At 31.6% G+C, this 72,089-nt stretch overlaps 3 protein-coding genes across 6 annotated transcripts; 1 reads left to right on the forward strand and 2 right to left on the reverse strand.

Annotated features, from left to right (window-relative positions):
* The first annotated feature begins 15,403 nt into the window (after positions 1 to 15,403).
* LOC106775993 (molybdate-anion transporter) lies at positions 15,404 to 19,669 on the forward strand. The gene is made up of 8 exons (XM_014663274.2): positions 15,404 to 15,646; positions 16,449 to 16,593; positions 16,684 to 16,852; positions 17,471 to 17,741; positions 18,032 to 18,297; positions 18,396 to 18,611; positions 18,710 to 18,812; positions 19,213 to 19,669. Exons 1-8 carry the CDS (start codon positions 15,496 to 15,498, stop codon positions 19,269 to 19,271), a joined length of 1,380 nt encoding a protein of 459 aa, XP_014518760.1. The 5' UTR covers positions 15,404 to 15,495; the 3' UTR covers positions 19,272 to 19,669.
* Positions 19,670 to 36,065: 16,396 nt separating this feature from the next.
* Positions 36,066 to 38,305, reverse strand: LOC106775310. Of its 2 annotated transcripts, none has more exons than XM_022787197.1 (3): positions 38,108 to 38,305; positions 36,997 to 37,167; positions 36,066 to 36,541 (listed from the first exon to the last, which is right to left on the reverse strand). In XM_022787197.1, exons 1-3 carry the CDS (start codon positions 38,161 to 38,163, stop codon positions 36,292 to 36,294), a joined length of 477 nt encoding a protein of 158 aa, XP_022642918.1. In that variant the 5' UTR covers positions 38,164 to 38,305; the 3' UTR covers positions 36,066 to 36,291. The 2 variants fall into 2 exon arrangements, with proteins under 2 accessions (XP_022642918.1, XP_014517905.1); XM_014662419.2 differs by having other exon boundaries at positions 36,997 to 37,156; positions 38,108 to 38,301.
* Positions 38,306 to 38,942: 637 nt separating this feature from the next.
* LOC106775704 (MAG2-interacting protein 2) lies at positions 38,943 to 53,817 on the reverse strand. 3 transcript variants are annotated; one of them, XM_022786606.1, is made up of 13 exons: positions 53,362 to 53,817; positions 53,228 to 53,276; positions 52,973 to 53,146; positions 52,671 to 52,872; positions 52,303 to 52,478; positions 50,785 to 51,045; positions 50,043 to 50,574; positions 47,302 to 48,272; positions 44,630 to 44,718; positions 44,100 to 44,459; positions 42,557 to 43,781; positions 42,115 to 42,380; positions 38,943 to 41,767 (listed from the first exon to the last, which is right to left on the reverse strand). In XM_022786606.1, the coding sequence occupies exons 1-13, from the start codon at positions 53,443 to 53,445 to the stop codon at positions 39,182 to 39,184; spliced, it is 6,975 nt and encodes a 2,324-aa protein (XP_022642327.1). In that variant the 5' UTR covers positions 53,446 to 53,817; the 3' UTR covers positions 38,943 to 39,181. The 3 variants fall into 3 exon arrangements, with proteins under 3 accessions (XP_022642327.1, XP_014518347.1, XP_022642328.1); XM_014662861.2 differs by having other exon boundaries at positions 50,043 to 51,045; XM_022786607.1 differs by lacking the exons at positions 52,303 to 52,478; positions 52,671 to 52,872; positions 52,973 to 53,146; positions 53,228 to 53,276; positions 53,362 to 53,817 and having other exon boundaries at positions 50,043 to 50,696; positions 50,785 to 50,925.
* Between the last annotated feature and the right edge of the window lie 18,272 nt (positions 53,818 to 72,089).

A 72,089-nucleotide genomic window follows, 5' to 3' on the forward strand; every position in this document is an offset into this window, starting at 1 on the left:
TTCTCCTGCACTCCTATATGAAAAATATTCATTTTTATCATTTCGTAATGTGAAAGTTAAAAACGATTTTTAAGAATTGAAGAGAACTATGAAAAATATAACATCCGAAAGTTCTTTAGTTTTCAAATTATATAAATTAAAAAACTATTTTTTTATTTTCGATTGCAATTCGGATTTTTTTCTTAAGAAAAAACTGACTTCTAAATTATATAATTCTGAAGTTCTTTTAAACTTATGAACTGTATGATTCGAACAAAAGTCAACTTTTACTTTCACAAATAAATTTTAAATTATACAGTTTAAAAAGAATAAAAATATATTTTTTTTTATATCGGGGTGTAAAAGAAAATATATTTGGTTCAGTCATTGCATTGTCTCCATCACAGCCCAATTCAAATTTCTAATCAAGAATGGGCCATTATTTTGTTAGGTATTTCATCCTACACTTTCAAGCTTTTCACCCTGCACCTCCAGTTTCCTAAAATATTCCTAATTAATATGGTGATAATTTGTTAACTTTATATTAGTTCAGAAATTGTATATTAAGCATTGACTACATCTCCATCTCACCCTATCATGTGGAGAGAGATTGTTGATTGGAGTGTTGTTGCTTGATTGCATTGCTGGTTAGGATGCATACTTTTTGGTGGTATTGCTAGGAAGTTAATAACTTATTTAATTAACAAGTAATAGAATAGAAAAAAAAAACTTTACATGTCCATATTTGAATGTTTGATATGCTTTATTATATAAAAGTTTAATTATATTAGTTATTTAATTATTTTATTTATTTATAATTACTTTTAAACTTATGTATTAATTTATATGAATTTATAATTTAATTATAAAATTTCTAATTGTTAAAAAATAATATTTATGAATTTATTTGATTTAATAAAAATACTTTTGAAGAAATAAAATTCAGAACATGTGTATCAGATATGAAAATTCGAGTGAAAGGTCATCAGATACATCTTCTAAAGTTTAATTTTAGATAATCATTTAATTATTTTATTAATTTGTAATCATATTTAAAGTTATGTATCAGTTTTTTGAATTTATAATTTAATTAGATTATTTTTAATGGTTAAAAAATAATTTAATTAGATTATTTTTACTGTTTTTTTTTTACATTTTTTCTACTTGTTTTTTGTTTGTTGCATGATGTTTTATTAAGCTTTTTTTACATGTTTTTTCCTTGATGTATGCTGCTTTATTAATATTATGCATTATTAAGTTGTTTACATTGTTTTATGTTTGTTGCATGCTTCTTTATTAATAATATTTAACAATAGAATTCTTTTATAAAAAAAATATAAATAAAACAAGTTAACTTAATTTTTATAATTATTAAATTTTGCTAATATAAATTATTAGTTTTTCTTTTATTTATTAAAAGATGTTGGTATTTAAAATTGATATGAAAATTTTTAATATTGAGACGACTGGAAGAATGAAGAGTGGTAGAGAAAAATCTAAAAGAAGAAAAATGAGATACAAAGAGTATTGACATGCAATAGAGAAGTATGAGAGAAGAAAAAAAGAATCTTTGACCATTTTATCTTTTATTTTTTTAAATATTAAAAGTTTTTTAATTACAGGATAATTTAGACATTTTAGAAAATTTTAGAGGTGTAAGATGAAGGGATTGAAGGTATAAGATGAAACATTCTATTTTGTTTTAGCTTGAAAAGTTTAAGAGTGTTTTTCTCTACATCTTTTCACATTCTTTTTGCATTCTCACATGTTTTTAAAATTCTAAAACTAAAAAGAATATATCAGCATTTTTTTAAGAATTTCGAAATCTGTTCAAAGATTTTTTAAATCTTCAACGGATTTCAAATTTATTGAAATTTTTTAAAAATCTTTTAATAAATTTTAAAATTCATTTATTAAAAGATATTTTTTTCTTCAACGGTCGACATGTATGAGTTTTTCGAAAACTTTTAATAGATTTCAAAATATGATCAATAAGGATATTTTTGACATTGAAACGTGGGTGTGCAGAAAAAAATGTGTGAAAGTGCAGGGAGAAACATAAATGTGTCCTAAAATTCAAAATACTTTTATTCTTCAAACAGTAATTTTTTTCTTTACATTAAAATTCGAAAAAATGAAAATGGAGATTCAAAAAACCTGTCTCGAATTTTATGGAGACACGGTTGTAATTGTTTATCGTAAAATACTTCGTTTTTTGGTAATCTTGGTAAAACTGAGAGTTTTAAGAAAACAAACTAAGCATGTATGTGTTAACCACATTCATCACATTTTGTAACAGTAACGAATCCTTTAAAGAAGAAAGAGAGAAGAAAGAGAAAGTTGGAACATCTACCACATGAATTAAGAAAAAATGGGTAGCATTAGTCAACGTAACGTCGTAACGACGTGCATAAACGTTTTTGGGAAGAAAACAAAGTTCAATAATGTTTGGCAAATGTCAATGTCTGCCATGAATCGTGACGATGACTTGCTTAGCAGTTATGCATATAGATATTCTGTATTGAGATCAAATTGCTGCATTACCGACATTCTTATATTTTAATAATTTCATTCATTTTTTTTATGAATATATATCTACTTTACCACCAACCCATTCACATGGTTAACGTTAGGACAATTAATGAAGACAACTTTCTCCTATAAATATTATATTCTGCAATCCATCATCAAGTTCATTCTTACTCATAAATATGATATTGTGCAATCTCCATTTAAGCCACATAATTAAAATCCTTTTTAGGTTTTACCAAATTTTATACTAAATCATGTTAATGTGATCAGAGGTTGTTTAGTTGGGTTAATTTGCTCTTAATTTTATGGATGATGATATTTTGACAATACTTCGTGTCATTACTTTATTAGTCTATTTGAATTTATGTTTAAAAATATTTAAAACGGACCAATCATAACTGTCATGTATCGGTTATCAAAAAGTGTTGTTAAAAAGAAATTTTTTCTAATTTTATAGTCATATTGATATAAATCTTCAAAATCAAAATGCTGTTGGTCGTGGTTTTCCTGCAAATTATACCGAAAATCTTGGTTCTTCTTCCACTCGTTGACCTTATTCAACCAATGAAAAAGTTTTCGTTGAATCTCACAACTAGGGTTGAAGATTGTGCTTTCGTTAAACAAGCATATGTGATTGATATTGACTTGTTTATTTGTTTATTGATGGAAAACATATTTGCTAATAGATCTTCCAAGTAGGCAATTTTCCATTCTTATTTATGTCTGTTTAATATGGTATTCATGCATTATATTTAAGTATCACAATTTGATCATATTTTTATTTGTGTTTATCTTTTTTTTAAATAAATTTAAATAGAAAAAATAATTTGTATATTTTCGAATTGATTTTTGTTTCACTTTGTCGTCAACTAGTACAAAAGAGCATTACTGTTCATATTTTATCTCTCATCTATTTCCATATCTATAATAGCATAACGTGTTTTTCTAAAATAATAAACAGAAATAGTGCAATTCTAATAAGAAACTACTAATTTGAATGACTAATAGGATTTTTATCAAAATGAGCAACTGTTCTTTGAAAGTATAACTTGGTCACGAAAAAGCTTTTGCTCGATTGATAATTTTAATTTTTTTTATTTACTGAAATTTCGTTACTTAAGTGATAGCTTTATATTTTTCTAGAAATGAAATCAAATTTTTGTATTGTAGTTTTTATAAATTCTTTATTTCAAATTTACACTGAGATGCTAATGCAAGTGTGGATGTTTTTCCTGTTAATTACATTGTTGTACCTCTTATATGTTTTATAATCATGGAGTTTCATTAAACTGATTATTGAATTATGAGACAACGAAGATAAAAGAGAAAGAATATTAAAATATTACCATGTTATTATCAAAAGCGAATTGTAATGTTAAATGACTGGCATTATAGATTAATTCATGAAAATAAGATCTACAATAATTATTTGCATGGAAATACAAATAGATGCTATCAATTATATACATGAGAAAACATAACTCTAGCAAAATTCTCAAAATACCGATTGCACATAATTCATACTATCCATTGCACATAATTGATATTTCTTCTATATCATGCTTGTTTTGGTCATTTTTATTTATATTGATTTGATAGTTCACTGCTTTTAAAACATTAGAACGCAACACTAATTTGATAGTACCATTGAAGCTTAACTTAGAGGAGTTTCACTTGTGGGAGTTCAGCCTGAAGAGCTTGACTTGGAAGAACTCAGCTTGTAGGAACTCGGTCTGTAGAGCTCGACCTAGAGAGTTCAGTCTAGAGGAACTCAGCCTGTAGAAACTCGACCTAGAGAGCTCAACTTGGAGGAAGTCAGATTGAAGAGCTTAGTTTAGAAGAGGTCGGCTTGTTGGAGCTCAACTTACATTATGTTGGCCTGGATAACTCAACCTTGAGGAAGTCAGCCTAGAGAACTCAGCTTGGAAGAAGTCAACGTGGAGAGCTCATTATAGAGGAGCTTGGCTACGAGAAGGTTGACTTGTAGGAGGTAAACCTGGAAAGCTCGACATGGAGAAGGTTAGCTTGTAGGAGGTCAGCCTAAAAGAAGTCGACCTCAAGAGCTTGGCTTGGAAAAGGTAAGCCTGTAGGAGATCGACCTAGAGAACTCAACCTGTAGGAGCTCAGCCTGAAGAGCTCGACTTGAACAAAGTCGGCTAGAGAGCTCGACCTCAAGGATGTTAACATGTTAGAGCTTGGTCTGTAGGACCTCGACCTAGGTAGTTAGCCTTGGACGAAGTCGATCGGCCTAAAGAGCTTGACTTGTAGGAGGTTGGCTTGGAGGAGGTCAACATATAGGAGCTTAGCTTGAATAGCTTAGCTTGAAGGAACTCAAACTGTAAGAGCTTGGCCTCTATGAGCTCAACCTTAAGGAATAAAATGGTCGGTTTGGAGAGATCGATCTAATGAGCTCGACTTAGAAGAAGTCAACCCGGTCAACCTGAAGGAACTCGACTTGAAAATGATCTACCTAAACGAATTTGATATGTAGGAATTCGACCTATAAGAACTCAACTTGAAAGAATTTAATCTTAAAAACTCAACCTAAAAAAACTATACAATAATAATTACAATAATTACAGTTACTTTTATAATAATAATTACAATAATGCAGTCAAATTTTCATTATATGTCATTACCTAATAATTTAACTACCTTGTCATTTTTATATAAGAAATGAAAAGAATTATAAAAAAAAAGCGTACGCACGGTTCACTCGCGTAGTTTCACAACATATACCGATTATTAATGATAACTTAAGTCTATAATCTTATATAATTTTTCATGTTGAACTTATATCATTTATGTTTTGAATAGTATAATACATCACAAGAGCATCACGACCCCATCCACAACATAGTTATTAATGTGTTCAAATAGACACAAACATCAACAACAATATGATGATCATTTTAGTCTTCAACAACAATCTCTGTATTTAATAAAGAAATGTACTTCATTTTAAATATTTACAATAATTTATTTCAACTTTTAAGATATATAAAAACAAAAAACTCAATTTAACAATCCTGTTTTTTTTTTTTTTCAAAATGTATCATTAGAAAAAGGTAACCACATCTTAAAATAAAAAAACACCTGAAGATTTTTCAAAATATAAAAAATAACACTATTATAGTTATAACATTTAATTTAGAAAATTCAATTTCCAAATACATAAAAATTCATAAAATACGAAACTAGAAAAAAAAAGTTGAAATAGTTTAGATGAGAAGACATTAAAAAGTAGTTGAAATCGTTACGAACATCTACACTCAACAAAAATTAAACTTCATCTTATATGCGATGGTTTTACATTAAAGAAAAAAGTATACCGTAACTTAAGTGAGATGGTCCTTGATATGAAAAAAAAAATGTAAAGTTATCTACATTAAAAACTTAGTCATTCCCTTAATTTTTTTGAAAGTTTATCTAAATCTGTAATTTGATATTAGAATTGCACCATAGTGAAAAAAAATATAATATATAATTAGTTACGTGTGATGGGTTTATTAGTTTGAATTTATTTGATTTATGAAAAAGTAAAGTATATATGTAGATTGAAACAGCAAATAGGTCCTACCGTAGGAAAGATGGGTATGGTATCGGAAGCAGAAATAAAGTGCAGAAACCTTACCAATCTATGGTGTATGATGATGAGGCTCTGAAAGAATTGTAAGCTAAGCCATACATCAGAAAGAAAGAGAGTTTTTAAACCTAATTCAATTCTTACAAAATCGGTTTTAAAACGAGATTTATACTTTATTTATATATTATAATTTGTCCTATTTCTGGTTTATCCGAGAGTTTCTTATATTTTGACTCAATGTTTCTTCTGCTTCTTACCAATTAACCCTACGTCTCCTCGTAAACCTTTTCAATAAAATCATTCATTCATTTATAGTTTGGCTGTGGAGCCCCGTTTGCATATAATTTAATCACATTTTTTTGGCCTGCTCTTAGTCACTATTTATTGGTGTGCCACCAAACTAATAATATTTAATGTCCAAAACTATTTTTATAACTAGTACAAATTATATCACGCCATTTGTTGCAAACCATGATTTCAAAATATATTTAGAGTAGAGTTTCAATTAAGAAAAAGATGAATTGGTTTAAGTCAATTTGAGATAAGAGTTTGTGAAAATTTGTCTATGACATATGACATGATATGTATGATTAGATTAAAAAATTGTTTCAATAGTTTAAATTATATAATTATTATTTTATCCTTGTCTTTAAAATTAATTTAACTATAAATGACCTAAAATTAAAGTGTGAATTATTTTAAAAATATATAAACTAGTAAAGTTATAATTATTATAATAATAATTATTATAGTAATTATTATTTTTTAAAATTATTAATATTATTAATAATATTATTATCATTTATCGTTATTATTAAAACTATTATTATTAATTTCATGAAATAATAATGTAAAGTATGTTTGAAATTACCAAAGCATTTCAGTTTAAAATATGAATCTAACATATTCTTAAGTCAAATATCTAAGCATAAAATCATCATAAGAATTAGTAGTCATCTAATAGTTCTCAACTTATAATGAAATACTTAAGTAAATTCAAGAGAATCACTTAATTCCTCATATTTTCATATACAAACTAAATTATATAACTAAATTTCTCATATACTCATCACTCAACTTAAAATAAAAACAAAAATAAAATCAGTTTTTCATGTCTCAATTTTTCTTGTACCTTAAAACATACAAGTTTTAAACATAATTAACATATATTGAAAACACTAAAAAATTATAAATTATTCTAAGGAATCAAACCTTAAGTCAAGCAAAAAACCTAATTTATCTATGTAACCCATCAACTCTGATTCATGTAAGTCTTTTCAGTAGTAAGAAGATGGAAATTATAAAAGTAAAAAGATCTTATATATTTTAAAACTCAAGGTGATAATTTTTTCCTTAGCAAGATAATAGAAAATGTGATAAGCAAGGATAAGTTAAGGGTTATAGAAAAGTGGAAATGAGAAATGAAAAATGAGAGAATGGGATATAAAAGTAGTTTACTGTTTTAGAAAGGAAAAAAATTAATAAATTTTTTAAATATATATTGATACCCTCTTCTTTTATTTTAACCTCCCTTCCTTTCCTAGTACCTTCTAATTCAATTTATCTTTATTCCAACAAGTAAAAATATATGTTATGTATGTTTGTACATGTCTTATTACTCTCACTCTTTTATATATATATATATATATATATATATATATATATATATATATATATATATATATATATATATATATATATATATATATATATATAATAACTAAAGAAGTTTTAACATAAATTTAATTTACTTTTAGAAATTATTTTACACCCATTTAATCACAAAGAAACAATTTTATTATAAATTAGATTATTAATTTAGTTTCTAAAATTATAAAAGTAAGTGAAATTATTAAAATTCAGAAAGCTCGCAAAACAACCCATAAAACTGCATACAATCAATTTAATGTAGTGATTTAGTGGCTTTGTTATTTAAAAAAAAAAAATTGACATATCAAATATTGAAATGATAATAGTTCCAATATTAAATAAAAATAAAGGAGATTTGAGTCTAATAGAGATGATATATTATTAACAAAGATGGTTAAAGTATAATGAAGGACATTACACATATTAACTATTAACACTCAATATCGTAATGTTTAAGTAAACATATATAAGTGAAGGATAATGATATTTAGACAACATTTTTTTGACAACATTTGAACATTGATTATGTGTCAATCTGTGATTGGTCAAAAATTACTCTACAATAATGTTTATGATTATTATTATTGATTGTGGAGTAATTTTTGATCAATCACAGATTGACACGTAATTAATGTTCAAATGTTGTCAAAAAAATGTTGTCTAGATATCATTATCTGTAAGTGGAAGTTGAGAATGAGTAAATTGAAACATACTTGATGCTTAAATTGTCCTTATAATTTGATTTAGACTTAAATAGTAATTAATTTTGATTTAGACTTAAATATAGTTATTATGGGGTCAAACTGCATGTGGGTGATATGACAAAGTCAATTAGTTTTCATGTTTGATGTGTGAAGTTGCAAGACAATTCACATGAATAATAAACATGTGTCATGTGAGTTAGTTGGTGCATAAGTGGTCTAAAATTACACACTTGATTCATTTTTCATCCAGTGATGCCAAAGAACACGTAAAACAATGGTTGTCATGGCATAGTAATAAGAATTATTGACACATTATATAATTCTTTTTACCCCTGTTAATTTTACGTTAGTCTTTTAATATGTCTATTGAAAATATATATAATGGATTTTTTTTTGGAGGTCTGAGTTATCATGAACTCCCAAACATTTAAAATTCTTTAATATGTATGATGAGAATTTATAAAAATTAGATTATATAAATTTTTAATTTTTCTTAAAAAAATTTAATAAGATTTTTCTCTCTTTTTTTAATTTAATTATTATTTGAGTTCATCTATTACTCTTGTTTATGTGATTTTTCTCTTTGATTCGAAAAAAAAAATGAAAACAAATTCATTATTTTTCTTTCATTTTTTATATGTTTTATTTCATTACTGGAAGAAAAAATATATCTAATTATTAGATTAATGAGTTTTGTTTGATTTACAAATAAATAAAAGTGAAGTGATCTTAACAAAAATAACTTGACTACATTTGTGAATTGCTTTTGCAAAAGGTAAACATTTTTATTTATAGGAGTAAAGGAGTGTAAGTGGTTTCCAAAAAGAGTGGAAAAAACTAGTCTAGAAAATTAAATTTTGGAGTTAAAAGAGCATGTAACAAGTGCAATTTTTGCTTAGGTGACACACCTCCCATGTTACAAAGCATGTTATAGAATTGACAAATGTAATAAATCGTACAAATAATAAGGTGGATAACTCTATATATCATTTTTTCACAAAGACTTGCATTATTTAGAAAAATTATGTTTATTCCTTAATTAAGACTAAGAACTTTTAAAGGAATGAAAATTGTTGATGTGTGTAAAATAAATCTAAAACTAAGAAAGCAATAAAATTTAAGAAATTATTATATGGTAAATACTTCGTTAGAAGTTAGATTTCACGCATTAAATCAATATGAAAAACACTCAACAATATATTTATAATTCTTACTTTAACATTCACACCACATGTAACAAGTCTTAATGCTTCTAAAATGAGTCTCTATTGTAACTCTCTTAATAAAAGTTAGTTTCCTATGCTCCAAGGATGTGTGTTTTATTGAGATCAAGCCTCTTATTTATAGGATCTAGGTAAAAGTAACCAAATCTCATAACAACTTATTTTATTGAGATATTCTTTAATCTTCAATGATTCCCATTTATTTGTATGTAATTGAAGTAACTCAATATGTTGATAACTGATTGCATTAAGATATTCTTCAATATTTAATGATTCCCATTTATTTGACTTTTGTAGTTGAAGCAACCCAATTTGTTGATTTTGCTGATATATTATTCAATTCTCAATGATTTCCACTTATATGCACAATATTTTCACAAATAAGAACCAAATACTCGTAATTTCCAATTTATTAAATAAAATATTGATAATCTAAAAAGTAATAATAAAAATACCAATAAAAGATAAAATAAAAAATAATGACAATGTCAATTATCAAAATAACCCAAACTTAAACATTTTCATGTCCTCATGAAAGCTTAAAATTATAGAATTTAGAAAAACCCAGTCAACCTATGAGAATAACTCAAGAGCAAATGATTTTTCAATCTTAATTAGCAAATGATTTTTCAATCTTAATTATATAAGAGAGACTTACACTTGTAACTCCAACATTCAAGATAAGATGACATGATTTTCGCTTTATCGCTTCAATCCCCAAAATAGTATAAGAGATAATAACAAGACTATTGAATTTAAAATTAGCTCACACGAATTAGTATTTCACTCTACACAAAGTGTATATCAATGATCACTCACTAAAAGCATGTTATAAAACCACTTCATCAACTGTTACCCATCGTGTTACCCATCGTCTAAATTACACATCACACATTTGGTAAGATTAAAAGGTTTTTCATAAGTTGTAACGAGGCTTGACTAAAAGAAAAATGATTATTCAGGAATTCAAAAACACCATTAAACCAAAAAGAACAACCAAATGTAAATAATTAATGTAAATTTGGGTATTCTATACATAATAATTTTCCCAAAAATTGTCATATCCTTCTCATAATACAACTCCTTTTCTTAGCATATATTTTGTTGGCTCTTTTCCTTCTTTTTTATTTTTATTTTTTTATGAAAAAGAATTATGAAATTATCCAAAGTCAAATTTTTTATATACCTTAAACTTATTCAATCTCATACCATGGTAGAGTGTTTATATCTTATTCCAAACTAGTTTGATCTCAAACAAAGAGTCCTAGGCTATGTTTTCACATCCTTCTTAGCTCATGTGAACTTCAACTTGGGCTTACTATGCTCAAAAGATACCTAATCTTCTTGGATTCTCCTAGCCATTGCTTTTATCGTAGGTCCCTTGGATATAAGTATGTCATTAGCTGGGACTGATTCAAGTTAATTTATAATTATGGCGGACTCTGGTTGACTTTAGATTGATCTTTGGCTAGGTAGACTTAATCGATCTTTGACCTAGTCGACTCGATTTATCTTCAGTCTAGTTGACTTGGTTGATCTTCGGTTGGGATCAATTTGAATTGATCTTTAGGTGGGGCCGACTCAGGTCGATCTTTGGTCAAGGTTGATTTAGGTTGACTATCAATGAGGGTTGTCTCGGTTGACTATTAGTTGGGGCCAACTCGTGCAAACCTTTGGCCTACTCTTGGTTCTACTTAGATATATCTTGATTTTATATTTTCACTATAAAAAAATATATCCAATTCAAATCCAATTAAGTGAATTAAGATTTGGATTTTCAAAATCAAAAACTTATTTATTTCAAATTTATTTAAATTTAAGATAAATATATTAAAGGAAATTAAAACAATATAAATTTGAATTATTATAAATTGGATCTTAAATTTTAGATATTTGACCTATTTATAATATTTTGTATGTTTTTCCTTTTCTTTTTTCATTTTTCTAAAATTTATTTTTTCACCTATGCTTTCGCTCTTTTTCACATTTTTTTTTTAAATTAAGCTATATTTTATGTTTTGGGAATCTAATCTTTCATGAAGAAGCACTCTTCTTTAATGAGATGATATTTTTCAATGTGAATATAATATTTTTATTATCAAGTTAAATTTTATGTTCTTCTAAGTATGTATTATCTTATCTTAAAAATTATTTAAAAATGTGTTTTTAATAATTATTTATCGAAGGTTAAATCATATAATCCACATGAGTAAATTATGACATAATCAATCTTAAACTCTAATAATTAGAATTGACTATTTATGTTTGGATCACTTATACATCACAAATTATTAATTTTCGTCTAATAATAAAAGTTAGAAAAGAGGATAAGAGAAATTGTGACTTCAACTCCTCTACTAATATTTGAAAAATAAAATATTGATTCAAAAACTTGAAAAGATTTAGAAAAAAAAAATAGAGATAATAGACTGCTAATATTTAAATATATAAATAATAATTTATAATATAGACTTTTAGTTTGACTCCTTCAAACAGTAATCTTAAACTATTTATATATCAATTATTTCTTTTTTCTTTCAAAGAATCAAACAAATTATTTCTTACTTTCTATTATAGTTGCTTTTTATATTTTGCACTCAACTTTGTCACAACCCAATATGTAAAAATGGGATAAAACATGAATTATACAATTTGTTTTGCATTGAGATAATTTCTTTAATATATTTGTTTAAATTTATACTGTTTCAAAAACTAATTTCTATTCCTGTCCTTTCACTACTTTCCTTTATTTCTCTAATAAAATGATTAGAGTAATTAATATTTTTGTTGAAATAGTTTGTGCAATTAAGTTAGGGAACGAAAGTGGGGTCCAACGCACACTATCCATTTATGCTTTTGCAGGGAATACTAGATCCGAGACCTCGCCGCTGAGAGCGTCTCTATGCTGTGGAAAAACCATAAACCACCGACACCACCTTCTATTCATCAACCGTCTCATCTCTCGCCACGTGTAACCCATTTATCAGTCAACGACGGTGATTAGAATATAACCACCAAACCGCGTTGTTCTCCTCTTCATCATCCCAAACAGCCTCACCCATCCTACTCTTCACACTTCCCATAAGCACATTACTCAGTTCATCTCATCCATTTTTTGTGCCCACTTTTCTTTTTCTAATGCTCATAAACTTCCGCATACTATTTCCTAAAAACTTGTTTTATCTATATTCATTACAAATACATATTCAAAATAATTAAATGGTGATCTAATATATTAAATAAATCAAAAGAGATTAAACAACACAAACAAGCAAGAAACGTATAAAAAGATAAGTGATAAAATAAATAACATATAATATCATAATTTATCATATATCACATTTCATATATCATTAAACAAACATTTTAATCATACCATGAATTTAAATCTTATTATCCAAATTACAAGTATGAATGTTGAGTTATAGCGAGTTATACACTTATGATGACATTTATTGTTTTGCAGAGTCATCGTTAATGAATTTCATTTTACCACATACAAGATTAGTCCATTCTGCATCGTTGGTCATATCGGAACACCTAAACTAAGACCTCCTACTACTCTCACTACATGCATCACTTCTTTCAAATTGAGAATGAATGACCATTAAAATGTCAAGATAACACCTCAAAGACTGAGCTTCCTACATTCATATACAACTTGGAACAACCATTTAGAATTTCTCCTTAAAAACTCTTATTCAATCATACCTTGATACATACCTTAACATCATTCACAATCCTTATTAACATTTAATAAAACATATTAAATAAGTCATAAAGTATCTACCAACCCTTAAGAAAAACCACAAAAGCCAAGGAATGAAATAACAAAGAGTGAAAGCAAAAGACACTAGCGTTGAACGACACATTCTCGCTACTTAACGTCATTCCTTGCGTAAACTTGGCGCCTGAGTGCCACTCCCTCCAGTTGAGCACCAAACCTCTCAACTTTCAGGCTCAACTAACTACTGCTAAACGCCATACCAGAAGAGCAAAGACCTTAATTTGACCTTGGTTGCTCTCCATACTTATCTAAATGATCAAAATGACATCCTAGACAATGTGAATTATTTAAAAACATGTTTATAACTCAAATTGGATACCCTAAACCAACTTGACTACTCCAAATTACCTAAACTCACTTCTACACTTTCTAATATATATTAACAATCTAGGGGTCTAAACTAGTTAAAAATGACCCAACAACTAACCCCAAACATTCTATTTTAGCACAAACCTACAAAACTAAAATTTCACTAGTCAAAACCACTCAAATGAACCAAAAACCATACCTACTCTACTAACAACCATTAAATTCTACATAAGATTTCTCTTATCTCAAAACTCAAACAAGTCTTATATAAGGACAGACCAAAAAAATCAGTTCAACCCATTAAACCCTTACTTCAAAATCTCACCTATCAACACCTCATTTTAAACCAAAACTACCTATAACCCAGCCTAATTTCCACTTTTAAGCAACACTTCAATTATATACATTTTAAATTCACAACACCAGCACTCACAAGACTAATCAAGTCTAAAATAACATCATCTAAGGCATCAAGCATAAAATAGCTAATTACACTCATTCAAACGAAATTAACACTAACAAGATATTTCAATTACAACTAATTCAACATAAAACACTCACAACCACCAAACATCCATATTAAATAAATTTAAAGAAAGATCATTAACTTCCCTTACCTCATTAAGAAAACTACCACGATTTTATACGTTGTATTACCCTAACTTAGCGTAAGGAACTCTAAAAATTCCTACAAACCATAGAATCGTGATTAAATAAAGTCTTTAGGACCTTTGGTCAACAAAGAGCTAGAAAAAAAAGAGTAGATAACACATGCGAAGAAACTTATATGCAGATGCCTTAAACTAAGATTTAGAGAAAAATGAGTAAAAACTTACTTGTTCTAATAGGAAAACTGATAGGTAGAGAATGAATAACTCAGTGTTATGATATCTTAGACACTTCTTGATCGTGAAACACAAGTCAGGATTCAGAAATCTCAGAGAAAAAGAAAAGGAAAACTCAGAGAACAAGTTTTAGAAAAAATAGTAAGTATTTTAGATAATGAGAAATGTTTATAAAATTTTATTTATATTATTGAATTACTTTAACATTAAAATATTTGATCTCTTTATTTTAAAACACTTATCTTTAACACTCTATTTTTTACGTTCTTATTCAATATATTGCATTATTACAATATTTTTAATTATTATTAATACTATTTAATCATAATTAACTTATGAAATAATATTTTGATAAATTAAGAAAATAAAATACACCCATAAATTGAATGGTGTTTTTTCCACCAATGACTGATAACGGTTAAACTTAGCTAATAATATTGTTAAAAAAGCTACACTATCGTTGGATGATAATATTAGTAAGCTTAACTTGGATAGTGATTCATGGTTAAATGGTAGCTTAAATTTGTTTTATAATATCTTGATATATAAGATTTACTTAGAATTACTTATAAAATGAAAGTATCTTGTTTTTTTGTAAAATAACAAATAAGCGGGTCCAACAACTAAAAAAAGAATTTGCACGTGACAGTGTTTTTGTTTTTGCATGTGGAAGCAAATGGATTACCGGGGAGTGGCAGTATCATAAATGCAAAACCGGTTTAACCAGTTTCCTGAGGGTGGAGTGGCTGCAGCGGATAAAAGCAGCATTTAGAGGCATATATATAACCCTCCCTGGCTTGGTTCCTCTCTCACTGAACTCGCACAGGAAGAGAAAGAGAAAGAGAAAGACAGAGAAAGAGAAATAGTTGGGTGAGTGAAAATGGAGTTGTTCTTCTACGCGGTGTTTGGTGGTTTGGCCGCGGTTGTGGCAGCTCTGGAACTGAGCAAGAGCAACAAGGACCGAATCAACACATCTTCCGCATTCAATTCCTTCAAGAACAACTACCTTCTTGTCTATTCCCTCATGATGGGTACAGATCTCTCTCCATCTCTTTAGATCTCGCTCGATCTCTTCCTTCGCTTCTCTCATTTCGCTTGATCTGCCTCTTCCTTCTTTCATTTCTCTATTCCAATACCTTCAATGCTCGCCCTATTCTTTTGTTTTATCTCTCGCCATAATTTCCTCTTATTTTTTCGTCATGGAATATTAATTATCACCGAAATTATAATTGAATCAAGGAGCCATTGTTTGTTTGTTATTACCTTACGTCCTGTTATTTGTGAAATTGATTGTAGCGAGAAATCGAAAACGTTTCAGGCGGATCCTGACGATTAGTTTCTCTGATTGTAGTGACGTGTCAGTTCTGGAAATTGTGATTTCTTTTTCTTTTTTCTTTCTTTCTTTTTTGGTTAATAGTGCATTTCTACACTGTGCATTGGATTATACTTTGTGTTTTACTCCTCTCTTTATATTTAAACTTGGCTTTCTGATTGGAATGATGTTCGATGATATGGTATTTAAAAGGACATTTTAATTTAGTTAAGTTGTCTATCTCTTAAATTGGTTGATTTATTGAATTTATTTTAGTTTATATGTTTGCTGATCTTAATTACGTTTTTTCGTCATTGAGACTGAGGAGAATGGTTTTGGTGATTGGGAAATTGAAAATGCACAAATCTGAAATTTATTATCAGAAGTAGCTCTCTTTGTCGGTTGTGTATGGCTGCAACTTCTATATGTGATCGTGCTATTGTTGAAAATGTCAAGTTGGTATTGGAGTTGTTGTTTTAGTTTTATGGAAATCTAATGGGTTGCCGTTTCTATGGTTAAAGCTGGAGATTGGCTACAAGGTCCATATGTGTACTACCTTTATAGTACATATGGATATGGGAAAGGTGAGATCGGACAACTCTTCATTGCTGGTTTTGGGTCTTCCATGCTCTTTGGAACAATTGTTGGATCTCTGGCTGACAAACAGTGAGATGACTTTTCTGTTTATTATTGTATCTTTCTGCGCACCTGTCATAGCTTTTTTTCAGTGTCTCATGCATCTTATCCTGAAATCAGAGGCCGGAAGAGGGCTTGTGTGACTTACTGCATAACCTACATTTTGAGCTGCATCACCAAGCATTCTCCTCAATACAAGGTCCTGATGTTGGGTCGTATTTTGGGAGGCATTGCCACTTCACTTTTGTTTTCAGCATTTGAATCGTGGCTTGTTGCTGAGCACTTCAAGGTGAGGAATAATTGTTTGATTTAAAGCTTTTTTGCTCTATACTAAGAATATTTTCTCGGGAGATATTGATATAAGACATTCAGAAAGTGCACTTCACTACTGACATGATATATGGTTTTAGATTTATGTCTATTTGCAGGGTGTATCTGACTTGAATTATACAATGTAATTGAACTGCCACGGGCTCAAGAGTCGGGTTTATGTCCTCGTAATGATAATTTAGCTTGATTGTTTTGGACTGTAATTCCAAATTGGGCTAGTCTTGTATGTAGTTGCATGACTTCTTAAGATGTTACTCTTTAAGAATCTAAACACTACTCAAAACATTGCAACTAAAAATTTCAAAAGTAGTTATAAAAGTGTTTCGTTGTGTCTATGTTTAGAGTAAGAGTCTTGGTTCTGTAAATCATGTAAATATATCAATAGAGAAAATTGCATTTTGGTATTTGGATTCATTAAATGGATATTAAATTAAGTTCACGGTGTATACTTGAGACAGTTTTCAGCGTACGCTTCTTGTTAATATGGTTTTTTTATTTTGTCTTGATATCCATTTTGTTACGTTGTGTATTTATGATTCTAAATGTTCTCTGTTTTTTTTCAACTTTAATTTGTCAGAGGGGCTTTGACCAACAATGGCTATCATTAACATTCTCAAAGGCTATATTTCTTGGAAATGGCCTTGTTGCTATTTTGTCTGGTCTATTTGGAAACGTCCTTGTTGATACATTGGCTCTCGGACCTGTGGCCCCCTTTGATGCTGCTTCATGTTTTCTTGCTATTGGTATGGCCATCATACTATCTTCATGGACGGAAAATTTTGGGGATCCTTCCGAGAGCAAGGACTTGCTTACCCAATTCAGGGGTGCTGCTGTTGCCATTGCTTCAGGTAGATTCCTTACCTTAATTTATTTTCTCGTTGTTTTTATGCAATGGTTTGATACAGTAAAGTTGAACTCCGAAACTCTTTACCCGTCATATTAATCTATATATCAGTTTACATATAAAAAATTTGTACTTCATTGTAACCAATAGTAGCTGTAACTTTTTCTCCAAACTATATAATAGGTGTTATTTAAGCTTTCTTAAATGGAACTGATCCAGCAAAGTGACACTTTCGTATGTCTTATTCTGTTATCATTTATTTTATTCAACTCATCTTGTATTCTTTGTGCTCAGATGAAAAAATTGCCTTGCTGGGTGCCATACAGTCTCTCTTTGAAGGTTCAATGTACACCTTTGTGTTTCTATGGACTCCTGCATTGAGCCCAAACGATGAAGAGATTCCCCATGGTTTTATTTTTGCAACTTTCATGTTGGCTTCAATGTTGGGAAGCTCACTTGCATCCAGGTTGATGGCCCGCTCTGCACTCCGAGTAGAGAGCTATATGCAAATTGTTTTTGCAGTTTCTTCTGCTGCTCTGATGCTCCCGATTTTGACCACTGTATGCTATTCTTCCAATATACTCCTCTCATTCCCCTAGTATTGTGATTAACATCTCACATCATTTTTCTATATATTGTCTTTGTTATTGTGTAACAGTTCTTGGTAGTTCCTACTGGTGTGAAAGGTGGAAGCATCTCATTCACTGGCTGCATTCAACTTCTTGGCTTCTGTGCTTTTGAGAGTTGTGTTGGCATATTCTGGCCATCCATTATGAAGATGAGATCTCAATACATTCCCGAGGAGGCCAGGAGCACCATCATGAACTTTTTCCGCATTCCTCTGAACATTTTTGTGTGTGTCGTGCTGTACAATGTATGTTTAACAATCTTCTACTTTAATACAATGCGTTATCTTAATAATATCATAATTTTTTATTTGTTTTTGACCGATTGTGTATTTTCTCTGTGCAGGTTGATGCATTCCCCATCACTGTTATGTTTGGCATGTGCTCAATTTTCCTTTTGGTGGCTTGCATCTTACAAAGGCGACTGATGGCGATTTCAGATAAGCCAAGTAAGACCCTTACACAAATTATCAATTATCTGCTGCTTAAGTTGATTTAGAAATAGGATTGGGATGGACAGAAACCTTATTTAGACTAATTGATTGTGTTTTAAATTTATCCCATCTGGGAACTACTGGGATACCTTTTGTTTATTGCTCCTTCCTGAGGTTGTTCTTGTAGTTCTCTGACAGTTAAAGCAAAGCCAAACAATTTGTCGGCTGTAAGATGTGATATTGATTCCAATTTTGGTTAACTTGGGGAGCTTCTTTTATCTGGAAAAGGATTAATTCACGCGTTATCCCTCCTTTTCTTTTATAGGAATTCAATACTAGAGCTGTGTGTCATTTGGCATGAGCCTATTAGAAAAACGTTCTTACTTTTAGCTGGGATTATTTTTGTTTGAAACAGAAGCAACAGATTGGCAACTGAAGGATAGGGACGGCGAGTCTGAACCATTGAACATTTAACTGGTTTTTGCCCGAGTTTTGCGAAGTCACTGAACTTAAGCTACTTTAGTCTTACTAATGCATTTTCTGTCTACGACTGTGTACGATGCAATCTGAGTGAAGGTAAACCTGATGCTCACAAAGAGAAGAAATTGAAGCAACAAGCAGAAAAGGACAAGAGGAGCAATTTTTTAAGTGTTTTTAGTATAAATATCGTAGTGCATTAGATTTCTATTGGCTATTACTTGAGGAGAAATCTCCGTTTTGGTAGTTCTGATGGTATTCTTTTAGGGGGCAGTATCTAAGTTTGTCCCGTTTGGAATAGTATATATGCCATACTATTTCTTTCTATATCTTTTTATTTTGTAATGAAAAATCGCACTCCATTCAATTAATGCATCTCATTTTATCTTCCCTTACCAACGCGTACAACTATCACCATTATGCGCACCATTTTAAAGATGTAATGACAAAGGTCAAAAGGCAAAAATATCGTTTGACAGAAAAACTCTCAAAGTAAGTTTCTTTTGCATAAGGAAAGAAGGTTACCACACCATGACAAGTGAGTGAAAAACAAGATGTATCAAACCTCCTCCTCTTTTTCTTTTTCTCTCATATTTATATAATTATTTTCACCTCACATATAATCTTTTCATACGTAAATTGGCTCTTCTCATTCTAGCACTTTTTATGTCCATAATTATAGGGATTAGTCGACACATGTTCATTCTTCGTAATAGAATTATTCTCCTCTAGATTATTTTATTGAATTGTTCTTGTGCTATTACCACTTATGACATTACTATCTCTATTAAAATCAACATTGTACTTCTTAAGGTTGAAGTCAAGATAAGCGTTTTGCACTTCCCAAATAACATGTTTTACACAGTCTTAATGTATCAAAACCTAAGGAATATGTTAGTTGCCCAGTAGTAACTTGAGATTGCAAAATCTCATGTTGCTTAATATAAGATCTCTATCATTAGTAACTAGAGGAAGTGGAATATATGATTTTTGATGAACACTGCGGCATGGTTTCAATTGCAACACATGAAAAATAGGATAAATTCGAGCAGTACAGTAGATAATACATTAGATATTAGGGAAAGGACCAAAGCATCATATATTTAATTTCTAGTTTTTTTCCAAAGCAACTGAAGTTTGTCTTGGAGCTTAACCAACACCATATCTCCCACTTTGAATTCCATATGACATCTCTTATCCGCTTGCTTCTTTATATATTGTTGGGCTTTATGCAAATTGCCTTTTAACTATTGCAGAACAACATCACATTGTTGCTACAGTTCCTGCAAAGTAGATGAATCCTTTGAATCTGTAACATATTTATCAATCCTAAGAGAATCTTGACCATATACTACCTTGAATGGTGTCATACTCCTATTGAGGTGTATACAGTATCATACTAAAATTATGCCCAAGGTAACAATTTCAACCACATCTTTGGATTGTCATAAGCAAAACAATGTAAATACACTTCTAAACAATGATTAGCAACTTCAGATTGGACATAAGATTGAGGATGGTATGCGGTGCTCATGGTCAAAGAAGTGCCACTCAATCGGAAGTGTTGTTTTCAGAATTGACTCATAAAAACTGTCTTTATCAGATACAATAAACTTAGGAAATCCATGCAATTTCACCACGGTCTGCATGAACAATTCAGCCACTTTCACACTAGTGTAATATGCTTTTTGATGAACAAAACGGACATACTTAGAAAGTCTATCAATCACTACCATGATCATTGTAAAACCACAAGCATTGGGTAGTCCCGTGATGAAATCCATCGCGATATCATCCCATATTTCTGCTGGAATGGGAAGAGGATGCAACAAGCCGGAAGGTAGTGTATTAGAAGAATTATCTTGTTGACAAATCAAACATTGTTTAACAAAATCAACTATGTCTTTATGTAGACCTTATTGGTGAAATTGTGCAGCAATCCGAGATACAGTTCTTGCAACACCCGAGTGTTCGCCTAGTGGAGAAGAGTGGAATTCATATAATATGTGTTGAATCAAATCATGATTCCTAGGAATAATCAGTCTACCATTCCAGTATAACTATTCATAATGTGTGGAATAATTAGGGTGAGGAGGGGTACCTTTACGACATAACTCACAGGTGTTGTTTAATTCCGTATTTGCTGCAATCGCGACACACAATACGAATAGAATTGTCAAGTTTGGTTGAGACCATGCCATGAAAAAGGATCTAAACAAAGCATTTATTGCCAAATTGTTCTTCCTCGGTTTGTACTCGATAATAAAGTCGTCGCTTAACAACTTATGTAACCAAGACTGTTGTTTAGGCATTTGCAATCACTATTGGTTAAGGCTCCTAAGACTCTTTTGATCTGTCCTAATTAAGAATTTGTGCCCCAAAAGGTAATGCATGAATTTTGCCATCGCTTCAGTGATGACATATAGTTCCCGCATATAAGTTTATTGTTTATGAAGTCTGGGTTTAATTTCTTCGAAAAGAAAGCAACTAAATGATTGTTTTGACTAAGCATGACTTCAATATCAGTCCTTGGTGCATCTGTTTCTAGTACAAAAGACGTAGAAAAGTTTGGAATAGCGAATACTAGAGCCTGAGTTAAAGAAGACTTAAGTGTTTCAAAAGTCGTAGTAGCAACAACATCCCATTTAAATTTGTCTTTCTTGAGCAAATTTGTCAAATGAGCTGCAATTGATGCATGACCCTTGATAAAGTTCCTATAATAACTCGTAAGACTGAAAAAACTCCTTAATTGCATGATGTTAGTAGGAAAAGGCCAAGCTAACACAACTTGTACCTTGGAAGCATCTATAGCTCCGCCTTGACCCGAAAAAATATGTCCTAAGTATTCCACTTGAGTAAGATGAAATGAACACTTAGATAACTTGGCAAACAATTTGTGCTTCCTTAGAAATTACAAGACAACTTCTACTTCTTGTAAATGAGAAGACCACTTTGGATTGTATACTAGTACGTTGTAAAAAAAAAAAAACCAACACAGATTTCCTCATCATATCTTAAAAGATTTCATTCATCAAGCACTAGAATGTAGTCGAAGCTAGACCCGTCAATTTGGCCCCTCTAATATGGTTTGGCCCTGACCCACGTGAGTTGGGGTCAGAAAAGCCCACAGGACCAAAAAGCCCTTCATAGAAAAAGCTCATAGGACCAAAAAGCTCTTCATAGAAAAAGCCCATAGGGCCAAAATATCTATAAAAGCCCTAAGGGTTAGGGTCAACCAATGGGCTTTTTTTTTAGAATTTCTTTTATATTTTAAATAGAAGAAAAAGTGTAATTAATTCTAATTTGTTGCAAGTCTAAGTGTTATAATTTCTAAAATTAATCTAATTATATTTGCTAGACCAAAATTACTTAATTATCTTTTTTATTATATAAAATAATATTTATTTTTCATACTTAAAATTCTATAAATAATCTTGTTTGAATATATACACTATATATTGAATTTAAATTATGATATAATATTTCGTTTTTTTAAAAGTTCTAATATTCGACAACGATTCCATTTTTCCACATACACTGCTTCACACCTATAATAATCCAAAATTCACACCTATAATAATCCAAAATTTTTCGTCCAAAAATTAAACAAATAATTAATTTGACCCAAAATACAAACAATAAAAAGATAAAAAAAAACAGAAATTCAAAGAAAACTCATGTTGAAAGGCAAAGAAGGAATAGAAAACTCCAATAATTTAAGTGACTACTAATGAAATTCTTTCAATTTATTTTATACTTTTGCAAAAAAAAAAATTGTCATGAGATTTATCTTATATCATTATCAAAGCAAATAAAAAAAGCATTTATACAAGCCAAATTAAGACTAGAAATCATCAAATTCATATTAGAGATCTTTAGTTGAATTACAACTTATCATTTACTATAAAAAAAATGTATTTATAGAAAATAATTATATGTATCATCCATGAAACTCATATTACAATGTTTACACATACAAAAGAAAAAAAAAAACTTATTATGAGAATGTCACAACAATTTTGAGACATGATTGAAAGAGATAAAACTAAAGACACTGAAAATATTTTTTTTAAGTAATATTCTTATTTATAATTACATCGTTAATATTTCAATAAGTTCCTTTTTGTCTAATATAAAATCGATTTATCCATAATACTTTTGTAATTGTTATTATATGGAAATATGAACCATTTATGACAAGAAAATCATTAAATTAAATTTAGAAATTAAAATAATTAGTTACTATATTAATTACATAGATATCAATTAAAAATTATAAAATTATTGATATGTAAAATAGTATTTTTTTTTTATAAATAAAAAATTGTAATTGGTTTATTAATTATAATTTAAATTAATCATTGTTATTTTTTAAATATTTAATATTACTCATTTTAAATTATTCTCTAATTTTAAATTAAAAACTAATTTAATGAAAAAACTTAATAATGTTAGAGATCCATTTATACTCTAATTTTTGTGAATAATAATAATTTTTTTAGTTTGTAAAATAGTATTTAAATTAATTAATATAATTACTAATTATTATTATAATAATTTTATAAAGAAAAAATATAAATAGTGAATGATAAATTAAAATGTGATATTATTTTTTTAACTAAACAATATCTTGATAATATGTAACCATCATTATGATGTATTAAATACAAAATGTTTGTATTTGTAAAATTATAGATACTGATTGTTGAGTTAACAGTTTATTACTAAAATAGTATGCAACACTTTCTTTTAAAGATTTAATAAAAAAAATCTTGCTCATTTATCAATTTTGTGATTTAAAAGCACCAGAAGAAAAAAAAAAAAAATATATATATATATATATATATATATATATATATATTTATTTATTTGAGTTTTGCATTTTTTTGAAAAATAATTAAAAGATCATAATTATCATAATTATAAAAATGAATATAAATGATTTCTATTAATTTTATAAATAATTTTTTGTTATAAATAATTATTTTACTTTATCAAAATAGTAAATTTTATAAATAATTAAATAAATAATAACGTTTAATTTACAAAAATGAAATTAATAAGTTAATTATTTTAATTAAAATATATATTTAATAAAATAATAATGTTTATTTTTAATTTATAAAAAACAATTATTTTTATTTCTCTATTTTATAAGTATTTATAATATATATATATATATATTTGGAAAACTGATAGATATTAAATGAATTATTTATAATTAACATTTACTGGTTGTTTATAAGATTAAAATGTAAATTTTCAATATTAATTTTTTATATTTGGAAGTTTAATTTACATAAAACCTCATTTTTTATCTTTCTAATGCGGTTATTTGAGAAATTTGATTCATAAATATTTAATATATATATAATATATAACATAATATATGAGAGAAATATTACAATAAATTATGTATATGTAAATTATATTTTTTCTAAAATTTAATTAAAGTTGTGCAATGGGGCTAAATCCACTTTAACTCTGAGCTTATTCTACTTGAGAGGAAGTTTAAGGGGTTTGGGTTTTTTCCTGACCTCCTACTTGAGGGGCTTCTTAAAACATGGCTTTTCCAATAATGGGTTGGGGCTAAAATAGAATATTATCCCTAGATTATTGAGAGAATATATTGTTATTATTATAGGTGATTTGGAGTAATAATGTTACATTATTATAGAATAATTACAGTAATAATGTTACATTATTATAGAATATTTATAGGGATAAAATAGCATAATTATAGATTCTTTCTCTTGTATATATTTCTCATATTTTATTCAAAATTAATAAGACAGTTTTTCCCCTATTTTCTTTCTTTACACAGTATCAGAGCAGATTTTCTGATCCTTTCCGACTTTGTCTTTGTTGTCGCTGGTGGCGGCCACCAGCGGCCCCCTAAAAGTCTCCTTTTCAACCTGTGCTTTTATACTTCAATGGACAATCTCTTGTTTTTGTCTTGCATTTGTCTGGTGTTGCCATCCGGCCAACGTCTCTGACCATTGTCGCCGGCCACCGTCGTCGACCACTTTCGCGACCATCGTCTCCGCCACTTGTGCCACTGATGCACCAACACCTAGTCCTACCTCTATTGCTTCCGCTATCTTCTTCTCTATTCTGAAGGCCTCCCTTATGTTCAGGGCAGTTAAGTCCCTTGAAGTTTTGTTGCTACTCAGGGCAGTGAAGTCCCTGAAGGTTTGTTGTTGTTTGCCTCTGCAGGATAGTCGTTTCTTGAAGGCCTCCCATATGTTCAGGGCAGTTAAGTCCCTTGAAGGTTTGTTACTGTTTAGGGTGATTAAGTCCCTACAGGTTTTTGGCTGTTAGCCTTTTAATTCTAGCCGCTGCAGGGTAGTGTAGTCCCTACAGGTTTGTTGTTGTTTGCCTCTGGAGGACAAATGTTTCCGAAAGGCTTGTTGTTGTTTAGGGCAGTTAAGTCCCTTGAAGTTTTGTTGCTGTTTAGGGTGATTAAGTCCCTACAGGTTTGTGGCTATTAGCCTTTTAATTCCAGCCGCTGCAGGATAGTGTAATCCCTGCAGGTCTGTTGCTGTTTTCCCCTGCAGTTTGTTGCTGCAGGCCCTTCATTTGTTCTTGCAATTTGTTGTTCATCAATAGTGGCGAACAACGGAAATGACGGCGCGCCGATGACACTCTTGAAGACAGATTACATATTTCAAATTGAGTTTATGTATTCCAAGCTTTGTCCATACAATCTGTATGCTCCAACTTGAGGGGGGTGTGTTGGAAGTCCCACATGGACTAGAGATAAGGCCAATTTATAATATATAAGGGGTGCAGACCTCACCTTACAAGCCAGTTTTGTGGGGTTGAGTTAGGCCTAGAACCCACTTCTAACATGGTATCAGAGCTATGGTTAGAGCCTATCCTAGCGATATTTGTTGGGCATATTGTTCCACCCATTATTGGGCCGTTATCGGACCACCCATTAATAACTAGTCTCACGCTCGATATGTATGTACCTCGGCGTGAGGGGGGTGTGTTGGAAGTCCCACATCGACTAGAGATAAGGCCAATTTATAATATATAAGTGGGGTGCAGACCTCACCTTACAAGCCGGTTTTGTGGGGTTGAGTTAGGCCTAGAACCCACTTCTAACATGGTATCAGAGCTATGGTTAGAGCCTATCTTAGCGATATTTGTTGGGCATATTGTTCCACCCGCTATTGGGCCGTTATCGGACCACCCATTAATATCTAGTCTCACGCTCGAGATGTATATACCTCGGCGTGAGGGGGGTGTGTTGGAAGTCCCACATCGACTAGAGATAAGGCCAATTTATAATATATAAGTGGGGTGCAGACCTCACCTTACAAGCCGGTTTTGTGGGGTTGAGTTAGGCCTAGAACCCACTTCTAACAGTATTGTCTTTCTTCTTAACCAATACAATTGGTGAAGAGAAGGGGTTATTATTGGGCACTATAATGCCTTCTTGTAACATCTCTCTGACCATCTTCTTAATTTGTTTCTTGATTGTGAGGGTATCTATAGGGTTCAACCTTAATAGGACTAGCTCCTATAATCAAAGGAATACAATTATTGTTTTATCTATTAGGAGGAAGACCAATAAGAACCGCAAAAACATCATGATAGGTATGCATAAGTAATGCTAATTCAGGATCCAAATTCTCAGGTAATTGCAACCCGGGATTAACAACACAACGAGGTTGCTGAAACTGTAGTGCAAATAGTTTAGATATTGCATAAGTAATTAGAAATCTCTAAAGATGATTGTATTGGGCTAGAGTTGAAAGTTGTGGTTTATCACCATGAAGTGTAATAAAATTACCTTCCACAAAGAACTTCAATGTCAAAGCCTTGTAGTGAAAAATTTGGGAGCCTAAAGTAGCTAACCAATCTGCCCCTAAGACCAAATCTGAACCTGAGATTAGCAATAAGTAAAATGGTAGTTTTAAAGAGTGCCCTTGGATCCGGACGTCACCTACCCTCATCCTACCTTCCATAGTCAAGGAATTGCCAAAAACCGACTAAGACCTGAAATCCAATTGTGGGTTTAATGGCTAATTTTAAACAATGGACAAGTCGCAGTTGCAAGAAGTTGGTGACCAACGAGTTCCTAAGAAAATCGCTACCAACTTAACCAAGCGGTGAATGAGGCGACTCTGCCACTTTCGCAAAGCACAGACCACAATGTCATGACACATGTTTTCTCGCCTTAAATCCCATTTCAAATCTCACTGGACAACTGGGAACTTTGAGAGGACAAAAAGGCGAACTTAGAGGCTTTGAATTTCAAATCCAAACACCATCAAAAGCTTGCTAAGGCTTGGGAAGCTTGTGTACTGTATAGGAGGGCCGATCGGTGGAGGCCACCAAGAGAGAACGATCAGACAAATAAGCTTTGCGTCAGCCACCGAGAGTCAGGACTTAAATAACTAAGATGCACACCATCCGGTCGAAAAATAATAGAGACCGAATAGATAACCTACAATGATAATCATCCCTAAACATCGTTTTTAATGAAGTTTACTGGTAAGTGTTACTTAGTAAGTAATTGGCCATAATTGGACTGCGATTATAGTTTCACTAATCTCAAAGCCCATCTCGAAGCCTATAAATAGAAGTCAAAAGTAAGAAGGTAGGTAATTGCATTTATTACGAATTGAAGACTTTGTTGTTGTTAAGAAAATGCTTTAGGAATGTTTTATTTTTAATTTAATTGAGTCAAAGTTTGTTCCTTATTTTTATGATTTAGTTAATTTTTAATTATAGGTTGAAGTAGTGGATTAAAATTAGGATAAAAATGATAGGATTTAGTTAATTTTATGGGTTGAAGTAGTGGATTAAAATTAGGATAAAAATGTTAGTGGGTAGTTACTTTTTTTAAGTTTTAAATATTGCAACGTTTCTCATTTTTCATAATCAATAATACAGAAGCATTTTAGCTTCAAACGTGTTACTATTTTGATTCTAAAAACCAACAATTGGTATCAGAGCCTCTTTCTTGAGGGACCTGTTAGAGAAAAATTTGAAAGCATGGAAGGAGATTCAAAATTTTCAACAATAGCACCATCCGTCTTTGATGGTGAAAATTATCAAATTTGGACAGTATGAATGGAAGGATACCTAGAAGCTCTGGATCTATGGGAGACAGTTGAAGAAGATTATGAAATTCCTATGCTACGTGGCAATCCAACGATGGCTCAAATCAAGAATCACAAGGACGGAAAAACCAAAAAAGCTAAGGCAAAGGTGTGCCTCTTTGTTGCAGTTTCACCAACCAAAGCAATATGGGATTATCTCAAAGAAGATTATGATGGAGATGATCGAATTAAAGGCATGAAGGTGTTGAATCTCATTAGAGACTTTGAATTGCAGAAGATGAAGGAATCTGAAACTATCAAGGAGTACTCTAAGAGGGGCTTCTGAACATAGCAAACAGAGTAAGATTGCTTGGTTTTGAATTTAAGGACTCTTGTATTGTTGAAAAAATTCTGGTTATCGTACTTGAAAGATTTGAAGCTACCATAAGCACCTTAGAAAACACTAAGGATTTTTCCAAGATCACCTTGGCAGAGTTGCTAAATTACTTGCAGGCACAAAAGCAACGAAGGGCTATGAGAGAAGAAGGCTTTCTTAAGGAAGTCTTGCCTGCTAAACATGAAGACAGTTGGAAAAACAAAAAAAGAACCAACAACCAAATAGAGAAGGTGTTGTCAGAAATGAAAGCAAAGCAAGAAGCTCCAAGGGAAAGTATCTTCCTTACAAGCATTGCAACAGGATGGGTCATCCTCCATTCAAGTGCTAGAGAAGGCCTGACGCTAAATGCACCAAGTGCAATCAACTTGGGCATGAAGCTATCATATGCAAGAACTAAAATCAACAGCAAGAAGAAGGTGCTCAAATTGCAAATGAAGAGGAGGAAGATAAACTTTTTGTTGCAACTTTTTTTTCAACCAATGCTTCAAATGAATCTTGGCTAATCGATAATGGTTGTACTAACCACATGACCTTTGACAAGGCACTCTTTAGAGATATGAGGTCAACTGATGTCACCAAAGTTAGAATAGGCAATGGTTATTATATCTTAGTAAAAGGAAATGAGACAATTGCAATTACAAGTTGTGTAGGCACAAAATTTATTCCAAATGTTCTTTTCGTTCCTGAAATTGACCAAAATTTGTTAAGTGTTGTTCAACTATTGAAAGAGGATTTAAAGTTATTTTTGAAGACAAAAATTGATTGATTAAAGATGCAGCCGGTCAACATATGTTCAAGGTGAAAATGAAAGGGAAAAGCTTTTCTCTAAAACCATTGGAGGAGGAGCAAATTGTTTTCTCACTCAAGGAAAATGTAATAGAAATCTGGCACAAGAGGTTCAGACATCCACATCATATGTTTGGTGCAAAGAGTTTCTCTTATTTTGCAGCAATGGCTGCAACATCGGTTTTGATCCTTCTCAATGTGGTTGTGGTTTGCTATGGAGGAAAAAAATTTCTTTTATCAGGAAGGTCGATAAGGCTGAGGACATGCCTCTTCAAAGGGATGTATTTGTTGCCCTATCTAGCTACAATGCTCCTCAGCAGGTTCATATAATAATAAGTGACCATGTGGGAAGGGCCATGATCGTACCATGGGTGATCGTGGATGAACCAGAAAACGATTTAGTACGTTATTGGAACGAGGTGTACAAGGAAGACTTTTTTTACTATGAAGACGAAGAAGAAAAGGAGTCTGAAGGTGCTAATAAAATCGACGATAAAGCTGTCAAGAAGGGTTATGTTGGAATTCACAGTTCAGGATTAAGAGGGTTTTTTTCGGAAGTCAGATTGACCCTTCATGGACTTTTGCTGCCCCTAAAGCAAGGAGGAGTGTTAAGAAAATGGTTTAGAAGTGTTTTATTTTTAATTTAATTGAGTAAAAGTCTGTTCTTTATTTTTAGGATTTAGTTAATTTTTAATTACGGGTTGAAGCAGTGGATTAAAATTAGGATAAAAAAGTTAGTGGGTAGTTACTTTTTTAAGTTTTAAATATTGCAACGTTTGTAATTATTTCATAATCAATAATATAGAAGCATTATAGCTTCAAACGTGCTACTGTTTTGATTCTAAAAACCAACCATTGTGACCCTTAATAAGATTAATTACTAACTTGAGCGTCGGAGTACCTTTGACAGGTACACCGTACAATTTGGATTGTAGTCAAGAAAGGACTTAGATCGAGAACTTTCATAATTACCTAACCTGACTTGAAGAAAGTGTGAAGAAGTGTTTTGTAAAAGATCTTCGACCTTACACCCGAAACAAATAACATTTATATATATATATATATATATATATATATATATATATATATTTAAAATTAACTCGTGCCATACTTGTTAATTTTCATCAATTCTGTCATGTACCTGAACACACTCCAACTCCTTTAATAAAATTTAGTAATTTGTTATTATTTTATAATATTACAAAATATATTTTCTTTGAACGGTGATACATTCCGCAACGTTAAAGGCATGAAATGTGCAACTTTAAAATTGTTGCTGCATGGTCAAAACCACTATCGCAAGGCACGCTCCCAACGTTTTAATATATTAAAAATATTTTATTTTTCTAAAAGATATCTTGGTTTTTTGGATCATGGGCCTGATCCATGAGCTCTACAAATAAAGCACTCCATTCACTCCAAAATCATCCGTTCTTTCATTCTCTCTTCTCTTTTTATCATTCTCTTATCATCTTTTTGTTTTCTCTCCTTCCTTTTATTTCTTAAAATTATCCTGGGTTTCATTCTTTCTCTTTTTTAAGAGATCCTTGCTAGTTCTTAGATCCTTAAAAATTTCTGAGAAGTTCCTGTTGCATCTTGGGAGACTTGCGCAATACACCGTGGATAAGTCCTTAAGGACAGTGACTTTACACGCCTCGGGAAATTTTGTTCGTGATTCTGTCAGCTTTTCTACAACAATCTTAAGGACTTATGGCTGACAACAACAATAACTTAATCCCGGAGAATCAGAATATCGTTTCCAGAACTCAGACGGTCTTCGCCAGACTATTCCCGGATGTATAAAAAATTGAAGTCTTCTATGGTCAGAATTTTCGACGCTGGCAAGAACGTGTGTCGACCCTGTTAGACATGTACAAAGCCGTCTTTGCTCTTTCATCTTCAAAACTTGACTCCAGTCTCCCTCCAAATCCAAAACAAGTTAAAGATTGGGTTCATGCAAATAAGGTATGCCACCATACTTTACTTAGTGCACTTTCTAATGATTTGTTCGATGTATATTGTTCCTATAAGGAGGCGAAAGACATTTGGGATTCGTTGATTCTCTAATACACTTCTGAAGATATAGTTAGACAAAGGTTCATTATTGGAAATTATTATCGTTGGGAAATGGTTGAAGACAAGGACATAAAGTCGCAAATCAATAAATACCACAAGCTGCTCGAAGATATCAAAGCCGAGAATGTTCTTCTACTAGATGAATTTGTCTTAGCTTCTGATCGAGAAATTGTCGCCTTCCTGGACTGATTACAAGCAACAACTGAAACATAGACACAAGCAAATGTCACTTTCAGAGCTGATCACTCACATAATCGTTGAAGATACTAACAGGAAAGAATGTGCTACTGCAAGGGCCAAAGCTTTGTCTACAAAAGCAAACGTTGTAGAAGACAGACTTGCTCCAAAAAGGTACAAACATAAACCTGATCACAATAAGAAAAATTATTTTCGAAAATCTCGTCCCAACAGATCTAACCCTACCTTTTAGAAGAAAGGAAATTGCTTCGTATGTGGGAAGTCAGGCCATCATGCACCACAGTGCAGGCGTAGAGCAAGAAACTACAATCCTCCTAAGGCCAATGTAGCCGAAGGAGATGATATTATTGTTGCGGTCGTTTCTCAAGTAAATCTGATGACCAATGTGAGCAAGTGGGTGGTAGACTCTGGTGCTACCAGGCATATTTATGCAAACAGAAGTGCCTTTACCTCTTACACTAGTGTAAGGGATGGAGAAGAACACATCTACCTTGGTGATTCCAGTACCACTCCTGTTCTGGGAAAAAGGAAAGTTCTTCTCAAACTCACATCTGGAAAGACTATGGCTTTGAGTGATGTGCTACATGTACCATCAATCAAAGTTAATTTAATCTTTGTGGCACTACTAGGAAAAATGGGGGTTAAAGTGCCATTCGAGTCTGACAAGATTGTAATCACAAAGAATAATATTTTTGTGGGGAAGGGATATTGTGATCAAGGTCTCTTTGTACTTAACATTTCAGAAAATATTATTGAATCGTCTTCTTCTGCTTATATTGTTGACTCATATGATTTATGGCATGCTAGATTAGGACATTTGAATTCTTCCTATGTTATGAAATTACAACGACTAGGATTAATTAATATGCATGATAAACAGAGTAGTAAATGTGATATATGTGTAGAATCTAAAATAACAAAGAAAACATGTTTTTCTATAGAACGCAAAACTGAATTGTTAGGTCTACTTCATACTGATCTAGCTGATTTGAAACAAACTATGTCTAGAGGAGGTAAAAATTATTTTGTAACCTTTATAGATGATTATTCTAGATACACCAAATTTTACTTAATCAAACATAAAGATGAAACTTTTGATGTGTTTCTAACCTATAAAGCAAAAGTAGAAAATCAATTAAATAAGAAAATTAAGAGGATTAGATCAGATAGAGGTGGTGAATATGTTTTGTTTAATGACTATTGTGTTAAAGAAGGTATCATCCATGAAGTAACCCCACCATATTCACCTAAGTCTAATAGAGTAGCTGAGAGGAAGAATAGAACACTTAAGGAGATGATGAATGTGATGGTTATTAGTTCTAGTGCACCTGATAACCTTTAGGGAGAAGCCTTGCTTACTGCGTGTTTTTTACAAAATAGAATACCTCATAAGAAAGCTGGTAAAACTCCCTATGAGCTGTGGAGAGGCTATCAACCTAACTTTAAATATTTAAGAGTGTGGGGGTGCCTCGCTATGGTAATGTTACCCGATCCTAAGAAAAGGAAAATAGGCTCTAAAACCTCTGATTGCATGTTATTAGGCTATGTTGAACATAATGCTACCTATAGGTTTCTAGTTCTTAAAAGTGATATACTTGAAAGAAATTCTATAATGGAGATGAAAAATGTTGAGTTCTTTGAACATGTTTTTCATTTAAAGGTTAATGAGATGTCTCAACCTATAGATAATAATAATAGTGATGTCTTGTGTGAAGAATTAAGAAGAAGTAAAAGATAGAGGAAGGAAACTTCATTTGGTAATGATTTTTATACTTATCTAGTTGATAATGATCCAAATAGCTTTGTAGAAGCCATTAGTGCTCCTGATGCAAAAAAGTGGGATAAAGCCATTAAGACTGAAATTGAAGCAATTCAGAAAAAAATACTTGGACCTTAGTAGATTTCCTAAAGGAGCAAAACCCATTGGTTGTAAATGGATCTTTAAGAAAAAATATCATCCTGATGGATCTATGGAGAAGTATAAGGCAAGATTAGTAGCAAAAGGTTTTACTAAAAAACCCAACATAGATTACTTTGATACTTTTGCCCCTGTGACTAGGATTTCCTCTATTCGAGTATTGTTAGCCTTAGCAGCAATCCATAAGCTAGTGATACACCAAATGGATGTTAAAACTACCTTTTCGAATGATGATTTAGAGGAGGAAATTTATGACTCAACCTGAAGGGTGTGTTGTACCTGGTCAAGAGAATAAGGTATGTAAACTTTTAAAATCTTTGTATGGGTTGAAACAAGCACCAAAACAGTGGCATGAAAAACTAGATAATGTATTGCTATGTGATGGTTTTTCACCTAATGATGTTGATAAATGCGTGTATTCTAAATTTGAAAATGGTGATTGTGTCATTATATGTTTGTATGTGGATGATATGTTAATATTTGGTACATGCAATGAAATTGTTGCTAGAACTAAATTATTTCTAAGATCGAATTTTGAAATGAAAGACATGGGTGAAGCCAATGTAATTTTAGGTGTTATAATCATAAGGAAAGGAGATAGTATTTTACTATCCCAAGAACAATACATTGAGAAACTTCTTAAGAAGTTTGGGTATTATGATTTCAAACCCGTGAGTACCCCTTATGATGCTAACTCTAAATTAATGAAAAATAGAGGAAAATCGTTATCTCAACCTCAGTATGCCCAGATAATTGGGAGCTTACTGCATTTGATGAGCTTTTCTAGACCTGATATTGCTTATGCAGTAGGTAGACTGAGTAGGTACACTCAATGTCCAAATCAAGAACATTGGGATGCACTTTCCAGGCTTATGAGATACTTAAGAGGTTCAATGGATTATTCCATTGAATATAGTGGATTTCCCGTTGTACTAAAAGGGTACAGTGATACTAACTGGATCTCTGATTCAGATGAGACAAAATCCACTAATTGTTAAGTATTCACACTTGATGGTGGTGCGATTACATGGAGATCAACCAGACAAACAATTATTGCAAGATCAACAATGGAATATGAGTTTGTCACTCTTGAGATGACTGGTAGTGAGGCTGAGTGGTTGAAAAACTTCTTAGCAAACATTCCACTAGGAATGAAACCAACCTCATCGGTGTCTATACACTGTGATTGTCAATCGGCAATAGCTATAGATAAAAACAAGAATTACAATGGAATTAATAGACATATCCAATTGAGACACAATTTAGTGAAGCAGCTGCTAAAGAGTGGAACTATTTTCATTGACTATGTGAAGTCAGAACGGAATCTAGTAGATCTTTTGGCAAAACCCTTGGGAAGAAATATGATCTTAGAAACATCGAGGGGAATGTGACTTAAGCCACTTGCAAACAAACAAGTGATGGTAACCCAACCTTTGTGATTGGAGATCCCATGAATAAGGTTCATATGGGTAAAAACAAGTCACTTGTTAGTTCTGATAGCACTAATTTGATTTTAAATCAAATATGTTCATTCCTATGGTGTGTGTGAAAATGCTAGAGACCGCATTATTGAGAGGTTAAACTTTGTAATTAATCAATGTTTTTAATGATCTTCATATCCCTTATGGGTGGTGTATGATTTGCAGCATACACTTGATGAAATCACCTATATTGTGTGTTAAGTTTCTCGATCTAGGACTGGTTCATATAACTTGCTATATCAGCTCTGATTCATTACATCTTATAAAACCCAGGATTTTTCTTCTTTTCTCTTTCATTTTTTTTTTATATTTTTTGCAATATGTGGGGGATTGTTATTATTTTATAATATTGCAAAATATATTTTATTTGAACGTTGATACATTCTGCAAGTCTCGTGATATGCGGTTGCCTACGTTAAATTTTTTTAATGTGCAACTTTAAAATTGTTGCTGCATGTTCAAAACCACTACCGCAAGGCACGCTCCCAACGTTTTAATATATTAAAATTATTTTATTTTTCTAAAAGATATATTGGTTTTTTGGATCATGGGCATGATCTATGAGCTCTATAAATAGAGCACTCCATTCACTCCAAAATCATTTGTTCTTTCATTCTTTCTTCTCTTTCTCTCATTCTCTTATTATCCTTTTGTTTTTTCTCCTTCCTTTTATATCTTAAAATTATTTTGGGTTTCATTCTTTCTCTTTTTTAGGAGATCCTTGCTAGTTCTGAGATTCTCAACAATTTCTGAGAAGTTCCTGTTGTATCTTAGGGGACTTACGCAATACATTGCGGATAAGTCTTTAAGGACAGTGACTTTACACGCCTCGGGAAATTTTGTTCGTAATTCTGTCAGCTTTTCCACAACAATTTCAAGTATAAAATAGCAGCTTTAGCTTGTTCCATATTGATAGCAGCGCTTGGTAGAGGCAAAATGATAGCAGCAATGAAGGTCCTCATAATTCTCATGATTTATATGAAAAGGCTAAATTATTGAAATAACTGAATACATTGTTTGATAAGTATATATATACATGAAATAATGGCAAGGTACAAAGAAGTTTTCCAGTGAACTTGAGTGGTGGATTGAATGGTAGAGACTATCATGTGACACGGGTACGTTTGGCTTCTGCAGAAGCAACTTCCAAATCTCCTATGAAAAAAAGGATTTTGTCCAAAATTCCACGACATGATCTCTCTTCAGCTAGAGAGCTTTCTCCATTGAATTCAATTTCTGAATGGAAGCTGTGAGCAGTTTCTTTTTCCTCATTTTTTCTTGAACCCAGATGTCGCTGTATCTCTCCTTGGTGAACAAGATAATAGTCACTGCCTTCTCTAATAATCTTCAAACCCCTATTTTATCAAACATCAAATAAAGTATTTCCCTTCGTATCAGAGCCTTATCATTGTTGCAAAAGCTGAGATCAATTATTCATGTCTCAACTCAAATCCAAAACAATTTTGAGACAAAAATTGCTTTTTGTTGAATAATATTGATTCATGTTAGAGCCTAAACTAGTTCTGGGTAGGAGGAAGTCAACATCATTGTTTTAGTTGCAAATATAAGTCTACTTTTCTGATTCTAAGACCAATTTTTTTCTGAAAGTAAATTTGTGGTTTAAAACCATTCATCGAGAACGATTTACCTGTTTCCCAATCAAATCGATTAGCTTTTCAAAATACAAGTTATTAGCAGTTCAGTTAATGTTGGAAAGATTATAATGCATGTGATTAAGCAAGGAGAAAACAAAAACTCCTCTGACCATCATGGTCATCGCATTCAAAAGATGAAAAATTAGAAAACTCACACTCCAATTCGATCACAACGATCTTGCACCTCATATACATCTTTCCATGATTTTGAGCCAATGGGAGCATAAAAAGCAGAATGATCTTCTCCCCATCTCTCTCTAAAAAGGTTAGACCATAGAGCATTGTCTGAGCCCACCAGCTTCCACTTCCTACACACTGCACAAGTGCTGCAACTTGTTTAGTTCAACAAACAAGCTAATATAATTCTGAATCTAAGAACTTTAAGAAGTTTAAACTAATTAAAAGTTGTATTATCTGGAAATTTAAACAGCATTAGGAAGCTCACACATCTTCCCTACTCCAGAATGTTTTTCTCATGAGCCTATGCCAAATTATCTTTTCATCACTTATCAAAACGACAATTTCAAGTAGCAAAATTTGGCCAATCTCCAGATATTGTCGAAGGGAGCTGTGTAAATGATTTATGTTTCTTGAAAAGTATGGTCACTGTTAGAACACGGCCAAGGGAACACAAATAACATATCTCACTGTTTCAAAGTTGACTGATAGACCTGTATGGTTGCAGTCCACATGACCTAGGCCTAAGAGTAGCAACCTTTACAAGGTAACTAATATAAGATTACTGGTTGCAGGCTGAGAAACAAGTGACAAAGGTTGCAGCTTTTATTTGTTATTTTCCCTAAATGAAACTTCACAAAACGAAATTCTTTTCCTGATTTTATTTTGATATGATCTGCAATAGTCATTGCGTTGCCTTCCACCTTTTGTTTCTGATTGAAAAAATGCCTCAATTCAGACATTAAAGGAAAGGAAGAACCAGTAGTTGACATGATTCAGGGAAAACTGAACAAACAAAATCCACCAAATTTGGGGGAGATCATATTCATCTCATGATCACTTCAACCTCTGATCCAATTCCGTGGAAAACATAACAGATTATCCAAGCCAATCAATATGAAAATTGAATCAGACGAATTGAAGAAAGTCAATTCAGATAAGATGTTTCAACACATGGAAGACACTGCTGTTTTGAAACTTAGAGATCAATTGCAACGCCAATTGGATTGGAAAAAGAAAAAAAAAAAAACACCTTTTGCAAAGACAGAAGATCGTAAAAATGAAAAACAATGAGTGGGTGAGGCTGACCTTGTTGAGCAACAGCAAGATGGCAGTAATCCAAGAGACCGAATATCTTCATACATATTTCCACTGGCAACATCTCCATTTTCGAAAACTTGGCAATAATCATAAACTCACACAATTCATCCAAATAACACTAACGAGTTTCGTTTCCTTGGATTCTGTCTGTGCAATCATAATACTTACAAAACACTCATTTTTGTTGTTTTTTGTTAGTTGCTTGTTTTATAATATAATATTATTATTACATTGTTTTCGCGCGTAGGCATATGTTGGTGCATGATAGCTACTCGCTCTGTCAACCATTCATTCAAGAGATCGCGTCCTACCGCTTTTGTAATTATTCTTTATACAATTTTTTTTTGCAGCGCCAATATCTTTCGGAGTTTAATAGTGTAAAAAAATTATACAGTAAATTAATTAATGAAATTAGTAATATTTTTTCTAATATCCAGTACGTATTACATCCTAAATTAATTTAATTATTGACAAATTGATGTTGTTAGTTATTATATCTTGAGTGTGTGTAATTAAAGTAAGGAATATTTTTGTAGACAACGTCTCAAGCTATTAAAAATAATAAACGATTTGGCTAGAGCAAAAAATTCTCCATATTGTATGCCATGCCATAAATGTTTAATAAAAACTTGTATGAAGCATAGAATTTATGAATAAAAACTTGTTTCACATCTTCCCTCGAACTATGAAACATTTTTCTCCAATACACATTACTTATTGGATACCGATTCTTCCATACTCTTCATTCATTTGCCACTTTAATATTCTGTGCATGAAAGTAAATAAACTGATTTTTCTCCTTCTCTTCGTTAGGTAAGAAACAGATGCACAAGTCTCAAAGCGAAAACAGTTAATTATTAACCAATACACAAGTCTCCGCCACTTCCGAAAATACATATATACATATACATGTATGAATTTTCAAAACTCTAACTAGCATTCCTTTGACCAAGTAACTCATCTCAATCAAATCGAAATATATGTAAATAGTAGGTCAACAAAACCCCCCGGATCTTAATCGATACAAATGCTACCACCTAATCAAATTGAAAATGTTATCAACTAACTAGCAGAAACCAATGGCAATATTGATTGAATCAAACTACTAAGTTTGCCTCTCAAACGGCCAACGGTGTTCTTCAATGTTTTACATGTCTCAACAGGGAATTCGCTGATCTGTAGCATTTGCAGCTGCATTTCCATATACCTCTTAAGACTGGCCCCGGCAATGTTAATGAGACTGAGTGATTCATTACCATGCATAAATTTTGTGACTAGAAATCCAGCTAGAATATGTTGATCAGCCTTCACAAGTTCCGAAATGAAATTAGGGAAAAGGATCCTTGTGAAAAGAAGCAACTGATTCTCATGATCTTCATTGTTGTGAATTCCTCTACCTGGCACCAGAACTTGTTGAGATTGATTGGATAAGTTTCCAACCAAATAGCAGATATAAGAGAAAATAGTACCATAGGTAGAGTCAGTGATGATAGAAGTAAGAATTCCAGAAGATAAAATTAAAATTAATAACTCGTAGTCCTTGCTCCTTGATTGAGGGATGCCTTGTTTGATGCTACCCTCAACTGCACCCAGGCACTGCAACTGTAATGTTTTGTAAGGCAGCAACAGTGACATCTTCAAAGCCAGAAAGCAATCAATGCCAATTGCCATCTGGATTAAGCTGCAGGCATCATCTTCATCAAGTAACACAGCATTAGGCTTTAAAGATGATTGATCAATAAGTCTCAGCAGATCAGTAAACCTTGAAAGGCTTATGAATTTTCTGAAAATCTCCGCCCAACACACATGCAAAGGGTGAACAAAAACAGAGTCTTCTATCTTCTCTTTCTCAGGATTGTCTACTCCCTCAAGGCTTTCCCATCCCTCGTCCCAATCATCATTGTTCCAGTCATTTCCTCCATCAGTTGCTTCAGCAATGGTTTCTCCATCTTTCCCTGCAGTGAAAAGTCCATCCCACTCTTCCAAAATAGCCAGAAGAACATCAAAATGGAGATCTTCACGAGCTTCTCCACACAACCCCATAAAGCGAGACACCGCCTTGTCTGCATTCAATAGATCATCAGGGGTAATTTCCATGCTAGGAGAGATTGAGGCCGCAAGCTGAGATGATTTAAGAGCAATCAAAGTGTTTGTAACCCTACTAGAAGAGTCTTTGTGATCTGGCAATGAGTTGTCAACATCAGTCTCGCTCTTTCTACTAGCATAAATCGATTCATTCCATTCTTCCCATGGTTGAACATTGGCTAGTATTTCCGTAGAGAAACCCCTAATGTTTTTACCCGAGATAAATTGCATTAGCTCTAGCACAAAAACTCTGACTGAACTTGGCAACTGCAAATTATCAGAGAATTGGACCATTCTTTCCCAAATTACATGTCTAACACATTGCATAACCTTCAAGTCACCTTCTAGCTTGCTTAAAGAAGACAATATATGATACAGGTTCTGGCTCTCATGGGATCCACTGATCAATTCCGACAAAACAGCTTCAAGAATATGCAAATAAAAATGAGGAAGATCCGGAGAATCTTGGCCACAATCAGAAGCTAAACCAGAATCTGATGATGCAACAGTAAAAACCTCTGCCACAGCACCAAACCCGCAGCCAGAAAAAATCATAGCTCTGCAGAAACTATAAATTTCTGCAGAAGAATCACCTTTTAAGCCACAAATGACATAGCCACATATGCTGCCCCAGCCCTGACTAGGGGAGATGATATCTTCCATTACCAATTTCATAAAAACCTTCAGGCAATTCATTAAACATTGTGGATCGAAGCAACCAGTTTCTACTGAATTTTTCTCCAATGCAATCTCTTTCATATCATCTGTCAACCTCATCCAAAAGTTCAGAAGAACAATAAGGCACTCTTGCCATGTTGAATTGTCAGGTAGGAGTCCATATGAACTGAAGAAAGGCAAGATTATGGTAAAATACTGCTTCATGATCCCCAAAGCATCAGGCCGACTCAAAAGCTTAATATACACGTGGCACAAAACATAACTCTGTTCAAGCTTGTTTATAAAGCCTTGCAGATATTCAGGAGTTCTATTGCTAGAATCAGTAGTAACTTTAGTCTCCAAATCTTTCAGCAAACTTACAACGTAATACCTGTAGACATCCTGCCATGACATGAAACCATCAGGCAATGAGTCTCCGTACATATTGACAAGAGCCTGTACCATTTTTGACAAAGCTGACAAGCTACTTTCCTCAATACATGCATAAACTTCATCACTAAAGCACTCAAAGTTCAAACCATGTAGCCCAGCAATATTTTTGAAGTTCAGGTTAGGGATAAAGGATACATTTTTGCATTCTTGCTCGATGACCTTATAATATTGTGCCAAGCTTACATTGGCATTTACATGATCAACCTGCAGCACTGACGATAAGTCTTTTGTATTTTCCTGTTGCAAGTAGCACTCTGATAACAAGCCATACACATAAGCAAGGCGAAGTTTGTTGCACCCGTCAATTGCAGGGTATACAATTGTTGAGATGGTTTCAATGGTTTTCTCACTATTACTGATTATTTCCCCTTTATAGCCTGCAACTTCAGCAGTAATATCATCATTGCTCCAAGTATCAGAAACAAGGACAGCAGTTAGGTAACGCAATAGCACCTAAAAAAAACAAAAAAAATAGGTTTCATCAGTGGATTATATTACGTTTTGTTCAAAGAACTAGTTGACTTAAAAAGCTAAGCAATTAAGGATTGGATGAAAACAATTTTCATAATAGAACACCCCTTCAATTGAAACCACTGATGGACAAAACTACAAGTTCATACCTACTTTACACTGATACTAATACTACTTGACACTGAATTTACCAAGAGATTACCAAAGCCAATAATAGAACTTTTACAACATTATAGGATAAGGAACAATAAGAGACAAATAATTTCATTGTAAGCAACAGTATTTTGTTCACTGTTTACGTTTCATTGCATTCCTGCAAATCCTCATACCTCAGTACAGTTCAAGTCATACGTGTCAACCAGTTTTAAAATGTCCTTCAAAATGTGCTTTCTTTCTAACTTTACTGACTCAATGAGAGAGATAACAACATTCTCAATATAGATGGAATCCCTGGACAAAAAGCGCTCTGTCTCAACCCCAGGAATTATTTTTTCTAGCGCTCTGGAATGTTCAGTGAGACGTTGTTGTGCTTCTAACTTCAATTTCCACTCTCTCCAAAATGAGGATTGTACTTTGCCAAGTTTATCCATATCGTCTGAATAAACATAATAAAAACATTGTCTTAGTCAGTTACAGATGCAAAAAAGTAAGAAAAAAATAGTGGAAGAAAGAAATTCGCAATCAACACAAGCATGATCATCAAACTATTTTAAATAGTTCAACTACTGAATAAATATACAACTAACAGAAAATAACAAAAAAGACAATCACCAGAATTGGGTGATGCATGCTTTTCCTTAAACCTCCTCTTCAATAGCTCCCTCCGATGAGAAGGATCAGTCTTTAGTCCAGAGTTATGTAGTAAGCTGTATGCCATCCCAACACTCATGATACTACAAATTTCTTGATAGTCTTTTCTTATTTTGAGTTGTTCTTCTATAATTTCTACCCCATTGAAGGCATCAACAAGATTCAAAAGATAGGAGCACCCCATTATATCTTCCTCTTCGGTGACTGGTGGCTCCATAATTGATTCTGCTAGAGAGGCAATCAGGTTGTCTCTTGGGGAAAATCCATTTCTTGCCAACCAGCACAAAATGGTCACCACAGCTTGCGCTCTGATATTTAGATATTGCTTTCCGGTACTGAGTTTCCTATGATGCTCTCCTTTCTTACTTAATTCAATCAACCAAGGGAGCTGTGAAGCAGCAAAAGACAGAACTTTCCCATTTTCAGTCAAGATTGATGCCCAATCAGTTCGATCTCCAATAGCCAAGGTTTTCGCAACAATGGAAAGGGTGTCTCTAGCTTTCTGAAGATGAACATCCTGATTGTCATCACCAATACCATCAAATTCCTGAAAACAACCATTAACATCTAGTATATTTTGAAAACTTTGATTTGGAAGGGAGTTTAAAGATGAGCCTTCTACTGAAAATTTGGAAGGATTTGTCTCTGTTGATATCATCAATATTTCACACTGGCCTTGCATATCTAGATCTTTCCATGCATGGAGAAGCTCACCAATAGATTCCTCATCACAGTGGCTTAATGCAAACCCTAATAGCTGCTTTTGAGAGTCCACATCCATATTATCAAGGGCAGGGCCTCTTGCAATTGCAGCACATAAATCCCATACGGTACCATGTCCTTTTCTGGCCAAACCAAGACAAAGATCAAATGCCAGTTGTAAATCACCAGAAACTGCAGCTTCTCTAGCAATAGCTTCCTCAACAGCTGATATGTCATCAGCAGACCTCAAGCCAAGAAGTCTGGCAACCTCAATAAGTTCATCAACATGAAAATATGCTCCACTTTGATTTGTGATTGCCATTTTTATAATTTCCATAGGATCTTTTATTTGCCTGAATTGCATAGGCAGAATATTCACTCCAAGGTTTGGAAGTTTAGCAGTAAGTGCGTCAATAATATCTGCCTCCACCTTTACATTTCCACTACTTGGATATAGATTAAGACATTCTCTGGCCTTCCAGATCTGGAATAAATTGTAGCAACATAATTAATCAATTCATGTAGTTGAGCATTGGTTAGCACAAACATAGCTGCGTATAGAAGACTATCAAGAAGAAAAAAAAATGGTGTTTTGAAGTGATTTAGAAGACAGTTAACAAGAGCACAATGTATATTAAAAACTCTCATTTCAATCACTACTAAGAAAAACAAAATATTTTGCATAATCGTTCTTACATTTGAGTGCATGGTTGTGATAACATGATGGATTATCATGAGAAAGGCTAACAAAGATTTTAAGCATTAGATGTTACAGATAATAAGCTGTTAAAGGCAATCTTACTTCAGAGCAAGAAAGACTCGAAGCTGAGAAGAAGTACTCCCTAGCTGCTTGAATGACAAGGCTTTCAGCCTTCTCAGAAGCCAAAGCAACTGAACTTGTACCCTTCAAGTAATTTCTTGCAAGAGAAAACTTCCCAGCTTTGAGCAGTCCTCTACAAAATTCAGTCAAAATATACTCCCGGTCAAGGAAAGGAAATGCCTTTTCCCTCAAATACTGCATATCACGCCACATGCTGGCCCATTCACTATCTGATCGGCTTGGCTGACGACGAATAAATTTAGAAAGAATAAGACGTATGATCTGTTTTACACCCTTTTCATCTGACTGAGCACCTAGGAAAAAGTTTAATGGCTTTGGGACCTGTATAGATCCATAAAACAACATAGTAAACACAACATAGCTAAAAAACAATAACAAGAATTGTAGAATCATTCTACAAAATAGTGGAAAAAAAATTGTGCAATTCAAGCAGTAGTGACACACACATTGGTTACACAAATTTGGTTGGGCATAGAGGTCAAAATACCAACCTGGTAAAATGCCAAAAGCCTCCCTGCTTCAATGTGACCTTCAGCAATTTTAAGTCTTCTCTCAAGGTCCTCAACTTGAGATGCACCATCTGTTCAATAATTTACTCGTAAATAGATTGGAACTAATGCAACTGAATTAGCCACATGAAATCTACACCAATTCACAACAACACATGCAGGCACACATAGATTTGCAGCATTTGTCATTGGTAAGTGTTGGGATTAAAGTTTGTTAGGTTTCTTTTGTCAAGAAGCCAATCTTTCACTCCTCACAGTACCCACTCACACACAAAAGAAAGAATATGAATGTATATTGCTTTTGTAATCAAAGAATGTAGTGTTTACAATCTTTCCCCAAGGGAGCACTCTCCCTTCCACAGGAACAAACTCCTGTCAATACACTGAATATCAAGAGTTCCTCTCTGCCAGACCCCCCTTGCCTTCTTATAAAGGCAGCCCACTTCTAACTACCCAACAACAATTAATTTCTCAATTGTTTCCTCTATCCTACCCTATTACCCATTATAACCTATCATATTATATCTTATCATTACACCCTGCTGCAAAACAACCTTGTCCTCAAGGTTGGTATAGTAATGCTTGTTCCCATGGCTCGTCTTCATCATAAGAAGGGAACCCACTGGCAGCTACCCTCCAATTCAGGTCTGGAGGCTTGGGTGGTGGTCTATATGAAAGAATTGTCGACTCCTTTAAGAGTTGCTTCTTTTCCAGAATTCCCATGGACCATATGATTGTTCTATACTACCTTCTGACCCAGTGACCACTTACATGGGCCTGGATTTTAACAATTTTCTGATGAATGATCGTGAATTCTTTTCTCTTCTTCCAACCCCAAAATGTTTTTAGTATTTTTATAGCAACTGGCTAAGCCCTCTCCTTGCCCAGATTTGTTCATCCTAGAAGCTAAAAGGGAAAGAACTTGTTGATCTGACCATCCAATTTCTTCATCATCATCATTCCACTCAAAATAGTTGCATCTTCTACTTTATTTCCAACCATAATAGTCACCCTGTTCCCATCATATTCTGCTTTCTTTCCTGTCTTTACCCTTCTTCAGTGTTTTGATATGCACACCACAACCTACCCACTATCTCCCCTAGAAGCAGCAGTTTTTGCCACTTCCTGGGTAGCAACACCAACAATGTCTCCATCACTTTTTTGTCTTTTGCATTGATATCTCTTTCTCTTTCCTTCCCAAAAGAGCAACTTTTGCCACTCTACTCCCTCATGTAATGATAACAACATTCCCCTCTTCATTGATATCCGTTTCTCTTTTCTTCTCCCCATTGGTTGAATTTTCTCCTCCATATGATGGTTTATTGGATGTCTTGATGTCTAGCAGACTACCTTTCACAATATCCCTCCCCATTTTTCCCTCTTTCTTTCCTTTCATGACAAATTTCTCACTTCTTGCTAAGTCCTTTATCTGAATCTTGATATTCTTCAATTTCTTTTATTTCTTGGGTAGTTCTCCATTTTGCACTACTCTGTGGGTATCTTTCTTCCTTCTTTTCTTCATCATTAGCCAAGTAGTCTCTTTCTTCAGAGAATTTCTTGGCTTTCTTGATGTTTTGCAGACTGTCTTTCACAGCATCCCTAACCTTCTTTACTCCTTTCTTTCCTTTCTTGTTGTCTTGCAGAAATTCCTCTTTCCCTCCCCTTCTTGCTCTGTCAAGAGATTTCTCCCTTCCTTTTGAGTTCCTTTCTTGATTTTGGTCTTCCAATATCACTTCTTTCAATTCTTGGATATTTCTTGTCCATTCTTCTAACACCTTTTTTTGTTCGCTGGCCCATCTCTCCACAGTATTGTCTCTTCCTTCCAAAGTATTGATTCTTCCTTCCATCAGGTTCTCCTCTCTAAGGGATCTGGCAGGTCGGACCAATTTGTTAGGTTTCTTTTGTCAAGAAACCAATCTTTCACTCCTCCCAGTACCCACTCACACAAAAGAAAGAATATGAATGTATATTGCTTCTTTGGTCGAAGAATGTAGTGTTTACAATCTTTCCCCAAGGGAGCACTCTCCCTACCACAGGAACAAACTCCTGTCTGTACACTGAATATCAAGAGCTCCCCTCTACCAGATCCCCCTTGCCTTCTTATAAATGCAGCCCACTTCTAACTACCCAACAACAATTAATTCCTCAATTGTTTCCTCTGTCCTGCCCTATTACCCATTATAACCTATCATATTATATCCTATCAGATGTGCACAACTTACCTTAACAACACAAGTATGTCAATTAAATGTACAACACAGGCAGCAAAACAACATTGGATAACAGAATTGCAAGCATAATTCTCATCCACGTTGAATGACTAAAACAAGACCTTTTCAGCACAGGAGACAATACAGTGAAAGAAAATGATTAGGCAAGAAACACTTAGCATAATCTTGTATTCCAGGATTAACACAAAAACTGACACAAATTTGTTACACAAGGGACCAACAAGACAAAGGATGTAAGTTTAGAGGAAGGTTAGCATGGAAAGTTAAAGCCATTTTAAGATTTTTGGGTTATTTTGCTTTTTAGATTAGCAGTTCACGCATCTGAAAAATATACCATGCAGATTTGAAGCATTGAATGAAGATCGGTACAGAAAACTGGATTCATTACAAAACATTTTTTCCAGCTCTAATATTCAAACTCACCTTGTATTTGAGAAACTTTAGATAGTATAGCAGCCATAGTACTCCACTTATCTATAACTGTGGACAAGTATATGCATTGCAAAGCACAATCAACAGCTTCATCCTCAGTTTTGAAATACTCATTACTTTGGAAGTTTCTGCACCCTTCTTCAATTACCACCAAGCATATGTCCAATCTATTCTCCTCAGAAGTGTCCTTCAACCATCTAACTAAAAATGATTCCTCTATATTTCGATTTGTACAATCAGAAACAGTGACATCTCCACCTAAGGATACCTTGCGAAACTTTTCACACAGAAATGGAATGGCTCTATTGTGTAACCTTTCAGTTACATTTTCCTCTTTCACTCCCTTAAGCAAAAATTTAAATTTTTCATAGTCTGACAATTCTAACCACTTGGCAAGATTCATGCTGAAGCCGATTTCACTATCATCATCGTTGGAGTAAATAATTTGATTCAAGTATAAGACATCCTGATGGAAAGGTTGTAATTCAGATATGCCTTTGCGAAGAGCAAATTCAAGCAGGCTGAGGCAATTATCCAGCTGTCCACTAAAATCATCCATCACTCTAGCTCTATTTGTATACCAGTTTGAGAGCTCATCAATTGAAGGCCAAGAAAATCCATGGAAATGCTTAACAAAAGGTTCAGTTTTGACTTGCATTAGAATGTCATGGTTTTTAACTGATGCATTGATGAAGTGAACCATCTTCTCACATTCAACCCAATCATCTTGCCTCACGGCAAAACCAGACGGGGGAGACCTTCCAGGAAGAAGCTGCCCATACATTTGTACAGGAACAGTTTCTGGGATGGCAGCTAAAATTTCCAACATAAATAGAGACAAAGAATATGGGTGACGCTTGAAGAGCAAGTTTAGTGCTCCAATTTTTCCACTCTCAGCAAGTGATATGGCAGCCTCATTAATAGGCATAATGCGGAATTTGCTATATTCCTGCACAGAAAACCTGCAGAAAACTGTGTCAATGAACTTTGAGTCAGTGGAAACCATCAGAATTATTAAACAATAGTAAATGATCAAATATCCTATCGGTCATTCATTCTAAATCAATAATATGGTCATCTTTTGGAATTATGTATATATACACACACACCTCTTAAGGTTTTGTTAACGTGCTATGGTTCAAGGAAATGGATATTTGCAACTGTTAGAAATATTATATTTAGTTTATATTTATCTTTTATCTTTAGTTAGTTTATATTTCTTATTTAGTTTGTTTATATTTCTTATTTGTATTTTGGGCTTCTTCTATTATAAATAAAGGACCCTATGTGTATATTCAACACAAGGGAGATTTCCTCTCATCTCTTTCATTATTTCATATGGTATCAGAGCCTGGTTCTCTGATTCTTTAGTCATTGTCTTCGCTGTTTGCTGGCGACCGGCCGCCATGGCCGCCGGCAGCCCCTACTAAAAGTCTTTCAACCTATGTTATTCTGCTGCAGCCAAGAAAGGCCACTGCATCCGCAGTGCATCACCGTTACTCGCCGTCGGTCATCATCCTTCGCCGGAACTTCGCCGGACCTTCACCCGACCTTTCGTCGGACCTTCGCCGGACCTTTCGCCGGACCCTCGTCGGACCTTCGTCGGAATCTCGCCGGAATCTCGCCGGAATCTCGCTGGAACCTCGCCGGAGTTCCAGAATCAACTGACGACCGCTCAATCCAAATCGCCTCTTGTGGTCGTTGAGGCAATCGGAGCATGTTGAATTTTTAGGGTTTCTTTCTATCTCCTGTTTATCCATGGCTTCTTCCGTTGCTGTCTCTTCTGGCCTCTCTTTTCACTGTTGCGTTTGACCCGTCCATATATGCTTTTTTCATGGAAAAGATGGTTTGTTGTTAGTTTATTTATAGCCGTGGTGGCTCTCCAACAATTACCTCTTTATCCAATGGCGGCATTCTTCAAGGACGATTTGCAAGAAGAGATTTACATGGAGCAACCTCCCATATTTGTNGCTCAGGGCGAGTCTTTTGGGTTGGTATTTTGTCTTCTACGTCGTCTTGCAAATCATCAGCAATTTGGTGTCTCTCGAGTGCAGAAGCAGATATTTTCACCAAGTCTTTATGGATTATTTTAGTAACAAGCTTGGTACATACAATCTGTATGCTCCAGCTTGAGGGAGAGTGTTAGAAATATTATATTTAGTTTATATTTATCTCTTATCTTTAGTTAGTTTATATTTCTTATTTAGTTTGTTTATATTTCTTATTTGTATTTTGGGCTTAGCCCATATTTCTTCTATTATAAATAAAGGACCCTATGTGTATATTCAACACAAAGGAGATTTCCTCTCATCTCTTTCATTATTTCATAGCAACATTGTCAACAAAAGGAAATAAATAGATCAAAGCACGTTAAAGTTTTTAATTGTTGTAATCACATCCTGGAAGTTGATCTTAAGGAACTTAAAATTAAGATTTACCATTTATTCAATATTCCTCCCACGAAAATATGCTGAGGTATTTGACAACTATGCCTAATTCATGTTTACTCTATCCTATGCTTTGCTTCTGTTAAAGAGGATTCTCATTTCCCTATCCTCCACTTTTTTTAATTGGCAAATTTCCCTATCCTCTGTGCTAACTCATCTTCTTCTCAATGATATATCAATTTTAATAAAAAATAGAAAAAGAAAAACATGTAGAAAAAACTTCTAGATTTAACAAAAGCATAAAAAATATAATTTATTTTAACAAAATAGACATCTGTAACTTGCCTGCCCATGTTTATTCCAAGGTATGTTTCCAGCCTGTCTCTAAATTGTAAGATTTGAAGTCTGGCAAGTCGAAGATTCCAGACTTTACTAGAATTATCATCATCTACTTCTGAGAATTTATGATGGTCAGTGATGCGTAGACCATAATCTAGCAAAGCCTTCACAGCATCTTCTGTCACTCCAATTCTATTAATACATTCAGAAAGTACAAAATTTTTATCCTTAATATTTGACAAAATGTTTTTTATTTCATTTACTCCATCGCTAGAATTCAACCACTGTGACTTCAGAACCTCGTCTTTATCCAATCGATGACTATCAGCAAAATCCAGTGCAGACTGATATTTTTTCTTGCTAATCAGTATACTATACATTTCCGGGACAGTCTTCTCAGTAAATGAAACAAGGTGCCAGAGAAATCTCGAAAGGTGAAATTGATTAGGCCTATCTTCAATAATCCAATCTGCCTGATGCAACTCTTCTGTTGATCCAACATGCAAAGCATCACCTTCTTCTTTCGATGATTGACTTGCTAAAAGAAAAACACAGCCCTTATATTTCAGTGCTCTTTCCAGAACAGGTAAAAAATATGCATGATCCTCTTCTGGAACTATAGAACCACTAAGGATGTCAATCAACATAACTACACCACTCCTGTTTACAATGGCAAGGATATGGTCACACCACCAAGTAAAATCCATAAAACCCACACAAGATTTGTTCACTCCATTTGATAAATTACCAGACGTTGGTGAATCATCTCTCTCTCCCAAGACAAACCGGGAGAGTGTGAGGCCTTCTTTGTCCAGCTTAAAAATATGCAAGCACCCTGTTAAATCTAGAGTAGCAACGAATGAAGCCTGTGGTGAAATTAGCACCTTTGCACATGTCAGGAGACCTCTGTAATCTTTTGGCTTTAAATATAATCCCTCAAATTGCAAAGAGAACAACTGCTCCAGTTCTGTACTTGAATTCCTCCGCAACAGAGAAAGATGGCTAGATCCTGAAGATATATACATAAGTAAAATCAGTGAAGAACTTGGACAAATAATGTTTAATAGATATTAATGACTTGTAGAAACACTAACTCTATTATCCATATTTCAAGAATACCTGATTAATAAAATCGGAAAAGTTGTTAGAGAATATGGAAGAAGTACAGGTGCAGATGATAAAATATGTTTTTGAAATTTGAATCAAGCACACAATATAAGTTCATTAATGGAATTACTCATGTCCATTATCCAAATAAAAAATATAGTTTTCCATATGTATTCTAAGGCTTGAAATCAGTGAAATAATCTCTTCCCAAATTAAACAACAGTAACAAAATCCTATTAGGTGGGTCAACTACATGGGTCAAACAATGGTAGAATGTTCTAATGTGAATTATGTCCATGAGACCACGGACCTCTAGCTCTAAATCCTTCTTCATAGTTTTGATGTAGTTTTTCTTAGTCTTCCTCTGGCTCTAATAGGGCTAACCTCCACATAACCTACTCTCCTTTCTTGGACTTCTATTAGTCTCTTCACATATTCCTAAACAAACTAAGGCAAGATTTTAGTGTCTAATTCGATCACTTCTAATCCTATCTTTCCTAGTTAGGTTCACTTTTCAAACCCAACATTCTCATCTCTACAACATTGAGTATAAAATAGAAAAATTAGAATATGTACGTAATGTAAGATACATATTTACAGTTTAGACCCTTAATTAGATACTTTTAATAGGGAACTAAACATGTAAAAACTTTAATTGTTCGTTAATATGGTCCAAACCTTCTAGTAGACGAAAACCCACCAATACTTTGTATTGGATTTACTATAACTATTTAAACTAACAACCAACTTCTCAGATTATAAAGAAAAAGTCTTTTTTATTTTTACTGCAGAAGAGGTAAAGGTTCATAATCAGAACAAGGTTTCTTTTGCTTTTGAGAATATTTATTAAGATATTCCATTGATTGCTTTGTTCACCCTTGCAAAATTGGCTGAAATGGATCAGGTGAAAGGTTAACACATGACACTAACAGAAGCAAATATCCAAAACCCATCCACATTTCCTGCATAATCTTTCACCATGTCGAGAGCGAAGTTTCTTCCAGTATCAGATCAGCAGTCAGAAGTAAAAGGGAGCCTACATTGATTTGTCTATATAATATAATAATATAATAATATAATAATTCACAGCCTAAATTCAGAACCCACACTTACATAACAGAGAATAATTGAGAAAATAACCAACCAAAAACAAACATACCAGAGTTCTTGTGAACAGCCACAAAAAGGTTAAGTTCACTATGGTGATCAAAGCAGAAAATATTGTTGCAAATATCAATCGTGCGATTAGAAATGTAATTGCGAAAGGTAGAGCCCCTTTGGCCAGGGCTGATCTCAATTTTCTGAACCAAACCATCTGATGTAACAACGGAGAACCTACACCTCAAAAAGTGCAACATTTCAAACCGATATTCCATCTCCTACGCCAAGTAGTTCTCAACAATCAACATTGTTTTGAAACAATTACAGAATGACCATATTTTCGAGATCAGCAACAAAATAATCATATTTCCCATTCCTTGTAAGTTGTATGGTATATAAAAACACAGAAAAAGAAAAGAAACTTACAAGTAAGACTCGCTTGTATCCAAATCGACATCAGAAAATAGGGAAACAATTGGAGAAGAGACTTTCAGATTTTTCTTCGAGATTTCTGCGACAACTACGCCACTGAATTTGATAAAATAGAGTGTATCAGAGTCGTCCGCAACTCCAAGAACTTCTTCATCTTCAGACCAAGTTCCTAAACTAAACGTACCAAGACTAGGACCTAAGGAACCAATTGCTTATCAGAATCTAATTGCGTTTCCACCATTCAGTACAAAACAAATTTCAGAGAGAAATTAAATAAACAAATTAATAAATCTCACTGGTGAAAATGGCGCATGGATTTTGATAGTCGTCCTCTTTACTAAAAATCGATATACGATTTCCCGCCGCAACTGCAACGTGTTTGGCTGTGGCGGAAACGAACAGCGACACCAATCTTCTGAGTCTCTTCGGTTGCTTGTATCCAGTCCATTTATCTTTGAGATGGCTCACACCTTCAGGAAGAAACATTAGTTGGATCCAAAGAACAAGCGCTGATCAGGATTGAACGAAGTCAAAGAGAAGGCGAGAGTTACCTCGAGAAGAAAGCAAGGAGAAGAAGGAAGCATTGGCGCTTTCGTTTGCCTGAAATGGAAGAATGGTGAACGAAAGCGAGGGAATTAGAGCGCGAATATGAAGAGAAGAAAGAAAAGAGGGAGAAGAGTGTGACCTGTTGTTGGAGATGGAGACGGTCTTGGTGTTGAGGAGGGTAATTGGAAGCGTGATGTCGTGTCTCGTAGAGCACCACCTCCATGTGGAAACCGTTACTGTGTCTTCTCCAAAACCCCGCACCTCAAAAACTGCACCGCGTTCGACTAACAAAGCCGGAGATAGCTGACTTCCGTCTTCCGTTTCGGTGGTTCATTCCCATTTCTCGATCATCGCTATTTTTTGTACAGAACATGCTGATTGGGTCACCGCTCTGCATATCCCATCTAAGCCCATTTTTTCCTGTAATTTGAACCTGCACCCCCTAAAAGAAAATTTCTTCCTGCACCTCTGTTTTACCTCCTGCACCCACTAAATAATAAAATCTCTTTACACCTCTTTCCGCTCATTCTCTTGCATCGCACCTCCTGCGCCTCTCATTCTCCTACGAGTTTTGTTGCACCTCCTTTCCTCATTCTCCTCAGTAGAGTTTTCCAATTGTTCCGACGCCTCTCATTCGCTTTCCAAGTGCGGAAAATTAAATTTGTGTCGCTAATCAACTCTTATAACCTTTCTCTTAATAGTCAAATTTACGCGAGTGGTTTAGCTCCTGAGAGCGAAAGGTCATGAACAATCGAAAGCCACCATCGTATCACCAAAACGATCACATATTATAAACCCCTTCATCCATTAAGATAGACTTGGGTTTCAGAATCTGTGTACTGTATGATTCTTCTGTTAGGTTTATTAAATCAGACGATCATTTCTCATAATGCGTCAAATGATCCAACTTTCGCGATATTACCATTATAACTAATTAGCTTATAGTTACCAACAATTTCAATTAGATTATAATTAGGTCATGGTTAATCTGAAATGTTGAATGTACTCACTTCAGCATCGGACGTAATATTTTAGTTTGACCGAACTTGAATTCAGGACAAACAATGACGAAAACGAAGATTTGGATATTAAGACATAAAGTAGAAAACATATAACCTCGAACTGAATCGCTTAACTTTCTTCATTTTATTCAATATATTTTTCTTCTTAATTTCCCTTGTCATCCCAAGGAATTACTTTTCGAGCCACATGATTATTTAAAGAACGTTAGAAAAAAAATTGCAAAAAACAACATTTAATAAGCATATTTTGCCAACAATATTCATATTAGAGATTTTTTTTTCAAAACTTTTGGATGACATGTTGTACCCTATGATTGTCTAGTCAATCACAGAATGGACAGATAGCCTCCTTTTAGTAGGATCCATGAGTGAGCCACCATCAAGATCGGACAGTGAACCGGTCAGTCATGGATTAGGACAATTAATCTTAATATTGATCAATTTAGAGTTAAAGTGTGATTATCCACAATTGGGATGTGATTGGACCGATGTTAATAAAAAGTTTACTCTAAAACCTTTGAATACAAATTTGAGGTAAGGAGGTAGGTAACTTGTATTTAATGTGTATCAATCTTAAACTGACTTTGATATCAGAATATCTTCTGCAAATATCTCTGAATGGTTTGAACTAACATTTACCAGAGAACTTAGATTTTAAAACAAGGGTTAAATATGTTTTTACTCCCTATACTTTAGGGCGATTTTGGTTTTAGTCCCTCTTTCAAACTAAGGTACAATTTAGTCCTTCAACTTTAGAAAACTCTAGTTTTAGTCCTTTTTACCAAATTTTTTTAACTTTATTTGCTGTTTCAAGCACGTTTCATTATAGTATTTGGATTGTTTATACTGTTTGACACATTTTTGCTTCAATATAAACTGAGAAACACGTTTGAAACAGCAAATAAAGTTAAAAAAATTTGGTAAAAAGGACTAAAACCAGAGTTTTCTAAAGTTGAAGGACTAAATTGTACTTTAGTTTGAAAGAGGGACTAAAACTAAAATCACCCCAAAATATAAGGACTAAAAACATATTTAACCCTTAAAACAATTTTAAATTTTAGATAATTCAACATACTTTAAACTGTTGACTTTTGACCCTATTTCCCAAAACACATATTTTTAAATAATTTTAACAAATAAATTTAAATAAATATTAAAATAGGACATAGATGACACAACCCATAAAAAAATGTTTACAAAGTTATATCTCTAAACACTATCATTATTGCATCCCGAACATATCCAACTTACAATATTTAACATATTTTTCTTACATTGTTGTTCCATATCTTGGAATTCTTCCTTTCATATCAAGACCCATATAGGATATAAAATTAATCTTAATAAAGTTTCCAACATATTTGTGGTTTACAGTGAGACATTGAGACATATTTCTATTCTTATTGAACTTGTACCTATTAGTATTCCTAAGTAAACGGTAATTCAAATATACCAACATACTTTCCATGAATCTCTCCTCCATTTTCATGTTACAAAACATATTCTGAAAGCAACTTCAAAGCATCTCATAATGTGTGTCAAAGTAAAATATCATCTCATTAACATATTTTATGAATTTTAACACCTAAAACCATTGTTTTTACTTTCTTTCATTGGATTACTTAGCTGAGCAAGTAGGATTAGTTGTACTAATTACTTTTTTTTTTCATTTTGAATTATTTTGCTAAACTTTCATTAACAAATATAAATATTGTATTTTACTCTAACTACCTTCTAATCCAACTTACCAATTTCTCACATAGATTCAAATGTCTTAATTTATCATATAAAAGTTTTCATCTAGTCATTCTTTTTAATCTACTTTAAATATGTACCTTTTCACTCATAATATTCACTATCTCATTGATCATAACAATATTTTGAATTATATTTCTTGTAGTCAAGAATAAATAGTCTTAACTATAACAACCATAACATCCACCTAAGCAAAATTTTATGCAAATGTTAGTATAAAATGTAGTCCAAAAGACCATTATTTCAGAACCAGAACAATATACTATTACTTCGAAATGGAGTGAGTAATAATTGACATAAAATATGGTCACCGTATTTTGAATAATTGTTACATTAAATCTAATTGGATAGACTTTGTTATAAATAGAATAAAACTTGAGAATTCAATGAAAGAGGTGAAAATATTGATTACTTAACTTTGCATGGAAGTGATATTATAGTTATTAAATTTCACAAGAATGTGATTCTGAGTAATGAAAGCCTTTGAATGATGTGTCAAGTCAATGTTATCTGGGTGCTAGAAAAGGAAATTAACCATACCATTTTCATAAAATAAATAAAAGATAACTTATAGTACCATGCCAGAATAAACACGAATATATTCTTTATCTAGAAAAGTGAAATAGATTAGATATATATATATATATATATATATATATATATATATATATATATATATATATATATATATGAATATGCATGTATTTGTTTAATTTAATTAAAATTTACGGATGATACAAAATTTATTAAAATATTATTTAGAACTTCTGTAATCATTATTTTAATATTTAAGATAGTTTCTAATAGGGTTAAATATGTTTTTCGTCCCCCAATTATTGGCCGTTTTTGTGTTTAGTCCCTCTTTCAAACTATAGTACAATTTAGTCCTTCAATTTTAGAAAACTCTGGTTTTAGTCATTTTTACCAAATTTTTTGAACTTTATTTGTTGTTTCAAACGCGTTTCTCAGTTAACATTGAAGCAAAAATATGTCAAACAGTGTAAACAATCCAAATGCTATAATGTAACGTGCTTGAAACAGCAAATAAAGTTTAAAAATTTGGTAAAAAAGACTAAAACCATAGTTTTCGAAAGTTGAAGGACTAAATTGTACTATAGGTTAAAAGAGGAACTAAACACAAAAACAGCCCAATAGTTAAGGGACGAAAAACATATTTAACCCTTTCTAATATTTTACAAAAATAAGCTCCTTTTCACAAAAAGTTTTATACAATAACATTAAAATTTCGAAAATCAATAAAAAAAACTTAATTCTACAATAAAGGTAGTTCAATTAAATATATTATTATGAAATAGCACCAAATTTATTGTTTTTATTTTTAATTATGAAGAGAGCATCTTGAATTGATGGTTTTACAAATGTTTCGTTCTCCTCATCCTAAACATGTGGTTTGAATAAATACATAAATAATTAATGGTGGTAAAGTGAATAACCATTAACCAAAGCCAAACACCATGACCCTTCACCTTTGGACCAAAAGAACCTCATGCGTTGTGTTGTGTACTTAGGAATCTATCTATTTTAAATTATGTTGATCTAAATTAGGACCCTTTTGTAACATTTATTCCTAACAAAAAAAATTTCATATATATAAATTTGGATTAAATATTGGTTATACATTTAAGGAGGAATATTTTTTTATTGATCATGTTATCATTTTAAAATAGTGTCCATTAATTAAAATGGTTTTATTTTAACTTTAATCTATTATAATCTTGATTATCCCAATAATATAGAATTAAATTAATAAATAAATCTTCCAATATTTTCTTTTTCATAAGATACACAACACTATTATTATTTGAGAATGCTTTTCAATTATATAATTTTATTATAGTAAATCTTACTAAAAAGTTATTAAAATAATTATACTGAATGATATTTCTTTTCACTATCATTATTTGATGAAAGCTTTCTTCTAGAAATTTTTATTCAATGAGATTACTTAGCTCTCACCACCACCCATTATCGCAATATATCATATCAAATCATGAGCACCTCAATTATTTCCTGTGCTCTGCATAATAAACACATCGAGATTAAGGAGGGAAGTTTTTTAAGAGATTATGTGAAAATATTCTTATTACTTGATTAAGGAATTTCATGTGCTTAATTGTAGTAGAATATTATTTTCATTTTAAAGAATCTAGCCATCTTAAATAAGTGTACCAGAACTTAGAAAATAGAGTATTAAAATTGATAGATATTTTAAAATAATAAGATCGAGTCTTTTTAAAATTTAAAATAATTCATTAATATAAATAGAATTTCTTAAACTCGTCTCATTACTTAAAATACAAATTATCTCTTTAAAATTATTCCTCTCAGTTCTTTCTACCTTCTCTCTAGATTATCTTACTCCTCGATCATTTGTTTGATGATCAGAAAGTTCCTATAAAATCACAGTTGAGTAATTTATATTTTTAACCGATCAATTCTTGATTTTGAGCAAGTAAGTTTCTACCATCTTTTTCTTTAATTTTCTGACTATGATCATTTTAGAAGAACCTCTTTACATGTGTTCTTGGTATTTGTTTTCTAGTTCTTTGTTAATATGTGATTCTAAGGATTCACTCCGATCACAATTTGGTGATTTGTATGTATTTCAAGAGTTCCTTGAGTCAGAAGTAGGGGTTTCGACATTCTTAGAGTTCAATGGTTTCAATGCAAGGTAAAGGAAACTAGTGTTTTTATTTCTATTATGTTTGTTGTGTAAATTTAGTGCTTGCATGTATGATAATTTGATTGAGTGAAATTGTAGGTTTGTGTTAATATTCATGGTGTTTAAATGATGATCAATTATTATGTGACGGTTGAATGTTTTATATGGTGTGTTTATTATGCCTTTGTTGTCATAATTATGCATGGTGAAGTTGTATGATGGTTTAAAACTGAATTTAAAGTGTTTAAAGTAAAGAAGAGTCAATTACTTGTATTTTAGGTCAAATAGAGGTTTTGATGGTTTAGTTTGAGAGACAAGTGTTGGAGTGAGGAAGTAATTGATTTAGCACTGTTATATGATCATTTGAGACTTGTTAGAAGTGTTCATTGAGTGAAATCTAATATGGAATAAAGAGGTAGTTCTTTGGGGTAGTTTTGGAGTCTTTTTAGTGTGAAAGAGAGGTTTTGAGTAGTGAGACTTTGAATCAATGAGTGTAAACTATTTTGGGAAGTTAAAGGTATGCTATTAGATCTATTATAACTTGTCTAGGCTTTCAAATAAGAAAAAATTGGTGTAAAAATTGTTAGGGTCATCTTAGGGTGAGTTCTTAAGTGTTTTTAGTCAAATTTTGAGGTTTTACATGGTGAGAACTTGAAACAGAAGGGTTGAGAGTAATCTGAGGTGTTTAGGTGTGCTAACAAGTGTATTTAAACTTAGTTATGCAGTTGGTGGACTAATATGAGTCTGAGAAAATGTTCATAGTCATAAAATTTGTTTTGGTCATAATTTCTAGTTTTAATAGATTATGTTAGTAACATAATAGATTAAAACAGAAAGTATAGCCTAATAGATTATGTTAATAACGTAATAGATTAAAATAGAAAGTATAGCCTAACATATTATGTTAATAACATAATAGATTAAAAGAGAAAGTATAGCTTAATAGGTTATGTTAATAACATAATAAATTAACATAGAAAGTATAGTCTAATAGATTATGTTAATAACATAATAGGTTAAAACAGAAACTTTAGTCTAATCAATTAATACCACCAATAATGTACATTTCTTTTATTAATCTAAACCAAATTCACCTATACACATGATCTATGTATTTCATTATTCTCTTATGAACCTAAGAAATCTTATTATCAATTTTCATTGTGCAATAGAGAGTCAATTTTATTATTAGCTATTTTGTGATACTTGATAGGATTGTTGATCCGTTATGTGATGAAGGTTTTGAGGTTTCATGTGATAGTATACAATGTTGGTTGAAGTATATGTATGTATATATGATTATGAGAAGGTTATAAGGATGATGAAAATGTGGTTGATTATGTGAGTAGTATTGATGGACGTAATTCCATGATCCTCATGAAGAGGTTACATGGTGATGTCCTGTGTTATTGTTTGTGTGAATGGCGGAGTTAAGTATTGGAGGTTTATCCTGAAACACTCAATAACCCAACTCAAGTAGAGATGGATGGTTATGTCGTGGAGAGTAGCAGGAGATCTTAACCTAAGGGTCTTTCTTCATTTGGCAAAACTGCGTTTGAGGATTAACCTTGTAAGTGTGGTAGCGCGAAACCATTTACAGTAGAGGCCACCACAAGTGCATAGACCACCATAACTCGACATTCATATTATATCCGGGTGAGTCAAGTCTAAGTATGTGATATGGTTATGATGAATGTTTTATTATGAGTGTTATACAATATATGATGAATTTTATTTTATGATGATAGATTGTTTCACCACTAGCTTACCCTTGTTTTTATGTTGTTTGTTTGTGTGTGTTTTTTCTTTTGCAATGATCACCTTAAATGGTGTGAGCTTAGGGATGACGTCTTTTCAGAATGAGGTTGAGAATGAAATAGCAACATACATATAGTTTTATTCTCCAAGTGTAAGATCTTTTTCATCGGTATCGATAATTTATGGTAAGTAATCATCCATGTAATGTTTTATTTTGATAAATTTATTCTACTAAAATGGAATCTTACAATAAATATATACATTTTTTTTTCATTAAATCAGTTTCATAACAAAAATAAAAAAATAATTAACTTTTTGATAAGCCAATATATATATATATATATATATATATATATATATATATATATATATATATATATATATATATATATATATATTAGAATATAGAACTAAGTTTTTGTCTCTTAACAAAGAATTCCAAGTTTCAAATTCTACAAGAATTCCAAAATGAGTAAAGATATGTATTATATAATAAGTGTAACTTTTATTTCGATTTATAGAACTTTTAAGCAATGACTAAACAAATATATTAAACAAAATCAAATATTATATCATGATATTAATTAATCAATTATTATTTTATAATATGTTAAATAATTTGATAATCATGAGATATTATTTATAAATATTTTGAAGATATTTCATAATATTTTGAAAATATAATATATATATATATATATATATATATATATATATATATATATATATATATTGATATTGTAGTAAAATATTATTTTCATTTAAAGAATCTAGTCATCTTTACTATAAGTATATATGTGTGTCTGATAACATTCAGAAAGTGTAAAAAAACTTATAACATATTGCATGACTCGACTTAAAAATATATGGTGAAATTTTTATAAATATCATATTTAAATTGATGTGGAACTTTGTATGATGATTTTAATGTTTGTTAGCCTATGTGGAATTGGAAATCAATGTCTCATTTTAAGTGTTTTTACGTTAATTTGACTTTCTCTTTCTTATCTGTGCAAAACCATCCATTGAAGTGTAACTAAGTGTTAAATTCATAGGAACACATTCTTAAATCCATTTCACTCTATTTTATTGTGGTGATGTTCATTTGGACTCAAGCTTCCATTTTTCCCCATTACATTTTGCATTAAAGTTAATGTTTTCATTTATTATCATTGTTGTGTCATAAAGATTACGGTTTTACATGTTTAAATTAAACGCTAATTTTATAAAATTCATTAAAACTAACTAAAAAATATTTTTCACTCAAATATTTTGTGGTAGTTTCTATTAGGTTATATTTAAATGTGGAGTGTGTCAAACCCTTAGATATTGGTCTCAAATTTAAAGTTACAAAATTTAGTGTAGAAAAACTTAAAAAATATATAGTTTAAGGTATATTTTTTATTTTGTTAATATTTTTCACTAATCTTTTATACTTTACACATTTATTTGAGATACCCATATTACTTCAAAAATTCTTGTGATTTATTCTTAATTTTCTATGATTTTAACCAACAAAAATGTTGGCGAATTTTCTTTCTTTAAGAAAACATCACAAATTAAGGTCTTTTGTTCCTACAACATAACGTATATTAAAAATGCAAGAAACATTAACGTTTATTTAAGGACAATAGATATTAATTTAACACTTCTTATCATGAACCTTCAACAATAGTCAAAAGTCTAAAATAATTAAAAACCTTAAATAACATACCTTAAAAACTTGTGTTAGTATATTCACATTAGAATTAACTTATAATAAATTAAGTTTAATCTTTGTTCAATTTTTATGAATTTCTTTATAAATTCTCGTCAAAACTTATCCGATTTCAGTAAATCACAAAACATTACCATTAAATGTATTTTTGTAGCATTCGATATGTAAGGTTTAAAAAATTCGCGTCTCGTTTCTGTATTACTTACCTTTCTGATCACTTAAAAGAGTTAACTACGTTAAATTTTAAATATCGAAAATTTAGATATGACTCTTCCTTTTCTATGAAATCGACCAAAATTTTTTATTTTAAAAAATAGAAATATGTTTTTATAAGAAAATACATGAATTCGCATAAATTTGGCCTATTCACATTATTACAGTAAACATTTTATTTAAATGATATACAATGTATCTCAATTTATATAATTTTATATTAATAAATAAAAAAGTTCACTTTAAAACTTAACTCAACTTAAAAAATTCAGTATGTAAATTTATCTATATATTATAAATTTTCTTATTTCATATTTTTAACATAATATTTTATTAAAAGATTAGATGCATAATTCTAATAAATTATTATAGTTATGATGATATTTTAATCAAAATCTCTTATCCATCTAAAAAATGTCTTAAAATATTATTGTTTTATGTTATATTTGTTTTTGCATTAGTATTATTTATACAAATATAAAAAGAGAGAATAATTTATTTGGTTTTTCAATTTTCCTTTTCTCTTATTTCAAAGAACCTCACATCGTTTCTATCATCTTCTACCCATAAATCTACAACTAGGAAGAAAGAAAGCTACTAACTTTTAATCATACATACCTAACTTTGTAGATAAATGGAATTTAACTAAAATGTCACTTTTCCTCTTGAGTGACATGTGATATTAAACCATTAAGATTATTTAATTAAAAGCACTACAAGGTAATGTTTAAAAATGATAGATGAATAAAATGTCTCCAATGAACATTATCATCTTAATTTTTAATGGAATGAATCTCTAACCATTTTCTAATTCGGGACACATTGTGTATTTTTGTTTCCGGAAACTAAAACAATTAGTGATAGATGAATCTTATATATGCACACACAAAGTTAACACTTAAAACTATACATAACCTTCACCATTACTAATTATTATATTTTGTGATACTCCACATGTCAATGTGGCCATTTCATAACGTAATTAATTTAATTAATGTCTAATCAAGAATACATTTAGATACAATTAATAAAAAAATTAATAGATATAATATATTAAGAGTTAAATATGTTTTTAATATTTTATATATCTTTAAATAAAAATTAGAATGAGTATATTATGAAAACTTTTGACTAAATTTAACCCATCAACTTCAATTAAAAATTTATTTTATGTTTTAAATGCATTTCATGAAAGTATTTAAATTGTTTATTTTAGTTGATACATTTTTTTCGATATTAATTGAAAAATATATTTAAAATCTTAAATAAATTTAACAAAATTTGATTAAAATAATTAAATTCATATCATTTTAAAATTGATAAATTAATTTAGTTTAAAAGTTTAAAAAATTAATTTTAATTTTTATTTCAAATTAAGATACCAAAAACATATTTAACACACGTATATTAATAATTTTTACCTTAATTTTATACGTTAATTTTCGATCAACGGTTTTGTAATTTTATTTTACTTTTTAAACTGTACCTCTACACATTAGTTGAATTCCAAATGGAAAAAAACGTGTGAATCGATACAGGATTATTTTAATTCGATCAATAAAATCGAATTATAAAACTGAATAGCAATTAATGAAAATATTAAAAAAAAAAAATTATCCCATATAATAATTCTACCCACTAAAATGATTCGATCAGAAGAAAGAGACCTAACAAAATTTGAAATGGCCAAATACGTTGTTAAATTTTACTTCACGCATTTGAATCAAAATCTTTGCATTTTTGTGTCTCTAGCTTGCAACAGCTATGTTTTAATCGGTTCCAATCCAGAGCAACAGAAGGCTTGGAACTTTATGAAAGTCAACTCTAAATTGCTAAGATTCTAAAATTCTTTCTGTTTTTTTTCTATTCTTGCTGATTGATTGCAGAATAAATCACTAAAAATGGGTTGAAAGTAATGTCTATGATCATTATCTACATCCTTCAAAGGATATGCAAATATTGGCAACATGAGTTGGTCAACGTGTTGAAGGTCATGATGCCCCCAAATGAGTATTTTTCTATATCTATGAGTTAGTCTTCCCAGCCACTAAAATCTTGCATTGTCAAGCACCCTTCACATAAAGATCCCCTCTGAGGGGCACCTTTCCAAGTTAGTGGTATTGCGGGGAAAAACAAAACCTCAAAAAAGTACAAAGTTGTGGTGAAACAAATGCACTCAATGGTTTGGTTGGGTCACTTTTAGTAGAGAAAAAAAAATGGTATATTATAGCTATTGGAAAGAGGGAATCGCCACTAGATAAGCAATTTTGCACCTTCTGAGTATTTGATAAAATGCCACACCTTGATATGACTTCCATAATAGTTTCACGTGCTACTAATAAGGAATTGGTCCTCCATTATGCAGAACATTGATGGGTGATAGTGGACCTAGTGAATCTTGATCATGATAAGTGTTCTAGATGCTTAACCATTACTTGTTGTTCAATTGGGTCTCTAAAGAATTCAGATATACGACATGACTCCTACAGAGCCACCCTACACAGTGCTTGTTAGTCCTATTTATAGGAGCTAAAGCTTACCATTCTTTTCCCCAAAAACATAAAACCTTTGCTTTCGCCGAGTGGCCATATTACACATGGCTTCTGCAAAAGTAGACACGGCGTGATATTGGTCTGGCTCATCTTTATTCAACCATTATATCATCTTCTTGAGACGAGCCGAATCAATATCACTCTTGTTTGCTTCATTGCATATGTATATTCACAGTTTTTCTTCTGAAACCAAGCACTTTTGTGCCTCTTTCCTTGAATCCCTTACATGATATGTAGGAAGAAGGCTTACATTATCTGCTTAGCTAACACTGAAGTTAAGGAGCCTTGAAAATGATTCTGCAGAAGTGGACTGGTGTGGTATTGCTTCTGCTCATCTTTGTACATTAATTTAATCATATGGCATCGGCTTAATTAAGACGAGCCGAATCAATATCACTCTAGTGCGCTTCACTGCATATGTAGCTGATTTTCTTGAGTGATTTCAGAAATAATGGAGGGAAAGTGGAACTTCATTACTTTTATTCATGAAACATACAGCATAGATATTCTGTTTGGTGACAATCTTGTTCAAGTTTGGTATACGGACAACATAGTTTTTCTTTCGATTTTAAAGTAATTTAACGTATCAGTATTCTCAGGACCACATCACTCGAAACCAAACTGAAACATCTCTAGGTTAATTTATCTACGTACTGAGTGGTATATTTGTGGTTTCTCTTTCATTAATATTGTTGTAGGGGCCACCTAATCCCCTTTGATTCGTTTGGCCAGCCACCAGAAGTGTTGTATTGCAGAAAGATTGAGAAAGCAGTGATGCAATTTGTTTTTCCCCAAAAACTTTTCATCAAATTATCCTTTGTTGTATGCTTTTAATCCCTTATAACGTTTCTTTGCATTCTAAGAACGAGGGTGTCAAGTTTCTTACCTATTTAATACTAATTGCAGGAATATGCTACCAAGAGGCAGGCAAGAAATGAAGGGAAAATGTCTTCTGGTATGGTACATACTGATTCATGAGGACAAAGTCAGAATCTTCATATGAGTATATACCGCTTGTTCTTTCATACTGAGAATAGTGAGGTTGAATTTTCATATTCCCCAAACTTTTGGATGCAATATGATCTATATTAGTCAGTGTATATTGACACTTCCAAAGCATCCCAGTGCTGATGTACTTTGAAAATATCAACCCAATGTAACCATGGTTACTCTATTACCAAGTATCCTTTACTTCCTCTTAATCTAGAGTTTGTGTTTTCAAAATGTAAATAAATCTCTAAACAATTAGATTAGTTTCAATTAACAATCAATTTCAGATTATAAGTTTGAAAGTTCGTAGGAAAAAAGTGTGGAGAGTGAAACTCTCTCACCTTCATCAATGGCAAATCTCAAAAATGGTCTGTGACAATTGTAAATATGACTTCATCTGTCACATTATCCACAATTTGTTACAGTATAAAAAATGCAATGAATTCATAACTGTAATTTATTTACAATGTTAAGATTTTTCAGATTAATATAACTATAACATGACAACAATAACAACTGTGTTAACGGTTGTTCATTAATTATAATGAGAAGATAATAACAAAACTATCGTCAAAACTGCAATTTTGTATTGACTGTCATCTGATGCAATCAGCTCCAAACAAAAAACGTTATAGCAGCTTAGAAAAATAGAATGATAGCAGTCCTTGCTTTAACCTTGTACTATTTTAGTATATATCTATAGTTTGAAAAAGTCATATAAATCTTGTTATCTTTTTCACATAACATGTAGTCTTCTCTCTTTTCTCTACCGAATTCATTTAACTACACCATGATTGAAGGCATCCTTCTTTAGAAGCTTTCAAATTATATTATTAATTATGTTTTGTTGATAGGTTGATTTAATAATAGTGAGTTTGATGGACAGAATATAGCCTCAAATAAATTTATGAAGAGGACTAGATTTGTTGACTATAAAATAAGGGACAAAACATATTAGTTAGCTAGATTACGACTATTACGACTATTGAGACTAACTTATACACTAAAACATCACTGGATTCTTTAGGAAGAGAGTTGTCTCCTAGGTTAAAAAATTTATTAGTCCAAATGCATATATTCAAACCCCCCAATTTTTTATTACAACCTTTTTTTATGCCAAACTAATTATATCTTTGTACTATGTCCTTGTCCAAGAAATTTCCTTAAGTTAGCTAAGTGAATCCTTTATAATTGTCACTGAAGACTAAGTCTCCTATCATAAATGTTACTAAAAAAAAACAAAAGTTTTATATGTTCATAAGCCAATCTATCTTATTTTTGGCTGCATATACATGCTTTCTTAGGAAGCACACATGATAAAATAACTTGAGAGAGGGTCCTAGTATCATGCTATGTTGTCTTGCAGCTTATTTATATCTAATTATTCCACCAAATTGATGATTCTTTAATCTTCATTCACCTATTTAATTTACATCTCTCTTTTTGGCAAGGGTTTTCTACATGGCAAGAAGTTGGACTAATGTATCTCTCTTCTTTTCTGGCAAGCTTCTCATCTATGACCACATTAATGGCCATAGGACTATATTTTCACCATAAATAATTTTACTTAAAATAGATGAAATTGTTATAAGAAAATATTTTATTTGATTATTTGATGAAGTTATATGAAAAATTTCATAAAATTGAAATGAAATTCAGTTATTTATGTATAAATTTCAAATCAATTTATTAAACATTATTATCAACTTTGACATGTCATGCTAAATCTCATATCAATCAATCATAAATTCCAATATATGTGTATTGGTTTTTCCATTAAAGTGTTGAAGCATCATTTCTTTAAATTGAATTTAATTGGAAGGGTTAGCATGTCACTAAATAGAAACTATGAAGATAACACATGCAATAAAAATCACATGTCTTATATTGAAGTTGAATATCGTGTTTGCTTTTATAGAACTCACAAGTGATGTTATAACTACTTAATGATATAGTCACATAAATACAATATAAAGTCAATAAGAATAATGTACTTAAGTAAATATTTTAAAGTTAAAAAGTAAAATAGTCAAGATTAAAGAAAAAAAATATCAAGTGTCAAAAGTAGTGATATATCATAATTTTGTAAGAAACTTTTTTAATAAGTTACATTATAAAACAATTATAATAATAATTGAACATTATAGTGAAATCAAAAGTTAAAATTTTAAACAATTGACCCTAAACATTAATTTATCAATACCTATTTAATTTTGCTTGTTAAGGGTGAGGGGAAAATATAAATATGGACTTTTATAACATATTTTGGTTTGATATATACATTAAATTATCTTTCTATAGAATACCTATGTGTATTCATCCAGTTTAAGAACATTTTTGAAAATTGATTTCCCTCTATTACAGTGTTTTTATTATAAGAAATAAGTTGTTTATAACTATATATTTACCTTTTAAAATAATTTTTATATATCAACTATATGAATGTGAAATATTCATATTCACCTCAAGAAGTGAAATTAAAACATTATATATAGTCTTTAATACCTTTCTTATTTATCAAAAGTATTATTTATATTCAAATATAACATTATTAATACTTATATTTTCGTATTTAATCACTATCATAAAGTTGTGTCTTGGAAGCATATCATAAGTGCCATGCATGCATCTTTTCTTTTATAAGAACGAAAATCCTTGGCAGAATCGAAACCCTTATCTATGAAGAGCCATGGTATGGCCCACCAAATATAAAAACAAGAGAGACATAGATTCATATGGTGAATGAGATGCTTCACACAAATATTTCTACTATTGATCGGAATCCTATTCCCCTTGGAGTTTAAATAAGAGTTTTCATGGATCTCTTACTCAAATAATGCAATTTCATATTCATTGAATTCATCATTGAAAGCGGTTCAAAGGCATCATTAAAGTTGTTAATTAATCTCAATTTGGTCCGCATTATCGGATGGCTTATGATAGAGTACTATATTACTACTGTCTTAATGAAGTAATTAATGTTAATTGAATGAGACCCCAAAAGGCACCACTTTCTAATCCCAACTAATCACTAATATTAAAATGATTTAAAGTAATTAAGTGGAAAATTATGGTTCAGATACCATGAATTCTACATGATTTCATGAAAAGGAAGGGCAAAGTAACAGTAGCTGTGACTGGGACGTAATAAGTGCGTTCTTAAATTCATTTTTAGTCCATATAGTTTCATAAATGTATACTTTTATTTAATTAATAGATTTGGTTGTGTATAACATAACATTAGAATTAGGTATGTTGGTTTAATAATAGGTGTTATAATAAGTTTAATCAATAATAAATTTATTTATAAGGTGACTTTAATATTATTTTAAAAAATAAATTTAAAGTTTAAGTCAATCTTATAAAATTTATTTATAAAGTAAAAGTTAACGTTCTTTATAAATTATAAATTTATATACATATAATTTTATTATTAAAGAAATCACATGTTTATAAGTGATAATGATATCAATTATTTGTTTATATGTAATATTAATATTTAGATTTTGAGAAACTAATGTACTAATATTTTTTCGTTAATAATTAAATTGAATAATATACATTAATGATGAATACAAATTTATTTTTTTTTTTAAATTGGACAATCTATGTAACTAAAATTTTATAAGTATTGCACATTTGCCAAATTGGAAAAACCAAAATGAATTTAAAGCCTTCAAGTATTTTCGTAATTTTTAATTCAATGACATTACTATTCATTACATTACATGTGCTAGCCGTTTATTATTTTAAAGGATATGTATTTGATTAAAATTTAGCTTAATGATTTAATCATTTAATTTGTTATTAGTTTGGTTTATTTATTACTTTTTGTTTAATTTATTCTTTTTTATTAAGTTTATATTATTAGTAAACTTTTATTTCTTTGAATTTTTTATAAAAAAACATAAACTACCATGTGTCACATGCCATGTGATAATGATGATACGACATTAAAATAATTTCAAGTGTTAGTATTATTGTCACATGATAATGATGGTTTTTAATTTAATTTTTTATTTAAAATTTTATTTAATTTAGTTGTCTTATTTTTAAAATGACTTAATTTTGTCGTTTTCAATTTTATATTAAATTAGTAATTAAATTTAACTCCAACTTTTATATATATATATATATATATATATATAATAATAATAATAATAATAATAATAATAATAATAATAATAATTTTTTTTTTAAAATTTATACATAAATTCATTTCACTTAAATATTTAAATTATTTTATTGTTTACATTTTTCACTTAAAATATTTTACACTTGTAAAAAATAAAATAATTTAAATATTAAATGAAGTGATTTGACGTATAAATTTTAAAAATATATTTTAACATGTATGTATAAATTAAAATTAAATTTAAGTATTAATTTGATTTGAAATTGAAATAACAAAATTAAATTAAAAAATAATAATAATACGTGACACTGTCATTTACATGTAAAACTATTACCGTGATATGATCATAACTTGACATGCGATATTTTATGTTTTTTTTCAAAATTAGAATAAATTTTAAAAAATTGAAATTTTCATGAATTCATATATGATATATACGACAACTTAACATAAATGATCAAAGAAATTTTTAACAAATTGAATACCTAGATTGAACACAAAAATAATGAGAAGCTCAAAATAAACCAAATCAATAAATATATTAGGCTAAATAACCAAGCCTTAAAATATTACAAGAATTTGAGAAAAAAAGTATATGCATGTCTCAATAATGCAATGGCATTCATGTGGCACTTCACAATACCTAAATCATCATTAGTGTTTTAGTTAAAAATTTAGAAAACATTATTACATTTATGAGATTTTAATGAGAATTTTGCTTTATTTGATTCATTAAACTTTAAGTAATACACATTAAAAAATTTATCTATACAATCGATCTGTAATCCACTTAGGATTTTTTTTTTCTAGAAAGTATTAATTAAACAATTAATATTTTCAGATGTTATTTAATGTATGTGTCTGGATTTAGTTAGAATAATTTTTATAATCATATAATAGTCCATAATATTAATATTATTATCTTTAATTTCAAAATTTTACTCTGAGATTTAAAAAAATTGCTTTATTTATTTATAAAAATTCTAAAATATATCAAGATTTTATAACTTCACACTCACTGAAATTTCTATGGTTTCTATAATTGAAGTTAGTATTCTTACCCACGGTGGGTTTACAATTTTAATTGCTTTACTTGTACATAATTTAATAAAAAATAGTTTTTTTTTCAAATATTACCCTAATTAGTTAGTTGAACTAGAATTTAATGTTTTGAACATGGAAAAAATATATAGTGTTACCCTCGGTTACCTAGAATTTATAAAATGAAAGAAAACAGTATGAAAAGATACACTTCAAAGTTGAAGTCATAATCTCATGTNTTTCCTATTCGAGTAAAATATGTTGTCCCACCAATTTAAAAGACTCGTTGTGGATGTGGCATACATATATAATCTAGACGTGATCCATTAATGTTAATTTTAATTAAATTTAATTTAATAAAATAAAAATTAAATTTTTATTTTTATTTTTTGCGGGTAGCGGATATCTGCGGNTACGGATAGTATAATACCNGNANCCNANCCGTTTATAAGNGGGTATTANAATATCCGCTATCCGCGGGTTTCGGNTAGTAAATATCTGCGGGTATCAACTATCCGTCGCGGATTTTATCCGTGGATATCCACGAGCGCGAATTTTTTTGCTATCCCTAAAAGACATACGCAAACATGGTACAAACACAAGTAGTGCAAGGGTGAGCTAATTATATAAAAAACATGCATCGTGTCACATATACAAGAGTTAATCTCAAATAAGAACATATTAAGACATATATCCTAGCATGTTAATTACTAGACTTGACTCGTCCGGACTTTAGAATGAGAGTCGAGCTATGGCGGGTCATGCACCCATGTTGGCTTATGAAACTTGGGTTCCCCACCCTACCACACTCACGAGGTTAGCCTGTTCCACGCCTTGGAGCATATTGGAAGCCTCCAAGACTAAGACCTCCTGCTACTTCTCACCACATGGTCCAATCCTCTCTACGTGAGAAGAAAGGCCATTGGAGTGTCAGGACGACCCCCAAAAATGAGCTCCTACTTTCATTCTAAAACACTAAGAATCTCACCAAGAGATTCTAC

Source organism: Vigna radiata, chromosome 10 (assembly GCF_000741045.1).
Source record: "Vigna radiata var. radiata cultivar VC1973A chromosome 10, Vradiata_ver6, whole genome shotgun sequence".
Taxonomy (NCBI): Eukaryota; Viridiplantae; Streptophyta; class Magnoliopsida; order Fabales; family Fabaceae; genus Vigna; species Vigna radiata.

Excerpts from the sequence above, each read along its gene's own strand:
- LOC106775993 (XM_014663274.2), top strand. The coding sequence starts at position 15,496 with ATGGAGTTGTTCTTCTACGCGGTGTTTGGTGGTTTGGCCGCGGTTGTG. Across the intron at positions 16,594-16,683 it reads GGATCTCTGGCTGACAAACA|AGGCCGGAAGAGGGCTTGTG; the intron begins GTGAGATGACTT and ends TCCTGAAATCAG. Across the intron at positions 18,612-18,709 it reads TGTGTGTCGTGCTGTACAAT|GTTGATGCATTCCCCATCAC; the intron begins GTATGTTTAACA and ends TTCTCTGTGCAG.
- LOC106775310 (XM_014662419.2), bottom strand. The coding sequence starts at position 38,210 with ATGATTATTGCCAAGTTTTCGAAAATGGAGATGTTGCCAGTGGAAATA. Across the intron at positions 37,157-38,107 it reads TCTTGCTGTTGCTCAACAAG|TGTGTAGGAAGTGGAAGCTG; the intron begins GTCAGCCTCACC and ends GCACTTGTGCAG. Across the intron at positions 36,542-36,996 it reads CGTTGTGATCGAATTGGAGT|GGGTTTGAAGATTATTAGAG; the intron begins GTGAGTTTTCTA and ends TTGATAAAATAG.
- LOC106775704 (XM_014662861.2), bottom strand. The coding sequence starts at position 53,445 with ATGGAGGTGGTGCTCTACGAGACACGACATCACGCTTCCAATTACCCT. Across the intron at positions 43,782-44,099 it reads CGAGTCTTTCTTGCTCTGAA|ATCTGGAAGGCCAGAGAATG; the intron begins GTAAGATTGCCT and ends AATTTATTCCAG. Across the intron at positions 42,381-42,556 it reads GCATGCATCACCCAATTCTG|ACGATATGGATAAACTTGGC; the intron begins GTGATTGTCTTT and ends ATGTTTATTCAG.